Raw genomic sequence first — 72,089 nt, 5'->3', positions numbered from 1 at the left:
GTAGGAAGAAAAGAATGTATAGTCTCTACAACAAAAAAAGTACATTTAAAAATCTCTATCTCAGATTTGTTGTGCCTACCTTGCTATATTCTAGTTCTAAGGTCTAAGCTATTTCCCAACAACTGGGCACTCAGATTGAGTCCAAGATTTTGTCTAGTTACAAAGTATTATCTTGGCAGTTTGCTATATCACTAAACTAAATTATTTTAGGTAGCATTGTCTTTTTGTTACATTTGCATACTCCAGTCATAAGCACCGAATCCTGTCCAATTATTTGTCTGTATATTTCTGCAGAGAGAGTTGTGGCATAGTAGATGGAGACCTTACCTTCAGTCATGCTTTGGACTTACACTGGCTCTCTGACTCCTGACAAGTCACTTCATCTCTAAATGTTCTAGGTAATTCTCTAGGACTGACCACAATACTAGAGGGATTTACTAAACCCAGTAAATCCTTATAGCAGTAAAATAACAGATTCTGTCCCTGTTCTTATTCTTATTCCTGTAAAGGATAGAAACTCATTTTCTAGCTCTGCTTCTATTTCTAATCAGGATATGACCTTGGGCTATTAATCACTTCACTTACTGGTCCTCAGCTTTCTCATCTTCAAAGTAAAAAGGATATATGTGATAGCCTCTAAGATCTCTTTTAAAAACTTCATGTTGTTATATTTTTGTGATCTCAATGCTACTGAATCTGACTTTGAAGTCTTTACCTCAGTGGGCAAAGGCTATAAATGGTTAATATTTACTAGTTGTGTTTCTCCTTTTATTTATGAACATTTGGGAAAATGTTCAGTCTAATAACCTATACATATTCAAACAGGAAAAATAAGCAAAATTGTTGGTACACCTGTAGGGAATTTTAAAGTAGGGCTGTATTCTGTAAAGCAATCTGGTAGTAAGAAACAAAACATGTAAGCCTGGATCATGTTCATTAACCTGGTAACCTCATTAGTGAAGCTATATTCCAATAAAATAACAATCTATTAGGACAAAGCTGTTTTTAAAGGTAGTATGATCTAGATTTATAATTTCATTGGTTTGGGGAACTCCTTATACCAATGTATAACAGCAACAAACTGCTAAAAAAAAAAAAACAAACAAAAATGCAGATTAGTGGAATTTACTTATCAGAAGCAGTCCTATACAATAGCCCAGTGATCTAAAACCACAAGGACATAATCCATCAGAAGATGGATTCCCTATTCTCCAAGAACTGCTGTGAAAAGTAGAAATAAGTTTGGCAGAAAATGGGTCTCTGGGTCTTTGATAGTTGAGTCTGCTGAGAAAGCAGGACTTTTAGCACCTGCAGAAGAAGTTGCTAGGTTCCCAGTCTCCTCAAGAGCTGATTTATGGTTTGATGGCTTGCAGGGCCAGGGTGGAAACAGTCAGTGGTCTGCTCAGGTAATCGAGGAAGGGACTTGGGGAGAATGCTATTCTAGAGCCCTTGTGCTTACCAGCTAGTTAGTAGCAATTGATATTGGTAGATATGACAAGACCTCTTTTCCCACAAGAGTTGCCCCTCTGAATAATCAGACTGTATAGGCAGGCAGTAGGAAAGTGAGGGAGAGTATTATTATAGCTTCCTCACCATCACTGTATTCTTTTCCTTTTCCCTCTGTGTGATTTTCATGTTTAATTCTTCAAAGGAGAATATGCCAAAAAAAATGTTACTACTATTTTTCAAGTCTGACAACATATAGTAATACCTAGAGGATGTATACAATACAACATATAAAGTTAGTCCATAAATATGTATAATACTAATTGACAAATTGGAGACAAGGTTTAATAGGACCACCACAGGCTGATTTCCTTTGATGATCCCAAAAAAATCATGATGATCCATGAAAGCCAAAGGTCATTCTTTAATTTTAAAATTAAACATATATCTATTTTCTATTCATTTTTATCCAATTTTATTATACATAAGTTATTTTGTTTATTATACATTATTATTTTAATTTTCAGTTCTGAATTCTCTCCCTCAATTATCAGCGCGCTTTGGGCCTTGTTATATTGTAACAAGGCATGGAATTCATCAGTCTGAAGAGTAACAATGAATATACTGAGAGTAATGGCTTGTGAACATAATGGCTTGTGAGCTTAATGTGTGGACAGGGGATTAGGGTTGGAAACCTGATTCTGTTAGAAGTGTGACCACTTTTCTGGGTCTCAATTTCCTCTTCTGTAAAACGATAAGGCATGTTTCAGCATCCGTCATTCTCAGCATCCGGGGACAAAAAGCAAAAAAGGAGAAAGGCTGCTAGCTTTTGAATCAATTTCACCAGAAGTGGTTGCTTAGGGCTCCGACAGCCTCACCTCACCTCCAGACACGAGGGGGCGATGTCACCCTTTCTGGGCAGGCAGTGGCGCGCTGAAAATTGGAAGCCTCTCTCTCTCCGTACGCTTTCTCCTCTATGGCCCTTACATCCGTCGGCTGGCTGAGGGAGAGGGGTGGGGGGAACGGGGCAATCCCGGCCGTTGTCGCCGGGTGCCGGCGTCAGTGGCAACATGGCGGCGGCGGTGGCTGCTGTGACGGCCGTCGGAACGCGGCCACCGCAGCCTGGGGATCCCCTCGTCCCGGCCCCATGAGACCGGCGCGACGGGGGGCGCGGGACGGTCGGGTGAGGACGCCCCCCCTTCCCCCGCTCCGTCTCCTCTCAGATCCTTGGGCCTTCCTCCCGGCCGCGGGCTCCCTTCCTGCCGACCGGGCCGCCCAGATCCTGGGCTGCGCGCCTCTCCCCTCCCCCCCGGACCCTCGTGCACCCAGGTTTATCCGAGCCCGGACCCACCTTTTCCTGAAAATCGTGGTTCCCGCGGGCCGCTCCCGCCTTGTCGGAGGCTCAAGGCTTAAGAGCTGGCCGGGGCCGTAAAGGGTCACGCAGGTAGCCAGTGGCCTGGCCCGTGGCCCACCCCAGCCTTGCATCCTTTTCTATCCAGCACCGCTGTGATGCTGGATCCCACCTACACCCCGCTTTCCACAACTTCTTTTTCTCTGGCTTTCTCTCTTTTTCCTGCTGTTTTGTTGGTGGAAATGGGGAGAAAGTGCTCGCCCTGAGGAGAGTTCTTTTTTCCCTTAGAGTCCAACTCATAAGTGGTTAGATCTGAAAATGCCTGAGCAATCATGAAGTAGCCTCTGAGAGATGAGACTGTGAGAAGACCTAGAAAGAGAAGCAGATTTGGAGCCAGTCTTTCATTGCTCATAGGACCTTAGTTGTTTTTGCTTCATTTTATTTCGTCTGTAAAAGGAAAAGGGTTTGACCAAATTAGGGCTCTCCAGTCTGGGCTGGAGATACCCTCAGGAGTATGAGGATGTTTGAAGGAATAATTGGTAAATTATTGCATTTTCCTATTGAAATATTCAAAAAGTATTAGTTAGAGATTATTTTATGATACTAAAAGTTACATGCTAAATAAAGTGTTCCTTATGAAAAACCAGTCTTTATTTTTTATATGCTCTTGCATGGTAAACTCGAGAATATTTCCATCCATGTAGAAACTGAAAGATTTACTTGAGGCCAAAGGATATCATGATTGAAAAATATTGAGAACCTCTAGTCTAGATGATCTGAGGGTTTGTTTTTTAACTACCTCTGGAATTCTGTGATCTAATAAAATTAAGTTCCAGAGAGGCTTAGTAGCTTAGAAAACCAGCATCTGGGAGAGTTTTAATCAAAATCCGGGGGCATTTCCCACTAGTCCAATATCCTTTCTGAGGGATTGAATCTTATTGGGAGAAGAGAGTAAAACATTGAGGCATACTCTATGAAAACAAGATACTTATGAAACTTTCTGAACTTAATTATTTGTTTAATTTTTAGTGATTGTTTTGGAGCAGAATAGTGGCATAGAAGTAAGGAGGAAATAAAACTTTTGTTATTGTGCTTAGCTAAAACAGTGCTATGCATGTAATAATTCCCGGTGTAACTCATAAATAGTAAATACTTAATCACCAGCATTCCAAGTGCTGTATTTAATAAATGTTTGTTCACATGAAGTTAAATTTTAATGCTTCATAAATTTTTACTTAAGAGTCCATGTTCTTTCTACATTATGGCTACTGATAATGTTAAAATGATAGCAGTATCACTTTGTGTTTTAGCGAATTCTGACTCTGAATTCACTTATTCTAGTGATTCAAATATTTTTTGATGTAAACACCTTATAGCTAAGCATACATGAGATATTTCTGTTATGTTAAGTTCTTCCCATTTTTTTCATGGTGAAGACACAGGCTTCAAATTTATTCTGTTTCCTTGTGAGCTAAGGTAGAAGATTTTAGGTAAACCCTGACATGTCTGTGGAAAGGGAACTTGGGTTTTTTGTTTGTTTGTTTTTCTTTTAATGTGTGAACCTCTGCTCTTAATCATCCAGAAATAAGATGCTGTGATGATGGATCATGATGTTCCAACAATCAAACCTCGAAGAATCCAGAACCAAAATGTTATCCATCGCTTGGAGCGTCGGCGCATCAGTTCAGGCAAGGCTGGTACTCATTGGCACCAGGTTCGAGTTTTCCACCAGAATGTCTTCCCCAACTATACCGTGGTTAATGTGGAAAAACCACCTTGCTTCCTGCGAAAATTTTCACCTGATGGACGCTTCTTTATTGCCTTTTCTTCAGACCAGACATCACTGGAGATTTATGAGTACCAGGGCTGCCAAGCAGCAGAGGACCTACTGCAGGGTTATGAGGGTGAAATTTTGGCCAATGGCAATGACCAGAGGTCAGTCAACATCCGAGGCCGACTTTTTGAACGCTTCTTTGTTTTGCTACATATCACCAATGTAGCTGCTAATGGTGAACATCTAAATCGTGAGTGTAGCCTCTTCACAGATGACTGCCGTTGTGTCATTGTAGGTTCAGCCGCCTACCTCCCTGAAGAACCTCACCCTCCTTTTTATGAAGTATATCGCAACAGTGAGTCAGTGACACCAAATCCCCGCTCCCCTTTGGAGGATTATTCCCTTCACATCATTGATCTTCACACTGGCAGATTGTGTGATACCCGCACATTCAAATGTGATAAAGTGATCTTGTCCCATAATCAAGGGCTATACTTATATAAGAACATACTAGCCATTCTTTCAGTACAGCAGCAGACTATTCATGTCTTCCAGGTCACTCCTGAGGGCACCTTTATTGATGTGCGTACCATTGGTCGATTCTGCTATGAAGATGACTTGCTCACCCTATCAGCTGTCTACCCTGAGGTACAGCGAGACAGCCAAACAGGCATGGCCAACCCCTACAAGGAGCCTTTCATTAATTCCCTAAAACACCGACTGTTGGTATACTTGTGGCGCCGGGCGGAGCAGGATGGTAGTGCCATGGCCAAGAGGCGTTTCTTCCAGTATTTTGACCAGCTACGACAGTTACGCATGTGGAAGATGCAGCTTCTAGATGAAAATCACCTCTTTATCAAGTACACTAGTGAAGATGTAGTGACACTACGGGTCACGGACCCATCACAGGTATTGGATGATAGTCAGCTTTATTGAGAGACTTAGAATGAGGGACCACATATAACTGCTATAGGATCATAGGATTTAGCTCTAGCACTGGAAAGAACTCAAAAGAATATCTAGTCCAGCCTCTCTCACTTTACAAATGAAGACAATAAAGCCAAGGAAAATTAAAGTGATTTGTCCAAGGTCATATAGGTGATGAGTAGCAGAAATCAGAGTTGAATCCAGGTCCTCTGATTCTTAAATGTGTTCCTTTCATTATCTTTACATTTGCATCAATTGTTGGCCTGTTTTTGCATTGCTAGCTAGAATTGTATTTGGATTTTCATAGTTTTAAATTTTGCTTATCTTTAGTTTTACAATAGCTAAAATCATGTTTCTCTTTTCCTAGCTGTATTTATTTCCTTTAGTGAACTAGATCTCTAGAAATTATTTTTTCTTCCAAAGATTTTGGGAGATCTCTGTTTATAATGCAGTTAGGTGCTGAATCTCTGTCCTTTAGAAATTTTGGTGAATATATGTCTGATTTCATTTTGGTGCCTCTGGGGTGATTGCATTTTCAGAGTTCTCTAGAAAAAGACCAAAAATTCATTAACAGTTAAACTTCTGCTACTCATGGATAATTTATCCATTTTGAGTGATTTAGCTCTGCTAATGGGGTCAGACTATCAAGGTAAAATAAAATTTTCCAATAATTGAAAATCTCATTTTCACAGTTCAATAATTAAAATGTCAACTCCCTCACTAGATTTTTCTATAAAGAAATTAATAAACTTAATTTGATTGATTTGAGTTTTACCTCTTTTTGTTGACTTTGTTCCCATGCTAAAAGAGGGACTACTAAATACTGAAAAAATTAAAAAAATCAGAAGTAATGGAGAAATTCCTGATTATTAGCTTCTGAAAGTTCAGGCTTATATGTCTATGAAAGGGCCACTATATAGCTAACCTTTTCAGATGTTAAATAAATTATCTGTCAACTTTTTCCTGTTCAGTTTTGAAAACTGTTTTTTTAACTTTTTAAAATGTTTACAGGAAGAAGAGTGTTTTCAAAGGTCAATAGGGTCAGTTAAGTTTTAAGAGTACTTAAGGACTTGGGAAATAATAGATTTGAAATTTTGTCTTAGAGTACATTGCCTTTGTTCTTGGAATTTTTCCTTTTTAATTTAACATTTGGAGACATCACCTAAGTGATGTCTGTGCTATTTGCCTTCCTAGTGCCATATTTATTGTTTCATAAATAGTTCAGACCCATCTGTCCATAGCAAGTAAAAAACAAAAGTATATCCAAAGCAATCATCTGGATTGTAAGTTAACTTTTTTGTCTCTTGGATGTCTTTAGCAGCAAGATGAAGGCTATGGACTCCTCAGAGTACTATTTTTACATGCATAAAATAAAAGTATTATAAAGGGAAACCAATTATATTAAAACAGCTATTAAAATGTTTTTAATGTTCATAGATTCTAGATTTAGAACTTCTAACTCTAGATCCTCTTTTTGGCTGTGTTCAACTACTAGAGGCCTTTGTGGAATCAAAAAAGCCTTTTTGTTAGCTTATAGAAAAATAATTTCAACCTGCTTCTTCTGAAAAATGGATTATTTTGTTCTATAAAAGAATAAAGTTGTTAATGGAAACTATCATAATCAGTCCAGAAACCCATTTTCTTCCCCCTAGTTATCTAAATACAAGCCCATTGAATCATTAGAAAATATCTATTTTTTAGAATATATTGCTTAAGATTTGCTATATAGTCCTTTGCTTCTCCCTAGTCTGTTTTCTGAAAACCTTAGCTGATGAGAAACCTGTTGCATATGCATGTAATTCATGCAATAGTCATGTAACATCATAGCTAAATTTCACTTTTTTCCTGTAATATCTTTCTAATAACAAAATCTGAGCTGACCCAGATCTATAGAAAAAACATATAAATTAAGACTAGAAGCAGGAAAGTCCATTATTTAAGTTTGGGTGATAATTTTCATTTTGGTGAATAAATTACCAAATCATTATCATCACAATTGAGATTATTCTTAACTAAAATGATGCATTTTTTTCCTCTGAACTTACACAAAATAATTGTGGCTTGAGAAATTAGGATGCTGGGGGACAATTCTTTTCACACATAATTTGCAGCTTCAAACTGAAACTTTCTGCATCTCACTTCTTATGGGTATTGTAAATTTGAATGAGTAAAAATGCATTGAAATATGAAGCCTTGGGATAGTATTTAGGAAATTAGTTTCAGATTGCTACCCAGTTTCTTTCCATTATAGACAGATTGAAGATCAAAAATACTTAATGTCTGATAACTTCATTTTCCTATATGAAACTAACAGATGCTTATAGATTGGTATTCCATTGAGCCTGGAAAAATCCCAGGGCTCTTATATTCAGGCTGATCAGAGCAAACTTAGGAACACTGAAAGAATTGGGCATCTAGATGCCCACTCTGAAAAAGTGAACTCCCAAGTAGCTCTGGGTACTTCTACCTGGGACATTTGAATGAAATTCAGGTTCCTTCTACTTTTTCCCCTCCCATCATTGTCTTGCCTACCCTGCCACCACCTTTCCTCTCTCTTCCCCACCTTCCCTACCTCTACTTAATTGCTATAAATCCTACAAGGATAATATAGATGTTTTTGGCCAAAAGAGCATCTGTCGAGAAAGGAACAGTAAATGCCTCTCTGGATTTTCATTTGTCCAGCAGCAGGATACTGTTGAATACAACTTTCTGAGGCAGTTTCAAAATACAAAGCCTTTAAGGTACCTCTCTGCATGTTGGAAATGTTAAGAGGAAAAATAGGTGCCAAAAAATGAACTTTCAACTGTACATACATAGGAGAAAATAATCTGTCAGCAGCCAACACTGGGCTGCAAATCACTTCCCCAGCAGGAAATAAAATTAAATCTGGCACTTTAAAAATGTGTTTTTTTTAAATCTCAGGGTGGGTTGGGGAGCAGAGAAAAGAGAAAACAGTTGGAAAGGGAAATTGAAGCACACAATTTGAAAGGAAAGATTGAAAAGTTTTTTTTTTTTTAAACTAGCAACTTGATAATTTTGCAACACAATTACAGTGGGGAATGTGGCACCGTGGAGGCATTTGACTGACAAAGCCCATGGAGGCTCCCTTAGACAAGGGACCTGTTTCCCTGTTGACCTATACGGTGGGAAGTGTTTTCTTGTTTCTCTTGAGTAGCTTGAATTTTTAGCCCAATTTGAAGGGTCACCCTACCCATGGATTGTACTCAGTTGGCTAACGGTTTCATTTGTTCTTCTTTTTCAGCCTTCCTTCTTTGTTGTGTATAATATGGTGACTACAGAGGTGATAGCAGTGTTTGAGAACACCTCAGATGAGTTGCTGGAACTCTTTGAGAATTTCTGTGACCTCTTCCGCAATGCTACTCTTCACAGTGAAGCTGTCCAGTTTCCCTGTTCAGCTTCTAGCAACAACTTTGCAAGGCAGATCCAGCGCCGGTAAGTTACTAACATAGATTTCCAACAAGTAGACCTTACCTCACCTAATTTTGGTCATAAGCTAACAACTGTTACTTACAAATGAGGCTTTGAAATATAGTGAAAAGAATATTGAGACCCAAGGATCAGGAGACTTGGGTAACTAGTACTGACTCTGCCAAAAATTGTTGGACTGTGGACAAGGCACTTATCCTATCTAGACGCTGGTTCTTCATCTGTTATGATAGTGAAGGAAAAGAAGGAGGATTAGGGAAGAAAAAATATGATTGATTTCTCTTCTATTTTTGAAATTCTGTATTGTATGATACTCTACAGGGCATTGTGCTAGGGATACAAAGAGGTAGGAGACATTATTCCTGTTCTTTGAGGTATATAGTCTAGTCTGGAAACAGTATGTTCAATCTAACAAACATTTTTGGAGCACTTAACTGTATATAAAAAATTAATAATGATACAAAACAATAAATACCAAATGATAAGTGCTATAGGAAACTTGAAGATCGAACAATTACTAAGGACCAAAACAATTTGAAAAGTCATCGTGAAAGATGAAATTAGAGTTAGTCCTTAAAGGAAAAATCAGACTTAAGCAAATGTTGAAGAACGCTTTCTACGTTGGAAAAACATGAACAAAGCTGTAGAAATAAGAGTGCATTACATGTTTGAGGAATAATGAACAGCCTACTTTAGATGGAATAGAAAATTCTTAAAGGAGAGTAAAAGTACGTAAGGAACGTACAGGCCAAATGGCAAAAGTCTCCTGAAAATTTTGAGCTCAAGATATGAACAGTGTACAGATAGCCCACTTTGTTTTATTATAACAAAGTTTCTTGGTTTGAGGATATGCAGAAAACTATTAGCAATCATATCTAATTTTTCTCTTGAAGTTATTTAATGGAGCATGAGAGAGGTGTTAGGAGATGTTAGGGGATTTGCAAACCCTGGGTTAGTTATTTCATTCCAGTAACACTGGGATTGTTATTTATTGTCCAAAGTTTCATAGAAGATAATAGGATAATAGGTGTAATTCAAAGTTGATTTTATATTATATACTAAGACTATGTCAAGCAGAAATAAAAGAAAGCATTTGGCATTTTTATTCTCCCATCAAATTTTATGTAATAGCTATAAGCAAGAATATAGTAAGAATCAGGAATCAACAGGGTGACAATTCTAGGGAAATGGGATGATGAGATTTTCCTTTTGATTTTCAGACTAACAATATGTTTTGAATCAAAACCGTCAATAACAGTTCAATCTTTTTTTAACTTTTGAAAAACTTATACTTCATTATTCTTAGCAAAAAGAAGACAAATATCAGAGCTATTTATTTATTCAGTTCCATATTGATCAGAACATAGATGCACTATTTACCCAAACTGCCTCAGACAAAACCTGAATGCAAGCTATAATTGATTTATATTCTAGTAATCCTGGGAATATTGTCTTAGATTCAAAAGTTAGTTTTATATTTTACACTATGCCTGTGGGAAATATTGTAAGAAAGGTAACAGTGAGAAAAATGATTTGAATTGAAAGAAATGTTAAAATACTTTCACAGTAAATACATACATGATAGATAGGAGTTTTCTGTAATGATTTGTGAGTGAATACAAATGTTTTATATATGTATTTACTTGTATGTATAATATACATGTATATGTTTAAAAATATTTAACCCCATTTCCAAGAGCTCTCATCTAATTTTGGGCTAATATAATATTTATTGAGTGGCTTCCATATGTGAGGTACTGTGTTATGCTGAGTGCTCTCTGTTTACTGTCTTAGATACTGAAAACTATGGAAATGCAGACCCTAACTGAAGTAGCAATTTAAGTATTGAACTTTATAAATTGCTGACTTTTTGTCTTTTTAAAAATAAACAAATTAGCAATGTCATGTTACAATGTATGCTGCCAGAAGAGCCCAAGAAAAGCTTTCAGTTCAGGGTTTTCTACTATTTAGTTTTCTTTAATGGGTTTAAATTTAGGAGTGAGTTTCCTAAGTTGTCTTTTGTTTTTGGACATCAGTGATAGTCACAAATACTTGCCTTAACAATTATTAAAATTTATATGCCATTTCAAGGCTTGCAAAATGCTTTGCATAATCTTTTCCCAATACTTTGTTAGATACTTACAATAGGTATTCCCATTTTACAACTGAGGGAACTGGAATTGAGAGAGATAAATGACTTTGCCCATGTTCACATAATTTGTCAGGATCAGCTATGGGATTCCAGGTCATGTATTGATCTCTGACTTTCCTTAGTCATTTCACATCTTCTCTTTTCTCAGCCTATAATGTGAAGTGAAATATATTTTTAGAAACAGAAGATTCCTATAATATTGGAAACAAGCAGGCTAAGTTGTATTATTTGCATTAACAATTTATTTACAAACCCATAAATTTGTAGATTTAAACTTTGAGCTTATATTATATATTCTGACAGTGATTTCTCTATTGTCTATCTTCTATACTGATTGATTTCAGGTTTAAAGACACTATTGTAAATGCAAAATATGGAGGACATACAGAGGCAGTACGGCGGCTGCTTGGTCAGCTCCCCATCAGCGCCCAGTCATACAGTGGCAGTCCCTACCTCGATTTGTCTCTCTTCAGCTACGATGATAAGTGGGTGTCAGTCATGGAGCGGCCCAAGACTTGTGGAGATCACCCGATCAGGTACAAAGAATTATGTTATAGCTATCGCTACCACAAAACATTAAGAAAGTGAGTAAGCTAACTTCCCATTCAGTTCTTTTGTGCCATCAGTCACTTTTATTTGCATGATTTTGCATACTACTAATCATGTCTCCCAGAGTTTCATATGCTCATTAGAAAGGATAGGAATGATAGGATACATGACCACTTTTATCGATCACTTCATAATTTAATAAATCTGTCTTTTATTACCAAGTGAATTATTTAAGACTTATAGATATGGATTCTCTTTTTATAGATATTCAGAAAAGGATATTCAATAATTTTTCCAGTAATCTGTTACATAATTATAATTTGTAAAGTCAAGACATGTCTTTCATATACTTCCAAATCATAAGATCATCCCTTAAGACCTGTTGGTTTGCATATGTAGAAACAATTTGAGAATTTGGGCAATTTGTTGAATAGAAAGATTAAGAGAAGCTCTTACTTTCCTATTTTGAGAAATTTTAGTCTAGGAATTAAATATACTTCAGTACTGATATTGTCCTATTTTAAGGCACTTTCATATTTAAATCATAGAATCTTAAAATTGAAAGGGAGCTAACAGATGGCTTACTACAAAAGTCTTTTGGTTTCACTGTATTTTATTAAAAGGAAAACAAGCCTGTAACATTTTATGGGTTGGAATGGATCAGGTTGAACATTTTCAAAGTAACAATTTACTTTTTGTAATGGACCCAGTTGTTTTAAGATTAGTGACTTTTGAAGGTGACTGATTTGTTCCTGGTATCATCATTGGGTGGGAGATGACCCTTAAGGAATAACAGGATTTAAAAGTATTAGGGATTTCATAGTTTGTCATTTAGACCTCTTTTGTTTTGAAAATCTGGAATAATAATATTAATAATAGCAGTCAACATTTATATAATGCTTACTCTTTGCTAAGTGCCTTATAAATATTATCTCATTTAATTCTCACAACAACTTTGGGAGATAGGTGCAATTATTATCTCCATTTACACATGAGGAAACTGAGGTAAAGGTTAAGTGACTTGCCCAGAATTACATAATTAAAACATATTTAAGACCAAATTTAAATTCAGTCATCTTGATGCTAAGCATGGTACTCTATCCATTGACACTTCACTGCCTTGAAACAGATAGAATAGGAGAAACAGAGAATACAGCTACAGCTGTATCAGCTTAGGGAAAGTACCATGGGGCTATCACATATAAACAAAGCTTTGGTCTTCTGGAATTCATAAGAACATAGGATCTTGGTCATTTGTTAGCCTCCTCACTGCCCAAGGAACTTAAAGTGGTCTTTTTCCACAAGAGATTGCCCAGCATTAAGTCTTTTAATTATTTTGAATGGGATGGGGGGGAGTTCCATGTGTATATATTTTATTGAGGTGTAGATGAATTTTCCACAAATTTAAATTCATACTATTCTTTTTTCCTCCTTTTTTTCTTCCATTCAGGTTCTATGCCCGGGATTCTGGTCTGCTCAAGTTTGAGATCCAGGCAGGCCTGCTGGGTCGCCCCATCAACCACACAGTCAGACGCCTGGTCGCCTTTACCTTCCACCCTTTTGAGCCCTTTGCCATTTCAGTACAAAGGACTAATGCTGAATATGTTGTCAACTTCCACATGCGACACAGCTGCACATAGGATGTTTCCCAAAGGCTGGGGACCCACCAAAGCCAAGTTGTCTTGCCTTCTAAGACTTACACCCCCTTCCCAATTCTGCAGATTATAAAGCAGAGGCTTTATATGGTGCCAGCATCATTCCTTTGGAACCAAGGTCTGTGTTGGTGAACCTTGGTTGGTCTATAGTCACTCAAATATGAGCCAGAAGAGAGGAGTTGGACCCAGGATAACTTACTTTTTAAAAAAAAATACAATCTAGCTATCAAATAATTTAAATGTCTCCTACTTTTTCCACAAGAGATTGCCCAGCATTAAGTCTTTTAATTATTTTGAATGGGGTGGGGGGGAGTTCCATGTGTATATATTTTATTGAGGTGTAGATGAATTTTCCACAAATTTTCCCCCTTTCCTCTTTTCTAGACAATGGTATGCAGCCTAAAGCAGAACAATTGACTGCCATTGTGGCTAGACATAATTGATTAAAACCTGCTCATTCCTTTTCATTTAGCCAAAAACCAAGGCTGTCTTTTTAAGTAAAAATAAAAGACATATTTTCTTACTTATTTATATCTGTAGTTTGAAGACTCTTTATTCTGATTATTTGACATTCCTTGCTGTACTTTTCAAATTCTTGATTTTTTAAAAAGTAGTTAGGAGTTCTGGATATATTATAGTCACTTCCTAAAAAATATCCAAGCTACAGTATTTTAAGCTTTGCAAACACTTAACGTACATTATCTCATTTGATCTTCACAAAATCACTTCTGATTTTGTTATCCCCATTTTAGAGATGACAAAAATAAGGCTCAGGCAAATTAAGTATATGTCATCTAGTAAACAATGAGGGTAGGATTCGAACCCAGAACTCCTGGAGTCTTTCCATTATACCATCCTTGCCTCTCATTTTAGTTGTTTGTGGTAGTAAGAGCTTAATTCACTGGCCAACAGATAATTGCCACAAACATCTGGGTAAAGTGATATTTCTGGATGGAGCTAACTGCAAAGGAGAAGTTGCTCAGTGGTGATGGCAGAGGCTCTTCTGCTCCCAAGTCCTCGGTTTTCTGATCTGTAAAAGAAGAAGATTGGTTTAGGTGATCTCTCTATCCCTTCCAATCCTAAATCTTATAATTCCTGTGTGTTGTTTTGATTTTACTTATTAAAGCAAGCAACTTGGATCATATAGGCTCTAGGAAAAAGCAATTTTTATAGGTTTGCAAATTAAAAAAAGCAAACCAGACCTACATGACAAGATTTCTCCTGGCAATATTAATCATAGTATGTTATTAAACAGGTGTTCTATCCTTCATGAGATGTATTTAGTACAATCACTTATGGGGAAAACTGATTTAAGGCCTAAAAACTTAGAATAGCCCAAGTCATGGAGGATTTAGATAGGTCACTAGTAATTACAGGTATGTGTACCTGTTTAAAAAGTACTTCCCATTAGATTCTTAGAAACTTGGTTTTATGGCACTCAATTTTACCTTATAATTTAAGAAAGGTTTGCTAAATCTGATATAATCACAGAAACTAAATAAAACCTGTGTACATATCTGTAAAGATTTAACTTGGCAATATTCTTAAAACAGTTCTAGTCCATTTTTGCTATGGCTGTATCAGCTTAGAGAAAGTACCATGGGGCTATCACATATAAACAAAGCTTTGGTCTTCTGAATTCATTAAGATCATAGATTTAGAGCTAGAAGTAATTTTAGAGACCATCTAGTCTAATTCCCTCATTTAATAGATGAAGAAAATGAGGCTGGGAAATTTAAGTGACCACACACAGCTAATAAGCAACAGAGCTGGAGTTCAAATTCAGGTCTTTGGATTCCAAATGTAATAATCACTGTACCATACTAGACTCCAGATTGTTGAAGTATTCATCACCAGAAACTTTAATATGGGTTTCTAATAGTTTTGCCTAAAAATCAAAAATCAGTTTGTATGTAGAGCTGGAGGGATTTGGAGACTCAGACCCTTCTCTGTCACTATTCTATGACTTAACTTTACCTCCAAAGTCATACCTTTCAAACTTCAATTTTCTCAACGATACATTGCAGGGGTCCTCAAACTATGGCCTGCAGGCCAGATGCAGTATCTGAGGACGTTTATTCCCCTCACCCAGGACTATGAAGTTTCTTTATTTAAAGACCCACAAAACAAAAGTTTTTGTTTTTACTATAGTCTGGCCCTCCAACAGTCTGAGGGACAGTGAACTGACCCCCTATTTAAAAAGTTTGAGGACCCCTCCTTAAGGAGTCAGACTAAGTGATTTCTATGCCTCTCTCAGTTCTAAAAACCTATGGGTATATCTCCCCTCATTAGTGAATGTTCTTCTCTTTTTATTTTTATCCTCTTACACAGAGACTTTTTTTCCCTGACAGCTATCTTCTCTTTCAAAGTGAGAAGGAAAAATTTCTACTCTCTTTTTGTTCACTCTTCTAAACCCAATCCCTTCTCACTATTGATAAAATTGAATGTTATCCAATTTCTGAAGTTTGGATTTAGAAAATGAAAAAAAAAAATCCCAGTACTTGACTGCTTTTTGGAACCTCACAGCTCATCCACATACTATTTCATTTACTTTTTGATACAAAAAGTCTTTCTCTTCTGCAGAAAGAAGCTGAAGTTCACAGTAGAGCTCCCTGCAGACATTGTTTGCTATGGTACCTTAGCTTTTTTGGACTGCTGTTGGTTTCATAGCTCTGAAGGCTGCATGTGGGAGGGTTATTTCAGAGTGTCATTTCCTTTCTGTTTCTTAGGACTAGAAGTTCCCTGATGTCAAGTTAATTATATTCTCTTTTGGGCTCATTCATGAAGAGGCTAGTTATCAAAAGGAGAAATTTACTCTCAGCTTTACTGGCACTTTTGAACTTTTGAACCCTTATTTATTTAAAAAATGAAAAGTGGACTATTTTTATTTTTTAATGGGTTATTAAAAGAATGAGGGAAAAAAGTTAACTAAGACTTCACTTCCTAATGGAAGAAGTCTCAGCTTAATCAAATTTTTTTCATGGAGTATTCAAAGTATATGGGGGGAAGAGGTCATATAGCAAAAGATGGGAAATGAAATGTTGAAATGGTATGCTGCATCGCTGTTTCATGACTCAAACATTTTGAGATTAGAAAGTGAAAGGTAATCAGAAATTGGCCTTATTCTTATTGAAACATCAGTTTCTGCTATACCTAGTTATCTGTTAACTTGGACCATGGTAGGATTTATTTTTTTTTAATAATAGTTTTTTATTTTCAAAATATATGCAAAGATAGTTTTCAACACTTACTCTTGAAAACCTTGTGCTCCATATTTTTTGTCCCTCTACTCATCCCTTCCCTCAGACAACAAGCAATCCGATATATGTTAAATGTCCAATTCTATACATATTTCTACAATTTTCATACTGCACAAGAAAAATCATATAAAGGAAGAAGAAAACAAAAAGCAAGCAAACAATAATAAAGAATGTGAAAATGCTATATTATGTTCCATATTTGGTTCCCACACTTCTCTTTTTGGGTGCAGTTGGCTCTCTCCATCATAAGTCTATTAGAATTGGCCTGAATTACCTCATTGTGGAAAAGAACCACATCCATCAGAACTGATCATCACATAATCTTGTTATTGCTGTGTACGATGTTCTCTTGGTTGTGCTCATTTCATTTAGCATCAGTTCATAAAAGTCTCTCCAAACCTCTCTAAAAATCATCCTCCTGATCATTTCTTATAGTACAATAATATTCCATAATATTTATACTAATTCAGCCATTCTCCAACTGATGGGCATCCACTAAGTTTCCATTTCCTTGCCACACAAAAAGGGCTGCTACTACATTTTTGCACATGTGGGTCCTTTTTCCTTTTTCATGATCTCTTTGGGATACAGGCCCAATAGAAATAATGCTGGATCAAAGGGTATGCACAGTTTGATAGCCTTTGGGCAAAGTTCAAATTGCTCTTTAGAATGGTTGCTTCAATTAATAACTCCACCAACAATGTATCAGTGTCCCAGTTTTCCCATATCCCCTCCAAATTTTATCATCTTTTCCTATCATCTTAACCAATCTGAGAGGTGTATAGTGATTTCTAAGAGTTGCCTTAATTTGCATTTCTCTGATCAATAGTGATTGAACATTTTTTCATATGACTAGAAATGGGTTTAAATTTCTTCATCTGAAAATTGTCTGTTCATATCCTTTGACCATTTATCAATTGGAGAATGGCTTGTATTCTTATAAATGTGAGTCAATTCTCTATTTTAGAAATGAAGCCTTTATCAGAAACCTTGGATGTAAAAGTTTTCCCTCCAGTTTTTTGTTTCCCTTGTAATCTTTTTTGTATTAATTTTTTGTACAAAACCTTTTTAACTTAATATCAAAATTATCCATTTTGCATTTCATAATATACAAAGTTCTTCTTTGGCCATAAATTCCTTCCTTCTCCACAGATCAGATTGTACATCTAAATCATTATGTTAGTTTTGTAAGCTTATTTGAGGGCCTAGTTAGCTTAGGCTGCCTGTAGTCTCCTTCCCATCCACCCTATCCCACATCATATGATATTCCAGAGAGCCTACAAAGTTACTGCCAAGTCCCTTAAACAAGTTAAATTGTACTCTTTCCCTGGGCTTTTTTGCTTGCATAGTGAACCTAGAGTAGGTTTAGAAGGCTTTTATTTGCCACTTTTACTTTGAACCAGGTTTCTTTCTCCCACCTGCCTTATTATGGCATATTTATGTATCTCTTTGATAAAAGGATGCTGCAGTAATATTTAATTATTGACTGGGAACAAGCTCTTCCAAGGACACAGATTCATTTCTCAACCAGCTGTTGCTTGCTGCTCCTTAGCAACATCCTGCGTTTGCTCCCTTGAAAGGCTCCATCTTTTCATGAGAAAGCTTCCCAGCCTGTTTGCAAATGTGTCATGGAAGGCAGTATCACTTAGGCTTCATTTGAAAGTTGGGGCAGAAAAAGACAGAGAGAGAGAGGAAGGGTTGAAAAACTCCATCGACAGCCCTAATGCTCCAAACACATTCCTTGAAGGCCTAACCTTAGAAAATCTCTTGATACTTAAATCAACAGCAAGTTGGGTTTTGGTCAGAACACCCTGAAGATCTTAGACTAAAAGATAGGGAGAATGTCACCATTTAACATACACAAATAACATAACACAAATAACAGTCAGAAAAATATGTTTCATACAGCCACTTTAGTAAGGGGTTCTTTAAACTTTTAAAAAAACTGATAACTATTTCAACTTAAGTGGTTTCCATTGTAAACATATATTTTGTTTGATGCATTTAAAAGCATTCTGATGAGTCCCTTTGGTTTGTTTCACGTTATTTCCAAAGGAGTCCCAAGACATACAAAAAAGTTAAGAATCCTTTTTTTGAAATCTAGAGATTCTTGAGTGTCAAAGCCACTAAGTGACTGATTAAGAATATGTAACCTTGCCCTTTTGCTCAGTGATGGCTTCTGAATCAAGCCCATTAATCTAGATATAAGGATAATTAATGAGGACTATATATGGATTTTTAAAAAGTAATCCAATAATAACAATAATTTAAGAATTTCAAAATAATATTTTAAGAATAATAATAAATAATCTCTAATATCTGGGTGCATAGGCATCTCTGGGAAATTAGCCTGACTACATGAATGGTCAAGAACCTTAGTATCTTGTATCTCAATATCTTCTATAAATATCAACCTGAGCTGGCAAGAAGTCCTGGTGCTCTACCTAGGTGAGGTAGCTAGAACAAGACAAGCCAGTTTCAGGTGTACTGAAGTAATGTTAACTCATTTGGCTACTTCTCCATTTATAATGGTCTTGGAAATCACTAGGGCAGATATGGATCAATTGAGTCATGAATCCTAATTGTTTAGTCTTTACTGGTACTTACATCTACCCTTTCTGAATCTGTTTCCTTCTCAGCAAAACTAGAGAGTAGGATGACCTGTAAAGTTCATTCCAGTTAGTAGCAGCAGAAACTCAACACTCAAAGCTGCCTCTAGTTGCCCTATGAGTCTGTGAGATGAATAGTAAATGATTTTCTATTCTAGTGACTCTAGCTGAGCAGGCCTTTTACATATATGAAGAGTTTTCTGGGCTATTTTTTAATATTTTTTTAATGCCTGATAGTAGTTGGTGTAGACAAGTGTTTGAAGGGTTAAACTAAGGTTTTTTGTTTTTTTTTTTTTTACAAGTTTATCTTTGGGTGAGAAAGAATAGATTTTCTTTTCTAGAGAGGCACTAGAGAAGATGACCATGCTCTGTTTGGGTTTTGTTCCCAGCTGCTTCCTATCGATGGGGTGAAAATAAGAAAACAAAAAAAATCCTACACCTTTTAGAGCTCCAGCTGTTTTGGCTGTTCTTGGCTTGTCTCAGCTTAAAAGACATTTCTGGGCTTGCCAGTTAGTGTATTTATTTCAGGTCATCAAAACTTAAAACCAATAGAAAAAAAAGTCTGAGAAGAGAAAGGGATTGAAAGGTACTCCTTCCACAGAAAAGAGGAAACTGAGTTTAGAAAAGTCTTTTAAAAAGTCCATGCTTTATAAATGCTGAGCTATTTTGAGAATAATCACTTCTGCAACCAGTTTCCCCAAAAAAGTAGGCTGAGGAATGAAAGGTGTACTGGTATGTTGTACTACATTATTACTGATGGAAATAGTAGACATCTTTTCATAAATGGGGGGCAACTGGCCTTGCTTCTTCCTCAGTCTCCTAATCTTATACCTCAGTGCCATAACAAGTTATCCTTAATTTCTGGAAGCTCTTTCTTGAATTTATTTAATAGCTTTCCCTTAAAAAAATCCTCAGTCAACTTAGGGGAGAAAACCCATCTACAAGAACTATCCTAAAATTACCTTGGTTTCAGCTCAGTCACCATCAGAAGTGTCTGATAATAGGATCAAACTATGTATAGTCAACTGTAAATATGGTCTTTGTCATATTGCAATATATTATGATGGTACATATATTGATTGCTTGAGATGTACCTAACTTAGTGGTCATATGAGCAGGTTATCAAGAGAGGCAAGAACTGATAAGTGGGTCTAGAGACTTCATCTAGGACCCAGCAAGCCGTAGTCAAAAAATCTTGCTGTCAGGATGGAAAATTTTCATCTAAGCTACAGATCCACGTTCCCTAGGAGACAGGGTAAGATGAACTAAAGGATAAGAAACATCTCAGAGACACCTGCCTCATCCCTAGGGAAGACGGGCTAGTAATAACAGATGGAACACTCTGGCCTGGTCTGAGCCCAGCTGTTGTTTTCAGAGAATGGGTGCAGGCAGTGAGCCCAAGTAGAGGGCACAGTGACAGTAGGATTAGGTGTACCCAACAACCTTGCCTACCATTTGGTCAAGTAGCACGCTGGGCCTCTCTGGCTCTGCATCCCTGCTGCTTCGACTCAGGGGTCCTTAGTTCTTGCTAATCTCCATCACCATGACAACCAGAGATGACAGGGCCATCTCTAAGGCGATGGAATCTCCCTCCTGCTAGTAGCTAGATTGTAATCATTGTAAATGTCATTCTTTCTAAAAGAAATTGAGAAACTAAAACACAACTCAGAAATTTCCTATATTATCAAGTAGTTCACATGCACTCTTGCTTCTGGAAAGAAAGGCATAAAACCTAGCAGAATGGAAACAATATGGTTTTGGAGGCTGATGTGACCTTAGAGTACACAGTGTACTCAGACCTTGTGTTTTCTATGCCTATTTACTTTCTATTTTCAAAACTCCATGATCCAAGTATACCTGCTATTTTTAAAAAATAGCTTTGGCATGTCGTGAATGTATTAAGGTCAGGGTGTCCATAGATATCCAAGGGTTCCATGAATTTTTCTAATGAATATTTCAAGAGGTTCACAAGTCTTAAAAAATATATATATATATATATATATGTGTGTGTGTGTGTGTGTGTGTGTGTTTGTGTGTGTGTGTCTGTGTGTATACATATATATATATATATATATATATACACATATATATACACACACACATATGTATGGATAATTATATTTCAATATGATTGGTTTCCTTCTATGTATTTTATGCATTTAAAAACAATAAATCTTTGCAATAAATCTGAAGGCTTTATCAAACTGCCAGAGAGATTCATGGAAGAAAGAAGTGAAAAATCCTTGCTTTTATGAATTACCTAGCCAAAGATGCTTTACCTACTTGTATCAAAAGTCTGGATGGTTAACCCCTAGAGCTTCTGATCATTTAATTCCTCTGGACCCAAATTTCTTTATCTCTAAAATAAGTTAATTAGACTAGATGTCCCACCTTCTAAAAAACTCTTCCACTTCCGAATCCATGTCCTATGATGTGCTGTGGGTCGAGCAAACTTTAAGATACATAATTTAGTTAACAATCATTTATTAAGGGCTCATGATTTACCAGGCACTGGGCTAAGCACTGGGCTAGCAAAGAAAGGACTCAGGTATCTCACTGATTTTCTCTGTGAAGGAAAGCAAAGTACATATAATTATGTATATATGTTTAGAGAATGGATGGAATATTTGTTTACATCTTAGTCCTCCCAAGTAAAATGTTAGCTGAGAGCAGGGATGGCTTTTCATGTTGTCTTTATATACCCATAGTGTTTTGTAGGTTATTGTGATTCTTCAGTCATGTTTGACTTTCTATGACCCCATTTTGAGGTTTGTTGATGAAGGTACTGAAGTGGCTTGTTATTTTCTTCTCAGGCTCATTTTACAAATGAGAAAACTGAGGCAAGCAGGATTAAGTGCCTTCCCAGGGTCAAACAGCTCATAAGTGTCTGAGGCCAAATTGGAACTTGGAAGATATCTTCCCCATTTCAGATCTAGTGCTATATCTACTGTGACAATTAGTTGCATATAGTGGTATATGTAATAAATGTTTTCAGGATTTGGGTCCAGTTTAGTTCAAGATCTTTAGGGTCAAAAGGGAACTATGTTAATTTCTGTGTCACCTTTGAAATTACTCTGATTTCTTGATAATGATCTAACAGAGCTAAATCACAGCGGACCATTTGTCCCTGCTTTTTGACTTAAGTAGAATTTTAGAATCAATAAACATGAAAACTAAATTGTACCTTAGAGATTATCTAGTCCAATTCTCTCATTTTACAAATGAGGAAAGTGAGGGTCAGAGAACTGATTCGTCTAAGGTCACACAGCTGTTTAATAGCAAAGCTAGTATTAGATCTGAGATCTCCCATTCTTCAGACCACTGGTCTTCTTATATGCCATATGGAAATTGTTTCCTTTGAAATAGACAATTTGTACAACTTTAGTTGGATTACTTTGCACAACTTCAGTAAAAAATTTGCAGAAGTCACGATTCATTAATTCAAAACATTTTTTGAAATTAAACAGTTGTGATGAGATTGTGATTTTTGGCTCCATTCTTCGTTCTCCAGACTTTCTCTCCTATGCCATACAAGCTTCCTCATGCTGGAAGTTCATTCCATTCTGATATTTATCATACTATAAGTACTCTCTACTCCTTGCACCCCTTCCTCTAATTAGTTGCTTCCTCCATCCATTTTAAGAACAATGCCCAGATCAGCTATGACTTTATTCCACTCCAAACTCTTTAGAGTCTAAATACTATATACCACAGAAAAGCAGCAAGATGGTGCAGTGGATAGAGTGTCAGTCCTGGAGTTAGGAAGACTCATCTTCCTGAATTCAAATCTCGTCTCAGACACTTACTAGGTATATGATCTTCAGCAAGTCACTTAACCCTGTTTGCCTCAGTTCCCTCATCTGTAAAATGAGCTGGAGAAAGAAATGGAAAACTGCTGCAGAATCTTTGCTAAGAAAATCCCAAATGAGGTTACAAAGACTCAGATGTGACCAAGCAACAACAAATAGAGTAGCTCTTCAATCTTGAAGGTCATCAACCATCCCTGTACTCTTACACTGAAAATACTCTCAACCTCTTGGGCCCCTGCCTTTCATCAATAGATTTCCCCTCCAACCTTCATTTTAAGGACAATGCCCAGGCCAATCATGTCTTCATTCCTCTCCAGGCTCCATTCCTGACTCTTCAGACTTATTCCATTATGCCAAAGAAGCCTTTTTGCCTAAAAATTCCTTTCATCCTTGAACTTCTCATACTGCAATATTCTATGCCCTGGGGCCCCTTTGATTTCTGGTTTCTTTCAGAATGCCTCCATTTTAAGGAAAGCCCCCATGCCAGCTAGACCTTCAAACTCCTTTTAGTGGTGGTTTTAGCTCCTTCTATGTATTGTCTATCTTCATTAAAACATAAGCTTCTTTAAAGTCAAGGGTTATAGCAGTTTGTCACATCATGGGGCCAAAAGCAAGGTCATCCTTCATAAAGAAAGGGTAGGGGACTAGAAGAGGGAGTGATTTTGGCTTTGTTGATCTGGGAGTTAAATTGTATCCTGGGTACATAGGTGGTGTTCCCACTATTTGGCTGAAAAGATTTTGTATTTTACCTTGTGTCAGAAGTCACTGGAGGAAAAGGGAGAATTCTCATAGCCAGTAGTCATATTGACTTAGAGAAATGAAACACTATGGGAGGTGACTGATGTTTCAAATAACTCAGTGAGCTAAGGTGTTTGCTAGTAGAATAAACAAATAGATAAAGTGATATAAAGACTTCTAAAATCAAAGTTGCAAGTGATTTGGGCAGGCAGAAATCCATGGCAATTTTTTAAGCTTGAAAATTTTTGCTTGTCTTCCTTTCCTGGCAGTAGGATTGCTGGAGAGTTTGGAGCCAAGGCTCCTGAGAAACTTGCCAAATCTTTGGGGTCTTATGTATATATGCTGTCACCTTCTTCTCAAGCTTAGTCTTTAACTTCTTTTTGTCCTTGCCCCTTTCTGGACTCTTGTGTCTACTTCAAAGGTAGATCTTCATTGCCAAATATCTAGACAACTGAGATAGCCTAAACAGCACATTTAAGAAGGACATTGATGTCAATAAATAAACCAATTATAAAGTGTCAGGCACTGTGCAAAGAGCTGGGGATACAAAAAGAAAGACAAGAGGCAGAGAGTCCCTGCCCTCAAGGAGCTCACAATCTAATGGATAATCTGGGGAATCACCTAAGAAGGGTAACCAGAATGTGAAAGACCTCGCGTTCAGGAATTCAGGAAGTTTAGCCTGGAGAAGACTCAGGGGATATGTGGCAAGGGGTTAGCTGTGTTTAAAGGACTTTTGTGAAAGCGAAGCAGGCTGGTCTGTCTTGTCCCATTGACCAAAACAGGGAACAGTGTTGAGCTGGAGCAGCAAATTCAGACTTGTCCTGTCAGGAGAAACTTCCTATCAATCAGAGCTCTCCAAAAGTGGAATGAGCTGCCTGAGGAGAGGTAAGACTCCTCAAACATCTTTAGACAGAGTCTAGATGACAACAGATTTGGGATAGTTATAGAGGGAATTCCTTTGTGTGTAGACTGAACTAGATGACTGCTGGGATCTCTTCTAATGATCTAAAAGCCTTGATGATGTGGTTCTTCCTGGGTTTTCTTGATACTGCTTTCTCCTGGTTCTTCTTCAAAATGTCTTCCTACTCTTCCTCATTCTCCTCTGCAGTATCATAATCCTTGGAGGGGTGTGTGTGTGTGTGTGTGTATGTGCACTTATTAATTGGTCCCTCTTCTTTCCTAATATTCTGTCTTTTCTTCCCTTTTCCTTTTTCTTCTTCTCTGTCTCTCCTTTCTCATCACTTCTTATGGATTCAACTTTGATTTTTATGCCAATTATGGAAATCTACATATTAAATCTTCATCTTTCTCCTGAGTTCCAGTCTTATATCATCAGCTGCCTTTTGGTTGTCTCCATTTTGATGCCCTATAAGTATCTCAAATTCAATATGTTTAAAACAAAACTAATTTTTTTCTCTTAAGTCTAACCTTTTCTCCAACTTTTTTTTTTTTTTTTTTTTTTTTTTTTTTGCTATGGCTATTAAGGTTAAGTGACTTGCCCAGGATCACACAGCTAGGAACTGTTAAGTGTCAGATTTGAACTCAGGTCTGGTGCTCTATCCTCTGTGCCACTGAGTTGCCCCTCTCCAACTTCTTCATGAGGACACCAACATTCTTCAAGTTTCCCAGGTTTGTATTCTTTGATTCTTCCCCTTTCCTTACCATCTTTATTTAATCAGATGCAAATCATACTAATTTTACCTCTTTGACTTATTGCTCACTTTTACTCTTTTTTCTTTACATGACCACCAACCTAGTTCAGGTCTTCATTACTATTCTCCTTGGCTATTGCAAAAGCTTCCTAATTGGCTTTCCTGCTTTATTGTGCATTTTTACTGTGGGTTAATATTTTCTCCCCCTCCCCCTTACACTGTACTTTTGAGACTTTCTGGGTAGGATATAAAACAGGCAATTACTGTGAAACTGGTAAGTGTTTGAGTACATGAAGAGTCTATAATTTCATCATCATTGCTAATATCTGGTGTGGGAGATCCATTCAGGAAAATCATGTTTATTATTTAGCTAGGATTATGTGCTGGGTCAGAGATGGGATATGGTACATATGTGTAGAGTTGGAAGGGACTTGAAAGATAATGTAATCTAGCTTCCTAATTTTTGTAGCTGAGGGTCACACAGGTAGTATATAGCAATACTAGGATTTGAATCCAGGTATTGTATCTACATCTAGCACTTAAATCTTAGTCTTCCTGAATAAATATTCACTGTACCAAAATGCCCTTTCAATGTTTGCAATGATACCCTGGGAAAAATTCTATTATCTTATATACACTGGAGATAACATATTTGTGTGGTATCAGTGGAATAATGTTGATGAGGTCATGAATATCTTGAATGGTTCAGTTTGTAGGCTAGGGCAGAGGTTAATACTTGAAACTTGTGTGGTTTTTGGAATGATATCCTCAGAAGCTTTCCTTTTTCTTTGTATTTTCTTGTTCCTCTTATAGTCTTGATTTTTCTTCTTTATACTCACTTTTTATTTTTTTCAAGAAGTATTTCTTATTCTCTTAATTATCCTATTTTTTCTTTTTCCCTTTAAAAAAATTTTTTGTGGACATTTTATTTCCTCATTTTCTAACTTCTCTATTCTAGTGCTTTTAATATTTTCTAAAACTTTATAAAAAACAGAACATAGAATTTCTTTTTTTTTTCCAGCATAGATTCCAGTCTTGACTGGGGCAATTGCAAAGAACCTCCACACCTTTAACATTTAGCTTTGTCTCAGTCTTATCTCCTTTCCCTTTCTTTCATTTTCCTAAGAAGATTTCCTTTCATCTCTTTTTCTTTTTTTCTATTTCTGAGTATCCCTTTGCACTTCATAAAACATTCATAACCCTAGTTCTGAGGCATTTCACTCCACTCTCTTCATTAAAAAGAAAAAAGGCTCATATTTTGTCACTTTCTCCTTCTCCCCATTGTTCCAATCCTACTCCTATTTTCTCTTAAGCTTCTGTATTTGGCAGTGACCCAATTTTCTTTGTTTCTTCTCTGGCTAAGGGAGGAATGGTCAGCTTTGGGTCAGAATCTGCAGAGAAGTTCTTTAGAGGAATGGGGCAGAAAGATGAGAAGGAAGACTATGCTTCTTATGTTCTGTCTTCGAGATGGAAAATCCAGATCCTAAGGAGTGACCCAGTTTTCAGCCTTTCTCTGAAGTTGGGCTCTGATTATAGAAGAGATTCAACTAGACTAAATTACTGCAAAATGCTTTTCAATAGGACACAAAATACAATGAGAAATGTATTTCCTTTAATGCCCCAATAATCCTATTCCCAAGAGGATTTTTTTTTCCTTTGCTTATGCTTAGGACATGGAGAACAGGAGTTGGTTGATATTCATCTCTACATTCGAAGTTTTATGATTTGAGGGCAAAGTTGGTTGGGAGAAATGAAATAGAGGACTTCAAAATTTATCATGGGATATAAACTGCTGCCCAACTATTTCCATAATAATAATGATGATCCCTTTAAAGTATTTTGAATATAAAATGCTATACAAATTAATTTATCTCATTTGATCTTTGTAATTCGCACACAAATCAAGACATCACTAATAACATCACTGGTTCTCTTTCCACTATGTCTCACTGCTTCTTCTTGCCTATTCCTACTACTTGAATGCCCAGATGGTTGTTTGTCCTTCATTCTTGAAGTGGACCAATGACATCAGAAGGTGATATCTTGACTTGCAAGTGAATTGGATTTAAATGAGGAAGAGCTGCCTAGTCACCAATCTTACTCTCTCCTCCAAAGTCATCTGAGTCCAATGTCAAAACAGGTCAGGATAATTGAAGATAACCTCAGATGCAATAGGAAATCTTTGCTTTTTAAAGCTAAGTTCTTTCCCAAGTCTCAGTTTGTCTGAAGCAACAGCTATTCAATGATTTAATATTAGGTAATAAATGAGGCAAAAGATGACCTAATTTGCCTATTCAAAGGGAAAAAAAAATCAAACTGGAAGAGGAAGACACAGCAAAAATAAGGAGTAGAGTAGAAAAGCTGGTATCTGCAATGATAAGTCTCACCAAAGAGAGAGTGCAATAGATTGTAGATACATAAAGGAGTAATGATCCTTTTGTATGTAGGGAATGTGGCAAAAATATATCCTATCACTTCCCCTTCCATACTAATTACTTAATTTTTATGGGCTTATACTTTTGAAGGTACCCATTTGGGCAAATAGTCCTAGATGGAAGTTAAGTGGTGGGAGGGGGCAATTTGAAGTACTTATTTCTATTTTCAATGTCAAATTAAAAATGGAGAAAAAAATTAGGCAGGGCAAGAGAGTGACCCTTATTTGTTAAGCTGCTTTTAATATGCTTGGATTGTTTTAATGTACTAAATGGATGTTTGGTCAATTGGATTGAATCTTCTCCTGATTAAAGAAATTGGAATCTGTTTTGAACTTGGAGCCAAAGCATAATTGTATGATATAATGGAAAATAGCCCAGGATTTGGAGTTAGAGGACTCAAGTCTGAATTTCAACTCTGCTATATAATCTTGCCAAGTTCTTTAATCACTTTGGACTTCTTTTCTTATCTGTAAAATGAGAGCGTTGGACAAGATCAGGGGTTCTTAATTTGAGTCTGGAAATTTATGAAAAATATTCTGTTAACTGTTTTTCTATATAATTAATTTCCTTTGCAATTCATATGGTCTGTTTTATGTAGTTTAAAACATTCTGAGAAGGGGTTTGTAGGCTTTACCAGAATGCCCATAGGATTAATGACACAAGGTTAAGAATCTTTAGATTCAATGATTCCTGTGGTTTTTTTCCAGCTTTTAATTTATGAAACAACAACTTGGCAGTGCAGGGAATCAGGTTTATTTCCCTGACATCATTCAGAAGAAGATTAGAAATAGACATCAGTGATGGCAATTAACAAGGAGGCAGTATGGACAATAGAAAGAAGAATGATTTGGAGACGATCTGGGGTCAAATCTTACCTCTTCTACTACTCTTGATGTGAACTTGGATAAATCATGTAATCTTTCTGGTCATCTGTAAAATGACAGTATGGAATTAAATGTTCCCTAAAATCTTTTCCAACTCTAAATCTATAATCTTTAAATTCTATGAGTAAATAACAAAGCAAGAGCTGTGAAATCAGAGTTTAAATTTCTAGGATCACAAACTCCATGCTTGCTCCCCTGCTGTTTAATTCCCTCATTAAATTTTTTTTCATTCCCTGATGATTCAGAGGATTTTAAAGGCTTACTGCTAGAAACATTAAATGGAGCCTAATTGAAGCCTAGAAAAGTGAGGTCCCTAACCTAAGGTCAAACAAGCTAGCTAATGGAAGAGAAAAGAACACAGGTTCTCGGCAATATACCACACTGCTTCTCATTTGACATTTCTTCTTACAAAAGGAATTGGATTTAGCATCTTCAACATAGCCTTATAACCACAATGCATCACAGAAAGCAAACAGCATATTCTCTAGCTTCTAGTTTTCTACTTCCATGTACACATGCACACACAATCATTTTTCTAAAAGTTGTGCCAATATTATTATAAATTGGAGTCTGATTTCAAAAATGGAGTCTGTCCAATTTAATTTTCACTTAGAGACGAAGGAACAGCAAGGCCAGGTAAGGCAGCAGAAGAAAGGAAAGCAGGGAGGTAGGGTAAGCAGTGTAAAGGCCAGGCTGGAGTGTGGCTCCTAATAGGTGAATTCAACTGGATAACTGGAGGGGCAAGCTAATGGCTCTAGCTTCCTGACTGCTCAGATTAAAGCTAATGTTTATATTTAATGCAAATTTGGTTTTTTGCTCCTAGTGAAACCCTCTACTCCAACCTATTAGTAGGAAAAACATCAACAAAAGGAAGATCAAAGGAATCAGGAAGAATTTGTGAAAAGGGGAAAGGGAGAGCCAAGTCTCAGGGTACTTAGTCTTCTAAAATTTGATGGAAGACTGGTTTCCCCTAAAAATCCTCATAGCTTGCCAACAATCAGGTGCTATGATAATAAGCTTCTTTTGACATGTTCTATTCATTGTTGTGGGAGATGGTAGCCCTGGCTGAAACACAGAGAAATGTCTAGCTTTTGCAGAAAGAGACTTTTGTCATGTTGACTAGATAGTTGGGTAAGCCTCTCTGATCTCTTCCAGTAATGGATCTCTAGTTATATATATGTGTGTGTGTGTGTGTGTTGACACACAGTATTTAAAATACTAGCAAACAGGATGCCATATGTACTGATGTCAACATACTAGATGTACTATATTTTTGTGTATGTGGGTTCTTTATCTTTTGCTTTTTGGGTCAGTAGTGGTATTATTGGGTGAAGAGTATGTAAAGTTTAATGAGTTTAGATTTTCTAGAACAGTTGCTTTAGCACCTTATATGTAAAAATTAGCTTTCATCATAGAACCCAAGAAAGCTTGGATTATGCATCTGTTTTTGAAAAAAATACAAAGGTGAAGGAACTAAGCTATAAGGTACGTGTCTCCCATTCATCACATAAAAGCTGTTGAGACAAACCATCATCATCTCTCAGATAGCTAGATCAATCTTTTCATTTACAGAACAGGAATTGAGCCTCAAGGATTAAGTGATTTGCTAGGGGTCATATGATATAAACTCCAGTTTAGCACTGTTGACTTCCCATTGGATTGGGTGGTTAGAAGTGCAAGGACCTCTTTGGAAGTAGGGACAGTCCAATTTAGGGGTATAATAACTCAAATAGGCCAATCTTTTGTAATAAAGTCATTACTGTTAGGAAAAAAAAAGGGTATTTCACCCCAGTGGAAAACTCAAACAATTCTCCAGCTGGTTTTCTAGTCATAAATCCCTTAGTATCAATACTCAAGAGTAAAAAGATTTCTTCGAAGACCAAGCCTATGAGATCAACATTCTACTCATCTCCCAATACATTTTTTTCCTTCTCCATAAAATTGTCAGTTCAAATGCAAAACTATAACTCTATTATAGTGTAAAGAAATTTCAGGAAAGAAATATAGTCAACATTGTAGTTGAAGTTAACAAAGATTCTTTTCCTTTTCCAGTTTCGTCATTAAGAGTTCTAGTTCTTGCAAGCTCATTGCTTTTACAAAGGGGTAGTGATGGTGATCTTTTTGCCATGCTCATCAGCTCTGACCCTTTAACTTGTGGCTGAAATTGTGTTAGTATAAGGAATATGTTCCATGAAGTTGGGCAAGTTTCAGCATTGGAATTTGCCCACAGGACTCACCTTTCTTGTGGTTATAGATACTTCAGCAATGGTGCTGCTGTGTGGTAGGAAAAAAACACTGAACTTCATATCAGAACTGGGAATAGAACCTAAGTAGTTTCTTCTATTAAATTTTTTTATCTTAATGAAGATCTACTAGCATCAAGTGGATCTTATTCCTTCCACAGTGGTTTTTTGATTTATTTTTTGGTCTTAGCTGACTGTTCAAAGAACTAGAAAAACCAGTACAATTTCTTCTACTTTGAATTGGCTCATCCTAGCTTCACTCTTCACTCCCTTACCTTTCTTTTTCCCAAAGCTCTTATTACACCCCCTCAGAGATCAATCTATTTGACTCAGCCTGGCAATTCCTTCTCCTTTGTTTGGTCCTCTAATCCTGGTGTTTCATAATTAACATTTATGTGCAAGGGAAATTCTGCTGTACTAAGTCCCTTGGTATTCTCCCTTATAAATAAACATAGCCATTGCAAACATAATTCATAATGCTGAATTCTAAAGATTCCCCATAAATAGCAAAGTATTCCAAAACTGAACTACATTTGTGGTGAGGAGACAAGTTCTCTCAGGCACTACACAAAAAAGCTGTACTGCTGCAGTATTACTACTTATGGCATTGGCTTGGTAAATCAAAGACTGACCATAAGACATTTTAACACTTGTATTTTACACATATCCTTTTATGATAATCATTCCATCCACAATCAATATTTTGATGACACCCAGAAAGCCACACACTCCAAATAATGACAGATGACAAAGAGCATGGTGAAATGTATTTTATTTTGTCAAGGTTGACAAAGCTTGCCTGTAGCATCCCCTCCTGTCCAAAAGAGGCATTGCATCACAGTGATGAACACTGCATAGTTTTTGTATACAAAGTATGTACTTGTATATATATCACTATACAGGAGAAACATCTCATTTTTGCTCCTCGGTCCAATCTCTGCTTATCTTTAACGAGTTCTGCCGGTTCTGTTCCCTGGGGAACAGCTCTGTATTATTTTGAAGTCAATCTAAAGGTGAAAACTGGAACTAGGTCTCAAGACAGTCAACTTTTCTTCATAGCCTTCGGACTTTTTTGGGGCGGCAACCATTGTGTGGAATGGGGGTATTGTCTGTGATTGAGATCACCTCCAGGCCTCCCATGGTTAACCCCTTGATAGCAGACTGAAAGTACAAAAGGAAGGTCTGAATAGAGTAGAACAAGATTAAGGAGTTATATCCTATATTTTTAAAGAGCTTATCAGGGGTCCTCAAACTACGGCCCGTGGGCCAGATGCGGCAGCTGAGGACGTTTAACCCCTCACCCAGGGCTATGAAGTTTCTTTATTTAAAGGCCCACAAAACAACGTTTTTGTTTTTACTCTAGTCCAGCCCTCCAACAGTCTGAGGGACAGTGAACTGGCCCCCTATTTAAAAAGTTTCAGGACCCTTGGCTTAAATACTAAATGGGATAACTGGCAAGGACTGGATGCTGCATGTCCCTTTGAATTCTATTAAGTTCTCTTATGCCCAAACCCACTGCCATCAATGATCAACTTAAGTCTACAATTTAAGTACTGCTGAAGGGCAGAGCTGAGCTGCTCACAGGAGAAAACAGCTAGACTTAGAAAATGAACTTTTAAAAAGTCTCTCCTCATGTTCCTGCTCTCAGCTCTGGAAAGCAAATCCTATTACTGAAAAACAATGAATGCAGTTAAGACACTTACGAAGCGCCCTGGTCCCAGGCCTTTCACCACCACTCTGACATGCATCACTCCCTTCGATGATGCTTTCTAGAGAAGAAACAAGCCATCAGGTCTCCTACAATTAACTTAACTTAATTAAGTCTAGATTATGCATGGGTATATTTTGGCCCTGTATCAGGGCCAATTATGCAAACAAGGACAGAAGCTGCAGGTAGATGGAGAGCATTGTGATTCTTAATTAGGGAACCTGTAGTGTAGAGGGAACCCTGAGCATTCAATGTGATCCGCAGAGAGGGAAGGGGTAAGGAGTAATTGAGGACAGAAAGTGAGAGGAAGACAACTTATGAAACCAGAGCAGAATTCAAGTGACTCTGCCTTCCTTTCCTATATATGATGCTGACACTTCCTGGCAAATAACAGCACTGCCACCCAGTGGAAGTCTTGAAAGAGCCTTCGGACTTTCTCTGAGGGAAGATATATTGGGCTCTAGGATCCTGGCTTTAAGGACTGTCATAGATAGCCCCTGGCTATTGAAGAGAGGAAACTTTCCTTTTTAAATCTATGATGGCCTAAATCTCTCCTATCATATGACAAGGAATAGATTCTGTCTCCCTAGACTTCATTACGAGTGAAAAGCAGAAGGCATTCCTTGCATTAAATAAACCACCAACTGTCTCCCAACTACCTCCATGCTAGGGAATATTGACAGATACTGTAACATTTTTTTGATTTATGGTTAAGTGGGAATTCTCCACAATGGTAAGAGTTATAAGCTAGAAAATAATAAGGATCCCAAACAGGAAAAGTTCTTACCACTGCTGCAACAATGCCTGCAGTTTGTGCTGCAATCCCTGTGGCCTTTTTTGCATTTCTGAACCCTTCAGTGCCACAAGTCGTTAGGGCAAATGACTCATTCCTGGAAGAGACCACCTGTATGTGTGTGCTAGGAAAAGAAGCCAATGAGCAGATGTCAAAACCATACCTTCTAATGAGAAACTCTTCTAAAACCCCAACAGCTAGCATTTATATAGTGCTTCAAGATTTGCAAGGGTTTTACAAATATGATTTCATTTTATCCTGATAGCAACCCAGGGAATTGGCTCTATTATCCCATTTAACAGATGAACGGACTTGAAGCAGGTAGATGCTAAGTGACTTTCCCAGGGTCATAAAACCTTTAAGTTTCTGAAATCTATTCTGAGGTCAGGTTTTCCTGACTCCAAGCCCAGTACTCTTTTTTTTGTGTCACCTAGCAATAACTGCTAAGTCAAAATTCTACTTTTTTAGTCAACAAAGTCAAAGGATCCTAAAAGCAGGAATGTTCAATTAGAAACTGGCTAGATATGGCAAAAGCAGCACATCATTTTCTCTCTTACAGATTTTATTTGGGCAATTATTCAAGAACACTTTAAAAAATTCATTCAACAAATATTGAATGATTTCTTAGTACAAGGTGCTAAACAGGACCAAAAAAAAAAAAATAAATAAAAAAGAATAAAGTCTATGATCCTAATAGCATTTACAACATAGTATGAGATAAGACACGCACACAGAATAAATATAAAACAAAGGTTTTCTAGTCTAGATCTGTGATTTCAGTGTATAGAAACTCTTCATTAATAAAAATCAGCAGTGGTCTGTCCCTTAAAATTTTAAGTGGTCCCACTGTTACAATATATGGATTAGACACAGCCCATCAACCTAGGTTTTCTCAATTCCAAGGATGGTCTTCTGCCATGTCATACTTTCCCTCACAGTATGAAGTAACATATAAATGCATGGGAGTTTTGAGTAAGAAGCAATTATTTCTAGTTGGAGTTCTTAGGGGAAATTTTCATAGAGAAAATTATATTTGAGCTGGATATTTGAAAACAGAATTTCATAGGGCATGATGAGAACTGAGTGGTATTCCAGGCATAAGGAAATGTGTGAGCAAAAACACTAAGGTGGGAAATCATATTTGAGGAATGTCAAAAAATTCTATTTTACTGGAACATATAAAATGTTTTACATTAAATAACTTTAAACTCATGATAGTTATTTACATGACGATAAACAGCAGCTAATATTGCAAAGTATTTTACAGACATTACCTGATTTGAATCTTACATTGACCAGTTAAATAACAGGTTCAGAGAGGGTAATATGCCTTTGGCCACAGAATTAGTCACAGAAATATTTGAACCCAGATCTTCCTGACTGCAAGTCTACAACTGTATGCACTACATCAAGAGGGGTCAAAGATAATGGCTCACAACAGCCATGGCTCAGTGTAATGGGAACTGGATTAAAATGTAATTGGAAAATACTTATATAGAAATACAATAATATTAATATATGGTTTTATAAATCAATATGAAGACTGCATTTAGTAGCTTCTGTTTCTTTTTTGACTTAACACCACTGGACTACAGTATATAAGAGAGATATAAAGAAAGAAAAAGTCTAAGTAGAATTTAGATGTAACTTTGGTAATTGTGGCTTAAAAAAGAAAAGAGGCTGTATTTCATTCATTATTTTCTAAAAATCAAAGTCACCAAACAAGGAGCAAATGTCAGCATATGGCATTTGTCCTCTCCCTCCCAAACAAGTGCTCTATTCATTCTATCAAGGGATTCCTTTCCCACTGCCTTCCAACATGCCTAAATACACTTATCCGCTCATCCTTAAAAACCTTTACCAAACCCTAATATCCTTCAAACTATCATTTGATATACTTTGCAACTGACACTTGCTACCTCGACTTCCTTTTTCCTTTATTCCTCAATCCTCTGCAATCTGGTTTTTGATCTCAGCACTCAACTAAAACTGCTCTCTCTCAAATTCCCAGTAATCTTCACTCCCATACATGATGGTCTTTTCTCAATCCCAATAATTCCTGCCGCAGGCAGCATTGCTGACCACATTCTTGAAATAGACATTCTCTCCTTTCTGGGACTTCATGACATCCCTCTTTACTTTAACACTTCTTACTCTCTTTTCCTGGCTCCCCTTTCATACCTTATTCTCTTGTATCTCAAAGGCCTGATTCTTTATCCCTTCTCCCATCCCCAACCTTCCCGAGTCTCTGTAATCTCTCTTTTTTTTTCAGGTTTCATTATCATTTTTATGCAGATGATTCCCAAAGCTATGCATCTAGTTCCAATCTCTTCCCAAAGTTTCAGCCCAATGTCACTGATTGCTACTGGATATTTCAAACTTAATGTACTGAATACTAGAGGGAATATGGGAAAAGAGTACAATGATACATTGCTGAAGTTACAAAATGGCTAACACCCTAGACAAATTCTGACCCAAGTTAGAAGGCACACTCTAGCTTGGGATGTTTCTTTCTTACTTGTTATATGTTGCTTTAATGTGAGCTATTGGGATTTCTTCATATTTCTTGCCTCCCCATGTCAAGGAACTCTCCTGGTCCGGGGCTGGAGGAAAAATGCTATAAAAAGCAGAAATATATTGAAATACTCATATCTATAAAAGCATGCATACATCTGTTACTGAAAACTTGTAAAGACTTCAAAAAGTTTTATTGCCACTATCTGATTTATTCTTAACTCTGCCCCATTGATAGACAGATAATAAACATAACATTTACAGACAGAAACTGTCTCTCTATATAAAAAGATAACTTTTTTGGCTAAAGAAACATAGTAAACTAGCAGGGAAACCAGACAGACATAGGATCATAGCTAGATTCTTTGTAGGGTACAAATACAGAAGAGAGATTTCTGTTTTAAGGAATTCATGACCTTATTCCCTCCTGGCTCTTTTCTACCTGACTGATCATGCTTAGTATCCTTTGTGGCTCTTTGTCCAAGTCTCATCCATTAACCTCGATGTCCCACAGATCTTAGTCCTGGGCCCTCTTCAATTTTCCCTCTCTATTTCACTCTGCAAACTCAACAGTTCTTATAGATTCAGTTCTTATCTCTTTGCTGATGATTCTCAAATCTACTTACTCCGCCCTAATCTCTCTGCTGAATCTAGCATCCCAATCCCAACAGTCTATTGGACATTTTTAACTCAACAAGCCCCAAAATGAACTCTTTATCTTTCCTCTCAAACTCTCCCAAACTTCCATATTACTGTTGAGGGAGGACACCACCATTTTCCAAGTCAACCAGGCTCACAACAGAGATTGTGAATCCATTGCTACCTCTTTCAGCTTCTCCTCCAGTCTGTTATACCTTCATGATACTAGTCATCCTCTATACTCCCTCCTGGGAGAATGCTTTTCTTTCCAAAAAAGATACTACTTCCAGACTATTTCAGTGGCTGTTTCTTTCTTGTTCCTGGCTTCCTTTATTTCCCAACTAATATTCCACTTTTAACACGAAGCCCTTCCAAATCCTCAATTCTAGTGCCTTCTCTTTGTAGATTTTTTTCTAATTTGTCCCATATGTCTTGCCGTATATAGTTGCTTGCACATAGTCTCCCTCATCAGACTAAGCAGGGATTAAAGTCTGATTACTTTTCTTTGTAACCTCAGTGCCTAGCCCAGGGCCTAGCCCATAGTAGGTGCTTAAGTTCTGAAGCCTCGAGCCAGAAGAGGCCTTAGAGGTCACTTAGGGACCTTTCCAAGGTCAGAAGGGTAGTTACTAAGAAGCAGAGCCAGATTTTCCACTGTGGTTTCCGTCTTACGACCCTGACTCGATTGAACTTGACCCCTCTTCCTTGTACAGACTCAACAGGTCAGTCTGGTCCTGAGAAAGTTCTTGGTGCTAAACCTGCTTTTTCCTTAAAGCAGGACTAGTGGGTCAATGATGGACTTTTTATAAAGGTCACTTTGAGTCGGTCTCACTTGAACTTGCTGGGTTTCTGGGCACTCCCCGGCTCTACTTCTGTTTCCACAACTGTCTTCTCCACAGCCCCCTGGAGCCTCTGCGTGTCCGTGTGGATGGCGCGAGCCGGAGCATCGTTCCGAGCCCTGCGGAGAAAAGGAGGCCCGATGAGCCCGGGGTCGGGCCCCTCACCACACACCCATCCCTTCCCGCTCCTGCTCCCTGACTCCAGGCTCCGGAAAGAAAAGAGGAAGCACCCGAGGCGACCTGGGGTTGGGGGCGTAGACAGTTCTTACCCCAAAGCGTGCGAGCAGGTCCGCAGGGGTAAGAAGAAGCGCTGACCGGTGGTCCTCAAGACTTGCATGGCCCAACCGGAGCTCAGGGCTGTTTGCCCCGAGACTCCCGGTGTGGGCGGAGCTCCGCCAGCACCACGTGCAGTGGGGAGGGGGAAAGATAGAAACTAAATTATTATTTGTCCGTTCTCTGGCTGCTGGATCTAGCTACTTATTTTCCAATAAAATTAAAAGAACTATGAGTAAACTCTATCCACAAATGTTCTTTTTTTAATTGCAAAATTACAGACTCACTGGGAACCGTACTCCCCTCCCTCCTTATTGAAATAGTTTGTCCTAAGGGAAAAGTCAAAACTTTTCGCTTCTTCTTATACGCGGTGTCTTGTGGGAAAAACGCGGCGCCGAAGTGGTCACTCGTTTGAAAGCGCCGTGGATTGTGGGAGAAAGGGAAGATGGCGGCCCCCGTGAGGAGGGTGTTGTACGGCGCGGCGCGAGGCTTGGGGCGGCCGTGGCGCCCGCGGACCTTTTGTGCAGCAGCCGCCGCCGCCGCTGCCCCTGGCAGGAGCGCGGTCGCCCCGAGCGGCGGGTCTCCGTGGCGCCTACTGGGGGCGTTGTGTCTGCAGAGGCCTCCGATTATCTCGCAGCCTCTGACCCCTCTGCAGGTGGAGATGGCCGAACTGCTGCAGCAGGTAGGGCCCGGCTGCTCCGGGGGCGCCTCTGGTCCTGCACCCTGGCAGCCCCGGACGAATCCTCTGGAGGGCTGGCTCAGAGGTGCTTGAGCCGAGTGACCTTGGCCAAGCCACTTATAACTTCTCTGGACCGGAGTTTCCACTTTTGCAAAGTAGGTGCTTGGAAAGCTAGGTGGCGCTGTAGATAAGAGCACTTGGAGACTGGGAGACCCGAGTTCGAATGCCGACGCCAGACACTTCCGGTGATCCCGGACAACTCATTCGACTTTATCCAGCCAGTTTCTTGTTCTGTAAAATTGTGAGGATCAAATGAGTTAACTTAGGTAAAGCGCTCTGCAAAACGTAAAGTAGCAATATAAATGCTGTTGTTGGACCTGGTGGTCCCCAATAACATTTCTGATTCTCAATGTAATGACAAATTCTTGAAAAGGGTCCCCATATTTAGATTGTCCTTCCTCCTCACCTTTGCCCAATAGAATCCCAAGCTTCCTTCAAAGTACAGCTCAGGTGCTACCTCCTTCATATAGGATAAAGGCTTTTATTAATTCTACAGCTTCCCCTTTTGTGCTCCCTCCCTCCTAAAATAACCCTGTCTATACCTTTGTATGTCATTTTTCTTTACCTATTTGTATACATTTGTACATGTTTCTCTATAGAAGTTTATGTAAGGAAACTTTTGGAGTAGCCTTACTTCTAATGTCTCCTTCCAGCTGAAAATCCTCCATCTTATGTATTTTCCAACATTAAACTCTTACTTACTATGTGCCAGATGATTCTCCCAAACACAGTAGAGGATAAATTTCTTAAAGGATTATTTAAACCCCTGGCTCTGGAGTACAGTATTTTAAACTTAGTAGTTGCTTAGTAAATGTGGCGATGAATATAGATGATGCTGTGGAAAGATCACGTTTTAGGAGTAATGGGTCAGAATACCTGGATTTAGAACTGGAAGTGACCTTATTAACCAGCTGATTCAGCCCCCTCATTTGTTGTCTAAAATAAAATAAACCATATCGATCTACACACTTAGCTCACATTTCAGTAGGCTTAAGGTATACAGGTGCTTTCCTTGAAACTGAAATTTCAGGTCAAGTATTTTGTACCCAAAAGAATTGAGGTTCTAAGAGAATAGATAAAACAAGTATCAGTTAGACATAGTATTCAAACCCAGGGTTCCAGATTTCAAGGCTACTGACTGATCTTCCTCTTGTATAGGCTTTCTTGTTGTGAGACTCAGGTGTGATGATTTACAGAAAAAAAAAAAATCCTGTCAACTCTGAAATGTTCAATAAAGGGAGTAACAATTCATAGAGTACTTTACAATGTGTAAAGCTGTTTTTCCTGCCTTTAACTTTCTGGGGTAAGTATTAAAGAATTGTTCCTCTTTTACAGAGGAGGAAGCTGAAGCTAAAAGGCAAAAAGTTTTATGCTCAGTCAGCATCAGAGCTGGGTTTGGAACTCCAGTCTCACAAGATTCCTAGTTCAACACTCTTTGTACTGTGCCGTTGTTGTAACCCCAAAACTCTGGAAGTGAACCTTTTAGGGCCCATAGCTTCCATTACTAGGGCTGTTGAACTTTGTCAAACCTGTTTATATGATTCTCATGTCAAAGCAATTTTTCCAATTCCTTAAAAAGATTTTGATTACATTTAATTTTTTTTCCGCTTTGTATCACAATTACTAGTATACAGGTCTTCATTTGCTCATACCATGAGATTGTAAACTCTTTGAGAGTAGTGTCTTTGTATCCCTGTTACCTAGTACAAATTGACATTTGATAAATGAATGAAAAGACATATTTAGAGGTACTTATTGGGAGCCACGTACCATGCTAAGCGTTGAGACTATAGATATAAGCTGAGTTATCCTTCACTTTCATAGGATTTACATTCTAATAGAACAGCACTCATTGGAGCATTCAGCCACAAGGTATATGGAAAGGCTCAATGGGTTTTAGAGTATAGCAGCAAGAATAATGTATCTTCTTTGGTATTATTTCCAGTATTGAAACCATTGGCCTCTCCATGTCAATCCACCTTCCACATCCTTGATGAATGGACAAATGAATTTCCTTCCCAACCAGAAGGAAAGTGATGTTATTTGTTTGACAAAGAGCTGGAACAGGTTACAATAATGAACGTACTTGCCCTTCATAGGTGCATGAGCATATTAAATTTACTGAGTTATGTGCCAAACAGGCATAAGAGATGTTGGCTTAGTCACCAAGCATTTTTTAAGAACCTACTGTGTGTTGGGCACTAATAAGGCAAAAAATGAAACAATCCCTGTTCTTAAGGCAAGGTCCTTATATTCTGTAAAGAGAAACAATATGTACATGTATTAGTTTAAACAACAACAAAAACAAAAATCCAGCAAATAAAAGCGAGTTCAGGAGGGAGGCACAAATAGTTGGGATCAGGAAAGGCTTTGTGTAGAAAGTGGTGCTTGAGCTATGTTTTGAAGGTATAGAGATGAGAGGGAAGTGAATAAAGAGTACATTCCATATTTGGAAGATGGCCGATGCAAAGATGGAATGAGGGGAATAGAGTCCAACTGGGTTGTATCATCGTGTGCAGGAAGGGGAGTAATATATAATGATACTGACAAGATAGACTGGGGCCAAGTTATGAAGGGCTTTAAAAACCACACAGAAGAGTTTGCATTTGAAACTAGAAGTAACAGGAAGCCATTGGAATTTATTGAAGAGAAGAACGATATGGTCAGATCTTCATAAAGTAAAATCACTTGGACATCTGTATGGAGGATGGATTAAAGTAGGGAGGGACTTGAAGCAGACAGACCAATTAGAAAGCCATTGTAATACACCAAGATAGAAGTGTAAGTGTTAGGCTTATCAGTGTATAGGTTGATGATTGTATGAATTAGAGAGAAGGTTGTGAGAACTGTGAAGGTAAAAATGGTAGGATTTATCAACGCATTGGATATATGGCAAGAGGTAGAATGAAAATTTGAAGGTAATACCAAGGTTCTGAGCCTGAAAGACTAGAAGAATGGTGACAGAACTAGGATTCATATGTTGCCCTAGTTTTTGACGTGAGGAAATGCTTAACCTAGCCAGTAGTCATCACCTTCTGCCAGACATTGAGTATAATATAATTCTTGATCATATCATAGGGTAACATTTTCATATTTGGGCATAGCCATCTTTTAAGTGTCTTCCTATATTTTTATACAACATTTTGGTAATTTTCCTGGCTCAAGTATATTCATCTGACCTCAGAAATAAACTTTTGGAATTGTGGGATGTTCCATAGTTTTAATTTCCCCCCCTTGTCCATCCTTCCCAGATTGAGGTGGAAAAAAGCCGATATTCGGACCATGAGATGCGTGCCTTGGAAGAAATACGGAAACTGGAGAGGAAGAAAGCTGACATTTATGACTCTGATGATGATGATGATGAAAAAGAAATTTTGTTAACACAAGATTTGGAAGACACATGGGAGCAGACATTCTTGCAGTTCAAACCTCATCCTCGGGTAACAGGTTTGTGGGGTTTTTTTTGGGTTAATGGAAAGAAAAGGATGCATTCTGATTCCTAAATTAATAGTTATGTTTAAATCTCAAGTAATATTATCATCTGAATATAGGCTATATTAATTTCTCAAATCTAGCTTGTTTTAAAAAAAATTAGGGGGCAGCTAGCTGTGCAGTGGATAGAGCACTAGTCCTGAAGTCAGGAGAACCTGAATTCAAATCTGGCCTCAGACACTTAACACTTCCTAGTTGCGTGATCCTGGGCAAGTCACTTAACCCCAATTGCCTCAGCAAAACAAAACAAAAAAACAACATTAGTGCAGTCTATAATAAATGTTATCTTTCACTGCATACCTACCTATATGTTTCTTTTCAGAAAATCTCATTTTTGGTGTAAAGCCTTTATTTGAATTAATATGGCAAAAAGCATGAAGTGAAAATATGTGTGGGAATTAATTGATAAGTCTATCATTAATCCTTTCTGTTTCTCCAAAAATATCTCTTGAAACTAGGAAGGGGTGATTCATAATGTTCTTATTTTTGTGGATCAAGAATTTGGGAAAAACAAAAAAATCTTTCATGTCTGAGATCAGTGATGATGTCTAGAATGATAAAATAGTAATATTTTAAAGTGCTGTCAGTATCTCTCTTCCAAAGAGATCAAAGCATTTGATATAATTATCTGAAAGTGGGAGGCCCAGCTCTTTGTTTTATTGTTCTTATTTTTGGTGTCTCTAAGTACCTGAATAGAGCTATGAAAGAAGGGTAGTGAGAGGGAAGGATTGTTATTGTAAATTCAATTATGAGGTCGTTTGGAACAAGGACCACATCTTTTTCTTATACTTATTATGTATCTAGTACAATCATGAGAACATGCATTTTAAAAAAATTGTTTTTGAGCATCATTGATCTCTAATTTTGCTCTGTCCTGGCAAATCACAGTTCTGTTTCTTCCTCTGACTCATAGAAGCTGATCAAAAAAATGACCGAACCTCATTGCATAGAAAGTTAGACCAAAACCTGGTACTTTTGGTCAAAGAGAAAATAGGAGATCAGGAAACGTGGATACTACCACATGCAGAATGGCAGATTGGGGAGACTTTGCGTGAAACTGCTGAGCGGGTTCTTGCTATTCTCTCACGTAAGTAGTTCTCTTCCATTTATGGTTCTTAGTGTCCTGTTTCTGGCTTACAGTTAAAGAGTTAAATCTCTCTTACAGGCTGGTTGTAGGCTGTGTTTTAATAAAAAAATATTGGCTAAAAAAGCCTAGGGAAGAATTAACTGGGTGGAATGATATCCTTCTCTTCACCCTCTTCCCCGCCTTGATGATTAGATGACAAAGGTTCCTTTCAGTTCTCATATTCTTTGATTCTAGGCAAGTAATAGTCCAGTCTCTTGTTCATTTCTGTCTCAGTTTTAATACTGGGCTCATCAAGGTGCTAATTTTTTTATTCTTACATTCCGTGGAATGAATCCATAGGACTCTTAATCACTGTCTCACCATGGTTACCACCCTATTTTTTCCCACAGACAGTATCACATAACCCAGTCACATAACTTTGCAGATATTGTCCCATAGTCACAAAGACACTGCCCATATTTTCTTTTATGTAAGAACTAGTAACTTTTGGCTCATATTTCAGAGAAGGCATGGGGCTAGTTTTCTTTGGCATGAGAACTATTTGCTACTAATAGAAGCCCTTCCTAATTTCAGCTTCAATGTCTTCTGTCTTTAGCTTTAAGGCATTCTATTTGTTGGTGTCTGTCATGAAAGAATTCAATTTTACAATAAAATTTCATGCTTACTATTTACTCAGCCTATTATTCCTCAATCTCTAAAAGGAAAGAGTCAACATGTTTAACATATTTATTTTGTAAAAAAAAAATTTAACTTTTATTCTATAACTACTAAATATTACTAATAATATATTATAAGTGGCCTTCAGTAAATCAATAACAATTGAATTTAAAACCTAGGTCTACTTATTCCTTAATCTAGTATTATTTTTAGTTATACTTTTGACTTTTAGTATTGATAGCTGTGGCTCATAACATTAAATTGAGTAATTTAGTGAGAAATAGTATACTTTCAGGCATTTGTGGTAAGTGTCATGGAAACTAATTTCCAGATTGACCTAAGCATTTACCCATTGATTACAAATTTATAGATAAAAATAAGAAGCTTCTTAAAAGTAAAGAAATGGCACACATAATCTATTTGCAGAGGGAACACATTCCCAGCTTTTTTGTATAGTTTCTATCATTTTCTATAGCTAAATTGAGTCCTGTTAGGAAGATGCCTGGGGGGCATTCATAGAGACAAGTTTCTCATATTTCCATGTGATACTGGCTCTAAGATCTTATAGGGGAACTTAACTCTTATTTCTGTTTTGTCTCTCTTCAGAAAATAGTATGGAAGCCAAATTCCTAGGAAACGCGCCCTGTGGTTATTACAAGTTTAAGTTTCCTCAGGCTTTTCGGACAGAGAACAACATAGGAGCCAAAGTGTTCTTTTTCAAAGCTTTACTACAAAATGGAGATCTCTCCCATGCCAGGAATAAGGATGACCATGTTTGGGTCAGCAAGGAGGAACTGGCTGACTACCTGAAACCAAAATATTTGGCACAGGTTAGGAGATTTTTTATGGACATCTGATGGACACGATTGTCCTCAGAACAGACACTTGGACTATGGGCAAGAGGACGTGTGACTATGTTGACATGTGTGAATCATAATGAAATAAGCTTAGCATTGACAAATAAACCAGTTTCTTATCTTTGTCTCAACTTATTTGGAATTTGAGTACTATGGGGTTTTATAACTTGCTATTGTTGAGGCAGCTCCCTCTTTTCCAAGCTGATAACTAACTGAGGGTTACATAGGGTGTTCCACAAAAAGTCATTTCACTTATTAGACACAAGAAGGGATGGATAGAAGACTATCTAAAACAATTATTTATATATGTTAGATATTTATTAATTTAACTTATGATTCTACAAGCATAAGCTAGGTAAAACGAGTTTCAGTTTTGTGAAAGTTTGTTGGCCAGTGAGAAAATTAGGATTAAATGCAGCTTCTTAACTGTCCTTGATAGAGAAGTGTTACAATTTAGTGCCATTTGCTAGAGGCATAAAGGAAGTAATAGCCCTTTCAGTACATTTAGAACTTTTTATTGGCCACGTACCTTCATGGCTTGTTTAATATAGATAAACTAGGAGTAAAACCAAGCACTTTAGACTTCTAGTCTGGCATACTCGATGATATACAATATGATTTGGAACAGAGAGAGCCCTCCCAGCAAGATTGCCCCCAAACAATAATGCCCATAGGAAAATAAGGCAAATTCCTTCCTTTATATTATTAACGCTTTGTCTCAGAATTCATAGGATTATAGTAGAAACTAATTGCTTTGATATTTAATAGATCATTATCTCATTGAAGAGACAATGTTGTCCAAACTGGATTACAACCTGGCCATGCCTTATTGTGTGCGATTCTTTTCCTTTATGGAAAATAAATAATTGGTCATTCATTCATGCATTCATAGCTCTATGCAGTGTGCTAAAGGTCTTTTCAGTCTTAGATTTTGTAAATATAGATGGGCACTGTCTGTCCCTTCTCCTTCACTCACTCTCATGACTAGCTTTTTTTCTCTGCTTTTTTTCTTACAATACATTTCCCAAATAATATACCTTATGCCTTTTCTTGCATATTGGTTTCCTTTGAAGATATACTGAAATATATTTGTATTCTTTGTGTGTCTTTCTTTTGATCTTTAGGTCACCTAACTTTAATTCTTTAGATAGTGTGTCATTCCAAAATAGCATTATTAGGAGAATATTTGTATTAAAAAGGTAGATTTTTGTGCTGAGGAGCAACTTGGAATTGTGTAAAAAACAAAAAACAAAAAACAAAAAAACCAATGTAATTTCTATTTAAAAAAAATAGTCTTCTTCTAAGACTGAATTTCCCCATCTTGCCCAGGCTTGAAGTGCAAGAGTCCACTCACAGACCCAATTCCACTAATTGGCACAGGAGCTGGGACCTGTTTTGTTTCTGATCTGTTTTTGGCTTGTTCTTCTTTTAGCAGTCCAGTGTCCCCTTGCTTCTGGGGATTCACTATCAGGAGATCTGCCAGCTTTAGCTTCCTGGTAGCTGTGATTACAGTTGTGCTTCATTACATCAAGCCATGACAATTTCTCAAATGCCATCTAGCTCACTGTCTTCCTTCTGGTTAATTCTAGGCCCAACCTAAGTATTCCTCTGCAGTTGCTATCATACAGATATTCATATATTGATATTGATAATATTGATAATTGATGATATCAACACTATCCATTTGGCATTTCAACAGCATGGCATGATCTAAATAATAGATTTTCCCCCCATCCATTTGGTTTTTCTTTCATGAGCTTTTTTTTTTTTTTAATGTCATTAACTTGAGCAATCATGGATTTCAATAAATTGACCTTGTAATATCCTGAGGCTTGGTGTGGCCAGCACAGTAATATTTGAAGAACCTTACTATCCAGAGGGAATCCCCTCTTTCATGTGGATTTTGCATGACATCCTCTGTGACAGGAGTGAATAAATTATAACACTACTACAAGCATCATTATCACCTTGTCTGAATTCTTTTCCATGCCACCTTCCTCAGTGATTTCAGCACCTGGCTTATAATCTTCCAAAGCCTTGGTGACTTCATTATTCTTACATTAGCTTCTCCTTCCCTAACTTTCATGTCCATCCATAGGGATGACCATACCTTAAAATTATGCAAAATAATTCTTTCTCTAAGATTCTGATAAATGCTGATAATGCTTCTCTGTAAAATATGGCCTTCCACCTTTTCACTTGCAATTTTCCCCAATCTTTCCTTCCCCCTTCTCCCAGTTTATAACTCCTTTTCTGGCTTTAATCATTTTTCTTCAATTTTGATAGTCAGCTATTTCAAGAATTTACTATCCTCACTTTTGAAATCCTTGCTTCTTGTCATTCTGTTGTTCCTGCCTTGCTAATCTCCAGCCTTTTGTTATAAATCTATCATTGATCTACTTGGTTCTTATTCCTGAGCTGCTGAGCCCTGTTGGAGTAAGTTCTAACTGAGTCTATTACAAATTCATGCTTTTTAATCTAACTTGTGCTCTCGTTACTGTAAAAGATCATTGTAAGGTGATCTTTTAATTCGGCTCTGATTGACTTCCTGTTACATTTTTCACAGTGGTAACTCCAAGTTTTTTGTCAAGTCCCTCATTCCACTTTTTTAAAATTTTTTTTATTTTTATAATAACTTTTTATTGACAGAACCCATGCCAGGGTAATTTTTTGCAACATTATCCCTTGCACTCACTTCTGTTCCGATTTTAATCCTCCCTCCCTCCACCTCCTCCCCCAGATGGCAAGAGTCCTTTACATGTTAAATATGTTATAGTATATCCTAGATACAATATATGTGTGCAGAACTGAACAGTTCCCTTGTTGCACAGGAAGAATTGGATTCAGAAGGTAAAAATAACCCAGGAAGAAAAACAAAAATGCAAGCAGTTTATATTCATTTCCCAGTGTTCTTTCTTTGGGTGTAGCTGCTTCTGTCCATCATTTATCAATTGAAACAGAGTTAGGTCTCTTTGTCAAAGAAATCCACTTCCATCAGAATACATCCTCATACAGTATCATTGTTGAGGTATATAATGATCTCCTGGTTCTGCTCATTTCACAGCATCAGTTCATATAAGTCTCTCCAAGCCTCTCTGTATTCACCCTGCTGGTCATTTCTTACAGAACAATAATATTCTATAACATTCATATACCACATTTTGTGATTGGTAATGGTCTCTAGTTCATCTTTGGTCACAAATTTCTTTCTCCTCCACAAGTCTGAGAGATAAACTATCCTATGTTCCTCTAATTTATTTATAATCTCATTCTTTATGCCTAGGTCATGGACCCATTTTGATCTTATCTTGTTATATGGTGTTCAGTGTGGGTCCATGCCTAATTTCTGCCATACTAATTTCCAGTTATCCCAGCAGTTTTTATCAAATAACCTCATTCCACTTTCTAACCCTTTCCTCTTAGCATATGATCTTGTATTCCTGAAATCAAGGATTCTTTATCTCCCATATTCCTTAATTTAAAATCTCATGTTTTTACCCATCTTTCTCCTCTTTGATTTTAAGAGATGATATACCCTTAATTGACAAGGCTAACCCTTTTCTACCCTTGATCCTTTTCTTTCCCATTTTTTCAGGGACCTTTCTCTGATAATAATCTTTTCTCCCTCTTCTAGCTTCCCTCTATCCCTGATAGGCTGAAAACCTCTTCCTGACATTATCCCCTCAAGCTACTGTCCTTGAGCTTTCTGTTTTGTAGGTAGATTTCAAGAAACTGGTTTCTGTCTCCATTTCTTTACAACCCAGAAACTCCTCAATTTCCTGAAATTGGCTTCTATCCCCACTGTTCTACTGAAATTACTCTCTTCCCCAAATCATCTTGACTTCTTTATGTCAAATCCAAATGGCTTTTTCTCAGAATTCATTCTCCTTGACTATTACTACATTTGACACTGACTACTCTTATCCTTGATGTTACCTCTTTCCTTTTCTCTCCTACTTTCATTTGTCTTGCTTCATCTTGTCTTCTCTGGCTTATCTTTTGTTATCCCCTATATCTCCCAAAGCTTTGTTCTTAGTCATCTTATTTTTCTGTATATTCTTTTCAATTTAGTTAATTAAGTAAATACTGGGAATAAGGCAAAAATGAAAATAGTTCTTGCCCTCAAGGATCTTACATTTTATTGGGAAAAGGGACATAAATAAATATAAAACATACAAAGTAATTTCAGAGGGTTTAGAATACTAATAATGGGGGAGAGAAGTCAGGGAAAGGCCCATGTAAAAAGTCTTGAATGGAGTTAGGATGATAATTTCCAATATGGGGGATAGCCTCTACTCAGAAAGATAAATCTTCCTGATTCCAGGCCCAGCACTAGATCACCTAACTGCCTATTGTAACACTATTCCTATTTATTTACATTCCAATCAAACTAGACTTCTAGTTATTTCTCCATCTTGTTTTATCTTCCTCCTTATCTCCCTTCATTTGTGCAGTGTCCCATTTGTCTATTTCTTCTTTCATATTGCTACCAGGTAAAAGCTTCTTCAAGCCTCTTCTCAACTGCCATGTCCACAATGAAATTTTCACCAAATTGAAAGTTGCAGAATCTAATATTGGAAGGGGCCTCAGAAACCATGTAGCCCAAAAAGCACCTGAACAAGAACATCTTTAAAAGTTGTACACCTTTTTAAGACCTCCAATGTTGGAGAACTCAGCTATGAATTCTCATTTGTAAAACTTTAATTGTATTGATATTTTCCTTCTATTTCTGCTTCTCTATAACTAGTTCTCATTACTTCTAGGTCTGCCTTCTGATACCATACAGTCATTTAAGTACTTGAGTGACATGGGGTCATAAGGTCACAGAACTAATAGGAACCTTAGTTTAATTCAACCTCTCTTATTTTACAGATGAGGAAACATCCAGAAAGAATTGCCAAGATCATACAAATAGGAAGTAGCACAGTTGGGAAGTGAATCTAGATCCTTTGATTGAAAATCTCTTCATCATTTAAAAAAAAAAGCATTTTGGGTTTCATCTTTGTTCCTATTCCATTCTGCATTGAAAGATATGTGCCCTGTTCCCTCTGTTAAATTGTTATTTTCATAGTAGCAGGGAATATACTGTTTTTCACCTACTTTGTGGTACTAATATATGGGTTGTCCAATGCTCTAAAGATCTCTAGTTGCTATATTGTACAAAATCCCATCTTTTAATTCAGATGCTTTCTTGGCGATGCTGTGTGATTGTGAATCATAGTATGCCATCATCTCTGGGAGATCAAAATTGCAGATGCAAATATGATACTTGGCGGCCACAAATAGATTGTGATATATCAAATAATGTAATGTGGATATGTATACATGTGTATCTACATATGTGTATGATTTATAATATGTGTATACACATAGACATGTATATATATATATATACATATATGCATATATATAACATAATATATATATATATATATATATATATATATATATATAATATATGTATGTATGTATTTATTCTTTGCAAACCTCAAAGGACTATGTAAATTTTTATTATAGTTAGAGAAAGAAAGAGAAATACACAGATAAACAGCTTGGTATAATGGATAGACAATTGACCTTGAAAGCAGAAACATTTAGGTTCAATTTCTGGCTCTGATACACTGCCTTTGTTATTCTGGACAGATCACAACCTTTTAATTCTCTAGTCAGTTCTCTAAGAATATAAGTTACAGAAAAGGTGCAGATCTGTGTTGGTCAAGAGAGTAAGAGTTTCCTCAGATGGAAGTTTAATTAGATCAATGAAATCACAGATCTCATCTCCATTCTATTATTATTATTATTTTCTGTGATCTAAGTGCAAGAAGTGACATGCTATACTCTGCAACTCTTGGTTTTCCCTCTCATTAAAGGGGGGGTGCCCCTCACCTGTAACTTAATTCCTATTTCTTTCATAAGCAGAGGTAGCTGCTTTAGGTATTGATGAGAAAAATCAGCAAAAGGAACAAGAATTTTCCTGTACTGAATACAAATGACTGATAATTACATAGTACCTGAAAGCTTAGAAAGTGCTTTCCATACATTAGGTCACTAAGTCTTCACCACAACCCCATAAAGTAAGTGTTATAGGTATTATACTATACAAAGAAATTGAAAATTTGAGAGGTTCAGTGACTTGGTGAAGTCTTGAAGATAACAAATGTCTGAAATATAGTTCAAGCCCATGTTTTCCTGACTCCATATATCTCACTCTATCCCTTAAGGTTTCTTATGGTCTGATAGTGACCATAGGAAAGAAAGTAAGGAATAGATATTTGTATATATTCTCTCCTTAGAATCTCCAGCTAGGATAGAAAATCTATGGTGGGTTCCCAATGATTTTTTCTTAGTCCTTTCATAAGTAAGGAATGGTAGGATAGGATAATAGCTAATAATTACTGAGACTTGGATCCAAACACTGATTCCAACTCATGATACAAGTTATTCTCTCTGAACCGCAGGCGTCTCTGCAACTGGAAGTTATAGTCAGGTTGCTTTCAATATTAGCAAGTAGTTGAATACTATCTGTAAAAATACTTCAGTTGGGAAGGGATTCTGGCACTAGCAGTTCAACCCCCAGATCCCACTGTGTCTAAAATATTCCTTATTTTTCTAATAGGCCCATATCCTAGAATGTTAGATCAGTGCCTTCTCTACCTCTACATCTAGTCTTTGGATGGTCTTTAAGATCTATTTCTTCAGATCTCTTGGCCTGGATGGACAACTCTCTACTTTCCCTTAGTTTCCTTGAAGTCTTTATTAGATTTTAAAGAAATTACTTCATTTGTAATAGACTAAAATAGTACTACTTTATTGCTTCATTGATATCCTGGAGATGGCTGGATTTTTTGAGAGCTATTTGGGGAAGCCATAAACTCTGTTGGGTGCTACCAAGCTGGAAAGGCTTCCAGCATCATCTCACTGATGGATATCTGATACCTCAGGCTCAGTCTAACTAGGAGAGGCAACATGGTGAAAATGATGCTGGATTTTAGTTCACAATACCTATATTGAATTCTTAACTCTGCCACTTACTATCTATGTGATCCTGGCCAAATCATTTAAGGTTTTTTAGCCTTAGTTTCCTCATCTGTAAAATGAGGAGGGTGGACTACATTGCCTCTGGAAACTCTTCTACCTCTAGATCTATGATTCTGTGATTCTAAATTTGAAACAATTTATCATTAGGTTGGCTCCAAGATGATTATCTTTTTTCTCATAGTCTTTATCAAAGATAATCTACTAAGTTAGGGAGAATTTGCAATTGCAAATTTGGACCCACATTTGTGAATTTACAGATCCTTGAGTATTAAAGTACAAGGGAGAAAAAGTAAAAATAAAATAAATGACAGCATTAAAAATTGGGAGGTTTATGGAGCACAGAAGTCTGTCTTAAAATATCCATTATTATACTTTAGGGCCAACTGGTCTCTAGTGCCATCTGACTCTATCCTCACCATTTCACTATCTTGTTTATTCAGGTTGGTATTCCAAGATTCCTTTTACTTTTGCTCTAATATTTGATCCTGGCTTGACCATGTGAGTTTATCTGTGCTAGCTATCAGGCACCTAACCAGCCATTTTTCTCTTCTAGTTACAAATTCTTTGGATGTTTCCCACCAAACTCTGGCTTTCCTAATATTTTCAGAATATTTAGTCCCTTTGCAAAGCTAGCAAAAGACAGATACCCCTTAGGTCCAGTTAACACTTCATGCCTATCGGTCTCAGCTGATGACTCTACCCACTTCACTTTTTAAGGGAAATATTTTTAAGGAATTGGTGGCAATGTTGTTCTGTTTTTCAGGGAAATGGACACTTCAAAGTCTACTTTACAATTTATATAATTTAATAGTATTAGTAGTACTGATAAGGGTAAGGAATGCTAGCATTTATCTAGCACTTTAAATTTGCAAAGTGTTTTTCCTTTTATATCATTTCAACTTTAAAACAATCCTGTGAAATTAGTGCTGTCATCCTCATTTTACAGATGAAGAAATTGAGGCACAAAGAAGCTAAAGTGCTTATTTAGGGTCACACAGCTTGTAAGTGTCTGAGGCAGGATTCAAATGCAGGTTTTTCTGATTCCAAGTTTAGAGTTCCATCTATGATATCACAATTTCTCAAGTACTTTACATATACAGTAATAATAATATACGATTTTCACTAGCATTTAGGGGAGGGTCATTTTATCATGCCACCTGTTTCTACAGGTAGGAAACTCACATTGATTCTGTTTACTTATTATCTTATTGTACAAGATAATAAAAGAAAGAGTTCTCTCCATCATAATGGGGAGGGAGAAGGAGGAGGACTACAGCTGGGGATAGCATGGAGAATACTAAATATATATTCCCAACTCTCTTGAGGGCCTTTGAGTTCCAGGATTCATATTGCAACTCTTTCTAATCACCTTGAAATTCCACTGTGGTATTTGTTTTATTTTCTAAAGCCTGGGTGGTTTGCAGTTGCTGAGCTTGTAATAAATGTATACATTTATGCATATATATCTGTATAAACTTTTCTCTTTCAAATTTGTCCTAGCAGCCCTAAGGGGAAACTGTTTTAGGGGGTTAGGGAGGAGATAAAGGAATAGGATTTTAAAGTGGAAAAAAATGCTGGAGGGAGGAAAAGCAAAGGTATATGTTAGATGGGGATTTTCTTTGTTGAGAATAAACTTCCCACCACTTAGTCTGTTGGTTTCCTGCTTAGCTGGTGTTTGTGTTTCAGTGCTTTCTCTCTTGGGCTTGTAGCAGGTATAGAGATGTGGAAGCTTGGCACAGGCAGAACCTGAGGCAATGAGATTTTTCAAAAATCAATAGTGTGCTTGTAATCCCAGATCCCCTTTGACAAAACTGTGTTCTCTTTGTTGGATATTCTGGTCTATTGGGAGATCTTGGGGACAGGGTACCCTCCTGATTTTCTCATTTGTGTTTTATGAAAGAATCCTGTTTTCTTGCCAGGAGCTCATGAGAAATAATGCACAAGACCTGTCTTCTGCCCTAGCTGCTCCTCACCGTACTATCGAAAACAACCGTGCTGTTCCTAAAACTAAATTCCAGCAACTTCTATTCCCGTGCCTTTCCTGTTGGTACACAGATATACATACCCCTCTCCTCCTTTATTTCAGGTGTTCCTGAGCACTGAAATTCTGAGAAGGGTGAGAGGTGAACGATCACCTAAAGTGACCGGCTATAATGCTGGCTTGATGGGCTGTTAGAAAATATAACAGTAAAGTTATAGGATACTTAGGGCCATGCCCTGTGATTTCAGGCAAACAAGGCTTTCTCTTGCTGTGGGTATGCAGCTTAGTGATCTGTGAGTTCTTAATAATTGCTTTGCTGACCTTTTCGACTGTGCTCCTTTCTCCCCCTGCTGGGGTAATAGAATGGGTCAGCAATTCCATTCTGCTTTGAGTGCCAGAGTAATCCTGTGCTTAATGGTGGCTCTCGATTTCCTGCCCTAGAAGGATGTGGAGCTGGAACTAAGTTGAAAGCTAATCGGGCCAAACGGTGGATATGGCTGTGAATAGCTGACCTGCTCCTGTCCATCTGGAAACTGGCTGGTGGATTCCATTAGAGCCCAGATGGAAAGACCTTTTCCTGAAGAGGTCAGGCATTCTTTGCCCTCATAACTGATAACCTGGAGAAGGTGAAGCCTTAGGGTGGCACCAAGAGTTGTGAAAGCTAAAGGTGATAAAAAGTGTTCTCTCAGTCCGATTTTCGTGTGTAAGGGTGTTTTAATAGGTGCATCTTGGGTTATTGGTGAGGACCTCAGGGCAGGTATTCTCTTAGCAGAAAGTAGCCCCTAAAAATGATACTATCTTTTTTGTAGAGTGTATGATTGTGGAGGATGAAAAAAAAGATTTTGAAACATGAGAAATCACTGCTCAAGGAGAACTAAAGCCTGTGAGGTGGTGGTGCAGTGGATAGAAGGGGGGCCTGGACTCAGAAAGACTTATCTTCCTGAGCACAAATCTAGCTGTGTGATCATGGACAAGTCATTTAACCCTGGTTGCCTGAGTTTCTCTTCGAGAAAATGGCAAACTTCTCTAGTATCTCTGCCAAGAAAACCACAAATGGGGTCATGACAAGTTGGACATGATTGAACCACGAAAACAAAGCTTATGTGGATTGTCACTTTTCATTATCCAGCCTTCTGTGTTTCTGCTTTTCTGCTAGAGCAGATGAGGGTGTAATCCTGAACACTTGATAACTTTATCTCATTCCTGTACTTAACTATGGGGAAGAAATCAATCGTCCAGAACATTGGGTCTGGATTTTAGACGGTAACAGGTAGGGTAGGAGGTTTGTGTCTAGGAGGAAGGTAGTGGTGGCGTGGAAGGCTGCTCTACAAATGGGTTTTCCTGAATTAAGAAACTACCAACTTGTCGTCAAAGTTGTTACTGGTCCTTCGTTTTTAGAGAGGACCAACAACATCATGGTTTGACTTAGTTGTGAACTGAATACGAGTGAGACAACTGTGCAAAGTTGTCAATCTCTTTTTCTTCCAGAGTCATCAAAATCCAATGACAAGACACAAGTCAAAATGATTGGGATGGCCTGGGATGCGGTGGATGACCTGGGCCTTTCTAAAGTAAGGTCTTCCTCAGGTCTCAGGTTTGTCTACCAGATTAGGAAGCTTTTGGACAAAAGGCAAGGCTGAAGGTTTCATGCTTGTTTCCTTTTCCCACTTGAGCCACAAGATGGCAGAATTCGACTAGAAAACCTAAATGTAGGGGAAAAAAGTAGTACATTTCATGTCTCTTAATTTTCATGCTAGATACTGTCACTTTCTGGATAGTCTTGTGCCTTTGTTTCTTTCCTTCAGAATAATTGATTCGGTAGCATCTTGTGTTTTGGAGCTCAGGGTTGTGAAAGTTTTGAGTCAGAGTCAGACACATCAGAATGACATTTTACTTATTCTTTTTTACATATGTGCCTTGTCCCAACATTTGGGGTAAACCTCTGGACTTTTGTACCTCTTCATCATCAACGATGAAGAGTTTTGCTGATGTTTTCAAATCAAGGAGTTCGCCTACTTATTTAATCTTTTACTCAATACCCAGACCACTCAGCTAACCTGAGGACATTCCAAAGACACTTATAAGTGGCTGACCTTGTTCATATTGAGACTGTCTGATGAATTCCTTTAGTGCCCAAAGATCCTTTTTTGGAGAAGTTATTCTCATAACCTAGAAAAAGTGAGTACTTATGATAAAGAGGGTTATAATAGCAGGAAAGGCCTGAACTATCTAGTTTAAGCTTCCACAATTATAAAAGTATATGAAGTGGTTAAAAAAGTGAGACCCCCAAAACTTGGAGATTTGGAGAATAGAACTTGGGAAAGGCTAAAGGAGCTGAGAATATTAATCTTAGAGAAAGATCTTCAAGAATCTTAGACAGGAAGATGATCAGCTTTCTCCACTATCTTTGAACAAGAGAAAATAGGCAAATTACAGCATGAGAAACTTAGGTTAGCTTAAAGGAGAATCCATTCATAATCAGCTTATTTCACAAATATTTATTAAGTTCCAATGTCTACTATGTAGTTGGGGGCAGGGAAGAGAGATACAAAATTTAGATAAGAAAGTCCTAGTCCTTCTCTTTATGGAGTTTATAGTCTGGTGAAAGATAAGACAAACATAAATATAACAGATCAACGGATTGCCTTTTTGAGAGTCAAATATTGCAGGATAAATGCATTGTCAAACCTACACCATAAAGTGCTATGTTTGGTTTGAAGGAGTAGTTTTGATCAGGGGAAGTTATGATGTGGTATTTGAGTTAGCTTTTAAAGGATGGAGAAACTCTTTAAAAGGTAAAGAGGTGAAGGGAGATATTTCTAGGAAGGAGAGTCAGTGTAAGCAAACATATAGGGTGTTGTTAAACAGTGACATGAATTCCTGATCTTTATTATGGAATCAGCTTCTCTGTAGTTCTTTTAAGTGAAATAAAATCATTTCTCTTTGGGATGGTTTAAGGGTGGTTGGTTTTTGCCTGAAGGCAAATGAATGGATTAGATGATATTTAGAGATCCATTTTTGTCTTTACTAGACTATGATCTCCTGTGACTAGGAAATATCTTACCTTTCTTTTCTATCTCTCACCTTGTTTATCAATCAATGAACAAATTCATCAAGTATTTTATTAAGCATTGTGCTAGGCACTGAAGATACAAATAAAAAAAAATAAGAGTTCTTGCCCTTCAGGAGTATTTGTTCTGCTAGAGGGATACAACATATTTGTAGGTATTATTAAAAAAAATATAGGGTGCACTTTTAAAAATAGTAATTAGGGTGAGGACTCTCACACCGGGGAGACTCAGGAAAGCCTTCTTATGGGAGGTGGCATTTGAGCTGAGCCTTGAAGGGAACCAGGGGTTCCAAGAGCGTTCTAGAAATGAGGGCAGTCTGTGCAAAAATATGGGAAAATAGAACCAGGATTCTACAGGGTTCAATGGAAGGAGAGGATGGAGTTGGTTAGAGAACCATAGGGATTAAATAGGTATGTGGGAGTATAGAATGGTTACTAAGGGGAGGACTGGTGGTCTTAGCAGTTTATGATTCAGAATCACAGGGGTTGCAGAGATGGTTTTGTCCTTCCCCAAAGCAATGTTGATTTAGTTATTATTCCCTGAGCCAGAGATGAAAAGTGAGAGTGAGGTATGGGATATGTAGATGTTGACAGAGTAGTTGGCAAAAGGCTTGATCTGTCCAAGCCCTAGTGGGATGAAGTATAGGCTCTATCCAACTAGAAATAGAATGTTGAATCTCAGACTTGAGTAGATTAACTCCTGGAGATGAAGATCAGGGAACAGCAAGAAAGAAGACAGAGTAGACACTTGATTGTTGACTGATTTTTACTAGTCTTTTGATTTCATCTATCATTACCTCCCACATAGGGTATATGCAAAAAAGTATGACTATTGAAGTAAAGTTATCTTATAGTCAGCATTCTTCCATATGACTGGCATTAATCATGGCAAATCTTTGTTCTTCAGAGATGCATTTAGTTTGGGGGAAAGTCATTTGGAATCAAGTCTTGTTAAGATGAATTATTGAGAAATTTGGGGAAAATTGAAGTAACTTGTATGACTATAAAGTAATTACTGGTTTTCTTGTCTGACTCATATGTTGCCTATAAAGGCAATTCCAAAAGACGGGTCCTAACAAGTTTTGAGCAGTGACACTTTCAGTTCCACAAACATTATTAGGTACCCACTACATGGAAAAAGCACTGTGCTAGATGAGGTACAAAGACAAAAAAATGATAATTGGTCCCTGGCTTTGAGGAATTTATCTTCTTATTCATTAGAACTATTACTCTAATTTCTATTTTCTTTATTAATTTGTTTTCTTTTATATTTTCTAAGAAAATCCCTTTGAAAAAGACAATGCTAGTTTGCATATGTGTTCTGGTATATTTATTGAAAAATAAGTCCCATCACTTTATACAAATGCTTCTCAATATCTTTTATTTTCCTCCAGCAAGCATTCATTCATATATTCATATATATATGTGTGTGTGTGTGTGCATATATATACATACATATATGTCTATATATAATCTCCTTCATGCCAAGATTATATGCCCACTGAAGACAGACAGGGAAATTTCTGCAAACATTAAAACCTTTATCTGACTTCTATTTTCTTTAATTCCTTCCACAAATAAATATACATCTTTGAATATTTACATTGTGGCACAATGGAAGAACATTTGATTTTTGCATCCGAGGATCTGGGTTTAAATTCTCTCTCTGCAGCTAGTTTAACTTTGGGTAAATCCCTTCAACTTTCTTGACCTGGGTTTCTTCATCTGTAGAATGAAGAGACTGGGGACTTCTAAGGTACCTACCAGCTCTTAAATCCTATAACAATCACTGTGCACATTCACATACTGCTTTAGAATTTCCCATGCGATGCTTCTCCCTGTGAGGTAAGTGGTGAAGGTACTATCATCTCCATTTGACAAAAGAAGATGAGACTCATAAAAGAGAAGTAACTTGTCGAAGTTCACAACTTTTTAAGTGTTAGAACCAGGATTCTAACCCAAGTCTCCCTTGACTTGAGCACTTCTTGCATTAGGGTAAGCTGTCTCCCGATCCAGGGCTGACCTCATTCCATTCTTTCCTTTCATTGCTAAGTTCTCTCCCTCAAATACTTACTCTGTTTCAAACCTGGTATGTTTCTTATCAAGACTACGCGACCCATCTGCGTCCCAGGTCTTTTTCTGATGGGGCTTCCTCCAGCCCCAGCTAGTGGCTCTTTGCCCATTGACCTGGGGTCATTCTCTGCCCTTACCATATGGACTATGAAGGAAGACAGTGACAGCTTCCAGCCTGGGGCAGATCCCCATCTGGCCCAGGACTATCCGTCAGAACCCAGCAGAGCCGAGGGAGGACGCATGGTCAAACAGATGGGTCAGGCAACAGCAGAAACTTGAAATGAGTTCCATAAATAACCAGCTCTCCAGCAACAGACCAGATGTGGTGCCAGGATCAAGACACAGTTTACTTCAGAGAAGTGTGGTGATGCTGGTAATGTGTTAGTGTGTTTGGGGTGGGGTGTCTGTGCACGTGTGGAGGGGTGAGGAGTGTTGTTGGCAAATACGACTATATTACCACTTTCAATCTTGAAGATTTGGGAGAATTTTTTCCCAGAAATTCTAGCTATGAAACTGATTTGGGTAAATTACTTTCTATCTCTCAGTTTTCTTTTAACATTTTTATGAGCATATTTTGTTTTTATATTACTTCCATTTCTTAATATAATCCTTATTCTCCCCCCTCCCAGAAAGCATCCTTTATATAAGATTTTTTAAAAGGGAAAAATATAGTTCAGCAAAACTAAGCAGCATAATGAAAAAATCTAATAAGCAGTGTTTCACATTCAAAGCCCTCACTTCTTCCAAGAAGTTAATTTCTCATTTCTCTTCTCCCAGACCAAGCTTGGTCATCAGGATTTTATGGTATTCACTTTTGGTTATTTTGTTATTATTCTTTCTATTTATATTGATGGAGTCCCTGTGTATATTTTCTTCCTATTTTGCTTATTTCACTCTGTATTAGTTCACACAAGTTTTCTCATGCTTCTTTTCATTTATTATATCCATCATGTTTTCTGGCTAAAGTAATATTCCATTATATTGACTTCATTTTTGTGGGCTTATGTTTCTTCATTGTTAAATGAGAGTATTATGGAATACTGTGGAAAGAAAATTAGATTTGCAATGTAAGGACCTTGATTTAGATCTTCATACTTGCTTCTTGTTACCTTTGTGATATAGGGTAAGTTACTTTCTCTTGAGTCAAATGACAGAGTGTTGAGTAATGAAAAGAACACTGAATTTAGAATAAGAAGACCCAGATTCAAATCCTGGTTCTGCTGCTTATTGCGAGTTTGACTTTGGACATATTACTTCACCCCTTGCTTGGGATGATCCCATTTCTTTGTTTCTCCCCATTTCATTCCATTTTTAGGTTTTTTTTTTTTTTTAAATTCTGAAATTAATGAACATTTCTTCTCTCCCCCCCCCCCCCCATTAGCATGTCTATATACAAACTAGAAGAGAATAAGAGCATTGTCTATGTGACTTCAAATAAATTCAACTTATTACTTCCAAAACTGGCCTGTTTTTCTGCGTTTCCTTCTGAATTTCTTTTAGTTCTCTTCTGTCTATTTTCTTTGAAATGCTTTATTGATCTTAATTTTTCATGGGGGGGTACTATTGTTGGGCCTCCTCCTCTTCTCAATCCTATCCCTTCAGTAGGAAAAAAACAACCAAAAACAAACCCCTTGTAACAAATAAGTATAGTTAAGCAAAACAAATCCAAACATTGGCCATATTTGAGAATGTATTCTGCATTTATAGTCCACCACTTCTCTGCCAAAAGTCAGTAGCTTGTTTCCTTATCAGTCCTCTGGAATATAGTTGGTCATTGCATCAAAAGGGTTCTGATGAGTCTCTAAGTTGCTCTTGAAGGTCCTTTCTAACACAATCTTATGTTTCTATTCTCAAATGCTCTATGTCTTTTTGTCATCTGTGAGAATGTTTTTAAGAAGGGAATTGTCATGAGTTAACTACTATTCCTGCTTTCTTGTTGGATAATATAATTCTAACACAATTGGACTTCTAACTGGTCACTGTTAGCATTTTTCCCTCTTTGCCCTCTAGGCATTTGCACTGATTACTCTCCTTAATTGGAATATACTTACTTTTTCTCTTGCTTCTTCAAATCCTTTCCTCCAGGTCAGGTAGCTCTTTCTTCTTGGTAAATTCTTCCTCCTGAAACTTTTCAGGAACACTTAGCCTGGGTATCTCCTTTGCTTTTTAACAATTCTATCTTTTGTCTTCCTTATTTGTTGGTATTTCAAATGTGTTACAATGTAAGCTCCTTTAGTACAGTGACCAAGTTATTTTTAATCTTTTTTATGTGAAGTCCCCTGTCTTGCTTATAGTTAGTGCTAAATAAATGTTTGTTGAGTTGGAAAAAAAGGGATGTTTTTGCTTGTGATTCCCAAAAATAAGTGCATCAAATATGTAATAGATGAAAAGTTGGTTGATAGCTGAGACAGATGCTAAATAGAAAATGAAAAGCAAAAACCCTTAGGGGACTCACCCTAGTCAACCTCTAAGTATTTCAGTCCTGGGAAAGAAAAAAAAATCAGGTTGTGTCATGTATTTGGAAACTGAACTCAGATAAGGAGCAAAGTATCATTGGTGTGGGATAAGAAATAAGGTTCTGGAGTTATCCTCAGACCACATTGACACTCCTTCCTCTATAATTTTCCCAGAGATTACTTTCTGTCTCTGTACATAGTTATTTAGATATTGTCTCCCCATTAGAATGCAAAATCCATGGGGACAGGGACTGCTTTTGCCTTTCTTTGTATCCCCAATGTTTAGTACAATAGCTGACACATACATAGGGGATGCTTGCTAAATAATTGTTGACTGATTGACCTTTGTCATTAGTGCAGTGTTTGACTTTGACCAATCCTTTGACCTCTTTGAGCCTCAACTTCTTTAATCTATATAGACAAGATTGTTTCTAGGCTCTTTCTAGATTTGGCATTCTATGATTTTTTCCTGGTAACTGGCTGTAAATGTGGTATTCAGAGATTGTGTCTTTGGCCCACACTTAAACATCTGTTATCATTTTTGATCATTTATGGCACTAATAGTTGTCACTTTAGGCACACAGTAGGTACTTAATAAATGATTATTGATTGATTGAGGATAATCTTGTGCTTCCCCAGAAAATGTAGTCCTTCTTTCATTAGAGTTCATAAATACTTTCCCCATTTATTGTTGGAGTATTCAGTTGCCCATGTGCTGCTCTCCTTAGGTTGCCCCTGTTGCCTTTATGGTCAATTTCTTTGGCTTAAACCTTGAATATCTCTGGTAAAAGGTATTACCTATGAGGAGTATAGGCACTTTTCTATGATTATCCATGTCTATGATATTCACTCTTGCAAAATATGTAAATTAGATTCGTTTTCCAGTTACCTAGGAAGGCCCTGGGGAAATAGGACTCAGGGTAACCCTATTATAGATGTTGGAAATGAGACCCAGAAAAGAAAAGGGGCATAATTTGGGATTTAGACTGGAACAGAGCACTACAACAAAGGTTCTTGGGAAGAACAGCATAGATGAGGGAATAAGGACATATGAAGGGGGCATATGTTTGAGGGAATAAGGAGGTACTGACATTGGATGGATAGAAGATAGGAAAGAACCTTTGCCTACTTTGAAGTTTTTCTAAGGATAGACTTGGCTCTGGAGTGGATGAGTTGATCAACATTATTAAATGCCTACTATGTGCTAGGCACTATGTTAAGGTGCTGGACTGGCCCACGGTGTTTTCAAGGAATTTTGCATTTCCAGTGTTTTCTTCTTCTTCCTATGGATCTAGTTTTCTACCTTATCTCCCTCCCCCCAATTATGCCCTTCCAATACATACACACACACACACACACACACACAGGCTCACAAAAGAATTAGGAATATTTAGCTTTTTTGGAAAAGAGGAAATTTAAGGGAAAGAAAACACTGTCTTCAAAGATGTGAAGAACAGACTGCCTTAGAAATTAGTAAGTTTTCTATCTCTGGACACTTTCAAGCAGATGCTGAATAGGCTTTTGTTAAATATGCTCTGGATGGGATTTATGGTTTTGGTTGAACTTGAACTAGATGGATTTTGAGGTCATTCTTAACTCTAAGATTCGATGATTCAATGAAGCTTTGAGATTGAGACTCACTACAAGAGGAGATCTAGGTTCTTGAGAAGCTACAAATTTTTTTTTCCCCTAGGACTAAAAAATAGGACCTATGATCTCTTCCCTTATCAATTAAGTTCCCAGTTGAAGTGGACTCAGGATTCCCTAAGAACATCTGTCATAGAAACTTCCCAATTTGGGCAAGAGAATTTAGGACTGTGTAGATCCAGAATATCTGGATTATTCTGAGAGCCTGCGAGGAGGAAGGAGAGGCAATTTAAAATCTTCATGACACAATATGTGACAGAGGATTTTAGTGGGTTTTCTTTATTCAATTAAACAAACATTTATTAAGTGCCTAGCATGTGCCAGGCACTGTGCTAGGGACTGGGGATGCAAATCCTGTCCTCAAGAACTTACAATCTAATAGGGGAGATAACATGCAAACAAATATAATGCAAAGAAATACATGGAAGAAATAGGAAATAATTAAAAGAAGAAAGACACTGGAATTAAGTGAGATTAGAGAAGACTTCTATGGAAGCTGGGAAATTAGCTGAGACTTGAAGAAAACCAGAGGGGTCAATAATTAGAAGTGAAAGAGGGAGAGTGTTTCAAGGGAAAGGGACAATCAGAGGAAAAATACTTGGAGCTTCAGAAGGTTCAGTAACTTCTTTCTTGTTTCTCCTTTCCTTAAAGAAGTTGATTAATTTACTGCCCCAACTCCAAATCCAAGAATACAGGTGAGCTCCTGAGAGTAGTAGCTGGGCCACTGAACTTAATTCCTTCCTCCCTCAATGCCCCATTTATTGCTTTTCCTGCTGATGTTGACACAACTCAAATAGCCACACTCCAAAGTAACTAAGACCTTAGACTCATTGATCCTTTTTAGGTTGCTAGGCTGCTCCACTGGCCAAGGTCATAACTGCTTTGAAGTCTCAGCTATATCTTATGTCCAGAAATAGGATTTCAGGGTTGCTGCTTTCTGCTGAGAATCTTCACTGATTTGTCCTATGGCGATTCCTCCAAAACGAGTGGGAAAATGTAAACCTAGAAAAATACAAGCCTCCAGCCAAAATGATAGCACAATGCAGATCCTCCATAATCTGATAAAGTAATTCACAATAAGGTATTAATAATTGATTCTTCTCTCTCCTCTCCCAGCCCTACTTTTAAACTCCCCTTCCTTTAGGCCAAAAGTCTCTGTTAGGTGTTAAAAAAGTAATCTGATCTAATTGAGTCACACTAAAATAGTAAGAATAATGATGTCTTCCCTTCTCCTACAGCTCTTCTTCCCCTCCTTGATAACCTTCCCTCCCCAAATACTTAACAGCTAAATAAGTTTCACCTTTTTAAAGAGAAATTTAAGGCCTTTTCCCTAGGATTATTTCAAGCATTAGCAACTAGCTTTATGAGAGGGAAATTTAGGGCATCTGGCCATTTCCCAAACCATGTCACCTATATTCTGGCCATCTTCTTTGTTCTATTTCCACTGGGATCTGGACTTTGCTTCTCATTTCCAAACCAAGTGGCAGAGAATATAAACCTTCCCTTTATGTGCTTCCATCCCCCATTAAAATGTAATCTGCTCGAGGGCAAGAACTACCTTGCTTGCTTGTATTTAGGCCTATAGAATTTGGTTCATAGTAAATCTTTAATAAATGCTCAATTCATTGAGGACTTTCCTATTTCTTAAATGACAAAAAGTCTGGTATTTTAAGAAAAACTTGTGCATAGATGGGTTCCCATGCTAGATGAGCAAGAAAATATAAAGATTACATAAGAATTTAGTATTTCAATGAAATTTACAGCAAAGTTAATGGATACCTTCACAATCATTATTGAGTTGTAATGATAATTAGTTTTCATACTGTGACTATCAATAAGCATTTATTATTGTTTTCTATCTGCTAATCTCTGAGGATACAAAAACCAAAGGGAAGTAAGTTTTGCCCTTGAGGACTTAATATAATCTATGGGAGAGGAGAGAGGTAATGTAGGGACATGTGCTTGCATAGGAATAGACAAAAATCAATACAAGATAATTTGAGATGGAGGCACTGAGCCTTAAAGGAAAATAGGGATTCTAAGTTGGAGGGGTGTGTGTGTGTGTGTGTGTGTGTGTGTGTGTGTGTATGTGTGGTGTGTTCTAGGCACTGGGCACAGCAAATGCATGGAGACCAAACATGGAGTACTATGTGTGAGGAACCTTACGGTTAGTTTGGTTGGAGAATAGTGTATGGGGAGTAATGTGTAGCAAGTCTGAAAAAGGTAAGTTGAGCCAGGATGTGAAAGGCCTTATGCGCCCAATTCAAGGACTTTTAGGGCCTAGTGGCAGTGGAATTGATGGGGTGAATGGACTCCAGCAAAAAAACCATGTCCTTGTTAGCAAGCCAAATACCTAAGTGGATCTCAGTGAGGAGCAAGCTGACCCTGTGGAGTTATCTTGTACAGACAGAGCTATCCTGTACTGATACCTACTATTATTGTGTACAGTCTGGAGGTTACTATAGGTGTCAACTGCCCATGCTATCTTGTTGAAAAGGAGAACCACAACTACCAACTGATTTACTGACTGTACAATCAGCATTGCTAGCACACGGTGCTTTGGGTCCTTTTCCATAAAAGGTCCCACCTTCCCCCTTGGTAATTGCAAATTCATTAGGGGCTTTGTCTGCTTGGTAAAGCAGCATAATAAAGCTTTGCCCCTTGACCTGGAGATGATGTGAATTCATTCTGGATGACTCCCTATTTTGTGACTTATACTTCATCAGGTCAGTCAGTTAGAAAAAAAGGAGTAGGAAGCTTTTTTAAGGAGTTTACATTATAATAGGAATAGTTGTATTCATAATAATGTATAATAAATAATAACTAAATAAATTCCCTGTGAATGTGATCTATACCTCTACTTTAATCTGTAAGTGAACTGATACAAAATTTATTTGAGTTAATAAACACAGATTCTGGGGAAGGTTAAGATTCTCATTTGCTGTGCCTGTCCTGCTTAAATGTTCATGGTTTAATAAGGTTGCTTTCCAAATACAGACTTAAATTCTGGCACAGGGAATAGGAAAAGGGGAGAAAAGAAGAAAAAGTTATTTTGGATTTCAGTATAATTTGAGATAGGACAAACATTTTGGGAATGCTGATGATAGAGTCTTTGAGTAGTGAGAAAGTATCATAAGGACCTAGGACTTCTTGGAGTGGTAAAGAGGAGGAAACAGGACATGACAGAGTGATATGGGAAAAGAAGTAGATAGGCACCAAAGACAGATTTTACTTACCTTCAAATTTTTTTCCTAGAGATGTTCGTATTTCCATGCCTTTTTTTCCCTGTAATAATAAGGAGATGGAGGGCTAAACTAGCTGATTCCTTGTGCCACATCCAGGAACCTGAGGGAAGCTTACCAGAGACTGGAACAGCAAATAGGAATGTCATAAAGTGTTCTATGCCATGTATGTTGTCCAGTTCAGAAGAAACAATAGTAACCACCTATTCCATCTACCTGTAAGGCTGGCCATGATTTTCTCAGATCCTTTAGTCCTATGTTCTCAAAGAGTCTAGAATTTGGTATTTTCAGAAGTTAATAGCTATTAGGGAAGATATGGACTGCAAGTTTGGGAGAAACATCCTTTTCCCAGAAAAAATAATCTTTGAGACCAAGGAAACAGATCTTTTGATTTGCAAAAATGGAGACCCTTAAGCTAGCAAGGACAGGATGAGTCTAACAGATTCAATCTGGAAGAGGCTTTCTCCATTTTAGAGATTTTCTGCTCAAACAGAATATTCTGATTAGATTAATTATAGAGAAAACATTATCCTAGTGTGGGAAACCCACACTAACATCTGATTTTTGGAAACTCCCCCAAACCCAAAGTTAACTTGTTCTAACCCAAAGATTAACATGTTCTCCCCAAATCATTTAACTTCCTATCTCTAATTCTTAACCTCCAAAATAAGGAAAGTGGCTAAGAATCCTTATCAGATATTTCTTTGGTCACACAATATTGCCCTAGATTGTTTAAAATCCTAGGTATGTATATATTTTTGTGCATCACAGTTTTCATGGACCTGACAAGTGTTAATTAGTCTTTTTCTCGTCTGGCCTTGTTTCCTGATTTACTGAGCTTTAGTGAAAGCACCAAGATAGAGGCTTTTAGAACTTTTGGGTTGAGGAATTCCCCAACACTAAAAAAGCTTATGGCCTAGTCAGACCTGGAGAAGTTTTCCAATAGAGAAGTTTTGTAACTGGAGATTTCATGACTGGAACTCCCCACCTATCACCAAGAACAGCATCAGAAACTATTAGATACTTTATACTCACTTTTTGATGAGAAGCCAAGGGCTGGTTGGGGATGAGCATGATGAGCAGCTGTTCTCTGTTTTTATTGAGAACAGCCAAGAGGAAAAGGACTTAAATTGCAGTGGGAGGGAATTAGCTTAGTCAGGGGAGAACTTCCTGATGCTTTGGCTATAATTCTGGAATTCTTTGTCTGGATGAAGGGGACAGGCATTAGCTAGATGACCTCCAAATTCCTGTGGTTTTAATTCCTTTTGTGAAATCTAGGACAGAGCCATAACTAGCCAGAATTATGCCTAGGGCAAAATCAGCATGAGGAAGGAGATGAGGAGATAAGGCTTGAAGACAGTGGGAAGGGTCTCCAGAGTTCTGCTCTTCCAGAGAACTGTGAGGGAAGTCCTCTGGACAATGATCACTCTGGGGAGGAAGTATATCGGCACCCTGAGACAAAATCCTGTTTGTTTTGTGCTAATTATAAGTCTGTTTTATGGTTATAAATTAGACTATGTAGAGAGTATATCAAAGTGACTCTTTTCTAGACAGCTCACGAAATGGCTAAAGCTACAGAAAAGGTCATTATTTCTCATAAGGCAATATCAATCTTGAATATTCTGTATTGGATGAACAGAAGAAAAAGGTCTTTTAGGGCAGAGGGAAATCCAGCATAGACAATAGTATTATCTTCCTTGGCTTGGTTCCAGAAGGAGCAGATATCTCAGAAAATCTCATACTGTATTCTGATCTATTTTCTTAATGTACACCAGCTTGTCTGTTTGTGGAGAGGGATCAGGAAGAGTTGTCCCTTTTTCAGTCTTCTGTTCAAGACCACCTTCAAGGGGGTCCAGACCTTCTACACAGTATGATGTACTATATATTTTCTCTCTACCAAGGAATATTTACATTATTTCTGGCAAAATACGTGGCCTAAGCTGAAATTCAAGGCCCTTGATATAAAATTTTGCCATGGGCACAAGCCTATATCTTTTCCCAAAGCAAACACCATCCTCCCTGTGGAGCTTGGGGAAAGATTCTCTTGTGGGTCCCCAAATGCTGTTATACCTACAAACAAAATGAAGGTGATGGGGAGCTATTTTCTGATCTCTCCAGGTTTTCTTTTCATCTCTAGCTGACTCATAATTATGATTTCTTCCCCATTTCATGACATACAGCTGCTAGGTTGTCTTTGCTATCTCTATTTGATTCTGTTCTCCAGGAAAAACTGCACCTTAGAGAGATTCTTCATTTGCTGAGGCCTCAGAAATTTCTTTTTTTATTATTACAGATTTTTATTGACAGAACGTATGCATGAATAAATTTTCAACATTGACCCTTGCAATCACTTCTGTTCCAACTTTTCCCTTCCTTCCCTCCACTCCCTCCCTAGATGGCAGGCAGTCTCATCCATGTTAAAAGTGTTAAAGTATAACACTTTACAATACAATATATGTGTACATATTTATACAGTTCTCTTATTGCACAAGAAAAACTGGATTTAGAAAGGTAAAGATAACCTGGGAAGAAAAACAAAAATGCAAGCAGTCCATACTTATTTCCCAGTGTTCTTTCGCTGGGTGTAGCTGGTTCTGTTCATCACTGATCAATTGGAAGTGAATTGGATCCTCTCATTGCCAAAGATAGCCACTTCCATTAGAATTGATCCTCATACAATATTGTTTTTGAAGTGTATAATGATCTCCTGATTCTGCTTATTTCACTCAGCATCAGTTCATGTAAGTCTCTCCAAGTCTCTCTGTATTCATCCTGCTGGTCATTTTTTACAGAACAATAATATTCCATAACATTCATATACCACAATTTACTCAGTCATTCTCCATTCGATGGGCATCCATTCAATTTCCATTCTCTAGCCACTATAAAAAAGGCTGCCACAAACATTTGTGCATATACATGTCCCTTTTCCTTCTTTAATATCTCTTTGGGATATACTGCTTAATTTCTTGTACCTTTTTCTTGTGAGAAGTCATACTGTCAGAGACTTTCTCTTAGACTTGCCTCAAGTATATTAATAATTATTTTGCTGCAGATGATGATCATACATGTAGAGATTTAAGACTAGTTACCAATTAGATAAATTAAGAGCAGACTATTATTCTGAAGATTTTTTACTTGTTTCTTCCTGCTTTCCTTACTCTGTCTAGATTTCTTTCTGCTTTTCCAGGTTATCATTCTCTTCTCCCAAATTTTTACCTACCTTCCATGAAATATCTCCCTAAGCCCCAATCTTTTTCTTTTTAAATAAATAAATTTAACTAAAATTCTTTTTATTTTCAAAATACATGCAAAAATAGTTTTCAACATTCACTCTTACAAAACCTTGTATTTCAAATTTATCTTTCTCCTTCTCCCTTCTCCTAGTAACAAGTCAACCAATATAAGTTAAACATGTGCAAATCTTCTAAACATATTTCCACAACTTAATGCTGCACAAGAAAAATCAGATCAAAAGGGAAAAATGAAAAGAAAAAAACAAGCAAGCAAGCAAAAAACAACCAAAAAGGTGAAAATATCATGTTGTGATGCACATTCAATCCTCACAGTGCTCTCTCTGAATGCAGATGGCTCTTTCCATCACAAGTCTGTTGGAATTGGCCTGAATCACTTCACTGTTGAGAAGGGCCAAGTCCATCAGAATTGATCATCACATTATCTTGTTGTGTGCAGTTTTCTCTTGGTTCTACTCACTTCACTCAGCAGCAGTTTATGTAAGTCTTTCCAGGCTTTTTTGAAATCAGCCTGCTCATCTTTTCTTCTAAAACAATAGTATTCTATAACATTCATACACCATAACTTATTCAGCCATCTCCAACTGATGGGCATCCACTCAGTTTCCATTTCCTTGCCACCACAAAAAACCCTACTCTTCTTTAGTCCAAAATTGAGCTTTTTCTTTGATTTAACAAAACAAAACAAAATAACAGCTCTTCTCTTGATTCTCTGCACTCATTGGAATATGGTCTTCCTTCCAATGGAAGAAAGACCCATCCTAATGATACCTATAATTGTCCAGGTACCCAAAGGTACATCTACATTTTGTTCCCCTACTTGGTAGGAAATCTACTTGGTAGATTTTACCCTATTTTTCCTTTTCTAGTGAAAGACATTACCAGTAAATGCTTTTCTTGGAAATTATTTCCTTCCCACAACCTGTTAACTATACACATGAGGCATGGGCCTGTAGATGCCTACTAGAGGGGTAATCCTGATCAAATTGCTTCATTTTGTTGGGCCTCAGTTTTCTCATCTGTAAAAAGGGGATACTACTACCTGTGCTGAGAGGACCTTGTATTATTTAACAGGTTGCTGTTAGGAAAACACTTTGTAGGCTCTAAAGAATTATGGAGATACAAACACTTCAATGGCACATTCCTAATTCTGATTGAATCAATCCTGGGGGTGGTTTTCACACAAGCACACAAGTTGCTAACTGTGATTGAAGAAAGGGTTGCCAATAAAATTCTTTGGAGTGTGTAGGTTTGGGATGGATCAACAAGACCTGATTTTTGCCATTCTGCAGGTCCACTGGGATAACCCAGGAACAGAAGATTTCAAACTTTTAAGTGCTATATAAATGCTTATTATTAATAATATCATTATTTTTCTGCTCTAAGAGAACATATGTTAGGTGTGTGTTAGGTGTGTGTCTGGGCCACCCTACTAGTAATGCCAGATGAAGTTTGATGGTCTTAAGTTTAGGTCATGGGCAGCTAAGTGGTGCCATAATGCAGAGAGTGCAGGGTCTGGAGTCAAGAAAACTCATCAACATGACTTCAAATCCAGCCACAGATACTTACTAGCTGTGTGGCCTTTAAACAAGCCACTTAACCCTGTTTACCTCAGTTTCCTCTTCTGTAAAATGAGGTGGAGAAGGAAATGGAAAAACACTTTAGGATTTTGCAAGAAAACATCAAATGGAATCATGAAATGAACAATGGAGTCTGGGTCACAATCAGTTAAACACTATGGGTAATACAAGAGGGAGACTGATGCCAAACTCATTTTGTCACCATGAAACCAGGGAGAAGAACAAAAGCCAGAGTCAAGATCTTTAGCCCGAGGGGGGAACATTTGGGGGGATATGTCGGTGACCAGAGTTAACCCAGAACTAGCCCTGCAGACGGTTCTAGAACCTATGGCAATAGCAGCCACAAGAGATTTGTGACATTAGGGATTTAGACTTGGGCCTGATTGTTTAGCCCTGCTTTGCCTAACTGGGTCCTCTGAACCCAAAGGGTCTCTGGGTTTTAGGCTCTCATGGCCAGTATCCACAGACTTTAGGAACATATTATCTATATGGACAGGGAGTAGCTGCCAAGGATTGGGTAGGGATTTAAGTCACTAGGAACTAGTTATCTGACTGTAGAGTCTTCCTTGACCTCTCACATAATCCACTGTCATGGAGGGATGGATGGGGTGGTGGTAGGGAAAAGAGAGAGTCTTTCAGAGCCCAAGATCATATCTTCTTTGAGAATGAATGACATATGTATGATGAATTTCAGCCTCATCTTTGTTGGTGCATTTGTTGAATTGGTGAAAACTATGCATCCTAGGCAAATTAATGAATAGAGTGAATGAATATACTTGATTGGGGCACAGGCTCAATACTTTAAATTTCCAAAGTGCCCAGTTGAACTACCCTTGTGTATCTCCACCTTCCAAGACATTGTTCAGAAAGCAGAGAGAGTGCACCACATTAGTAAGTAATTAGCTTCTAATTAGAAAGGCATAGTATTGTCTGCACTGGGGGGAAAATTACCTGTGTGTGTGTTTTTAATAACACAGCAGTTTAATTGAATAAATCACTTGCTAGACATTTCTGAAACTTCCTGTCATTTTATTATTAGTGCCATGGAACAAAGTAATTAGATCTTAGTGTTTAACATGCCAGTTGCAGAATCACTCATTGGAATATGGTCTTCCTTCCAATGGAAGAAAGACCCATCCTAATGATACCTGTAATTGTCCAGGTACCCAAAGGGCACCTGAGTTAAAAGTTAAGATGAACTCAAAATTCAGAAGCCAAGGCC

At 37.5% G+C, this 72,089-nt stretch overlaps 3 protein-coding genes across 3 annotated transcripts; 2 read left to right on the top strand and 1 right to left on the bottom strand.

Moving 5' to 3' along the window:
- Window positions 1-2,473: 2,473 nt before the first annotated feature.
- Window positions 2,474-13,832, top strand: DET1 (DET1 partner of COP1 E3 ubiquitin ligase). The gene is made up of 5 exons (XM_051981070.1): window positions 2,474-2,629; window positions 4,380-5,480; window positions 8,761-8,951; window positions 11,442-11,633; window positions 13,097-13,832. The coding sequence occupies exons 2-5, from the start codon at window positions 4,395-4,397 to the stop codon at window positions 13,284-13,286; spliced, it is 1,659 nt and encodes a 552-aa protein (XP_051837030.1). The 5' UTR covers window positions 2,474-2,629; window positions 4,380-4,394; the 3' UTR covers window positions 13,287-13,832.
- A 17,854-nt stretch (window positions 13,833-31,686) lies between these two features.
- On the bottom strand, window positions 31,687-37,853 carry MRPS11 (mitochondrial ribosomal protein S11). Its single transcript, XM_051981069.1, has 6 exons — window positions 37,691-37,853; window positions 37,415-37,540; window positions 35,951-36,049; window positions 33,427-33,556; window positions 32,635-32,700; window positions 31,687-32,092 (listed from the first exon to the last, which is right to left on the bottom strand). The coding sequence occupies exons 1-6, from the start codon at window positions 37,756-37,758 to the stop codon at window positions 31,985-31,987; spliced, it is 597 nt and encodes a 198-aa protein (XP_051837029.1). The 5' UTR covers window positions 37,759-37,853; the 3' UTR covers window positions 31,687-31,984.
- A 187-nt stretch (window positions 37,854-38,040) lies between these two features.
- Window positions 38,041-44,657, top strand: MRPL46 (mitochondrial ribosomal protein L46). Its single transcript, XM_051981068.1, has 4 exons — window positions 38,041-38,376; window positions 41,685-41,880; window positions 42,839-43,012; window positions 44,276-44,657. Exons 1-4 carry the CDS (start codon window positions 38,140-38,142, stop codon window positions 44,524-44,526), a joined length of 858 nt encoding a protein of 285 aa, XP_051837028.1. The 5' UTR covers window positions 38,041-38,139; the 3' UTR covers window positions 44,527-44,657.
- The last annotated feature ends 27,432 nt before the right edge of the window (window positions 44,658-72,089 follow it).

This window comes from Antechinus flavipes, chromosome 2 (genome assembly GCF_016432865.1).
Source record: "Antechinus flavipes isolate AdamAnt ecotype Samford, QLD, Australia chromosome 2, AdamAnt_v2, whole genome shotgun sequence".
Lineage (NCBI taxonomy): Eukaryota > Metazoa > Chordata > Mammalia > Dasyuromorphia > Dasyuridae > Antechinus > Antechinus flavipes.
This window is presented reverse-complemented; position numbering and strand designations above follow the sequence as displayed.

Coding starts and splice junctions, on each gene's coding strand:
- DET1 (XM_051981070.1), top strand. CDS start 4,395: ATGATGGATCATGATGTTCCAACAATCAAACCTCGAAGAATCCAGAAC. Junction 5,481..8,760: donor GGGTCACGGACCCATCACAG/GTATTGGATGAT, acceptor CTTCTTTTTCAG/CCTTCCTTCTTTGTTGTGTA. Junction 11,634..13,096: donor TGTGGAGATCACCCGATCAG/GTACAAAGAATT, acceptor TCTTCCATTCAG/GTTCTATGCCCGGGATTCTG.
- MRPS11 (XM_051981069.1), bottom strand. CDS start 37,758: ATGCAAGTCTTGAGGACCACCGGTCAGCGCTTCTTCTTACCCCTGCGG. Junction 33,557..35,950: donor ATTAAAGCAACATATAACAA/GTAAGAAAGAAA, acceptor TTCTTTTCCTAG/CACACACATACAGGTGGTCT. Junction 32,701..33,426: donor CAGGCATTGTTGCAGCAGTG/GTAAGAACTTTT, acceptor TTTCTTCTCTAG/AAAGCATCATCGAAGGGAGT.
- MRPL46 (XM_051981068.1), top strand. CDS start 38,140: ATGGCGGCCCCCGTGAGGAGGGTGTTGTACGGCGCGGCGCGAGGCTTG. Junction 38,377..41,684: donor TGGCCGAACTGCTGCAGCAG/GTAGGGCCCGGC, acceptor CATCCTTCCCAG/ATTGAGGTGGAAAAAAGCCG. Junction 41,881..42,838: donor ACCTCATCCTCGGGTAACAG/GTTTGTGGGGTT, acceptor TCTGACTCATAG/AAGCTGATCAAAAAAATGAC.